The sequence below is a fragment of the Nicotiana tabacum genome, chromosome 23 (genome assembly GCF_000715075.1).
Source record: "Nicotiana tabacum cultivar K326 chromosome 23, ASM71507v2, whole genome shotgun sequence".
Taxonomy (NCBI): Eukaryota; Viridiplantae; Streptophyta; class Magnoliopsida; order Solanales; family Solanaceae; genus Nicotiana; species Nicotiana tabacum.
The window spans coordinates 17,074,709-17,146,797 of record NC_134102.1 but is presented as its reverse complement, the minus strand read 5'-3'; the positions used below and the strand labels follow the sequence as shown (position 1 = coordinate 17,146,797).

Below are 72,089 nucleotides of genomic sequence, written 5' to 3'. Positions count from 1 at the left end.
CCTAACGTCTCTGTCGTGGACCTTGTCGTTCAAGTCACCAAGAAGACATTTGCTGAGGAAGTGAATGCTGCATTTAGGGAGGCTGCTGACAAGGAGCTCAAAGGCATTCTCGATGTCTGCGATGAACCACTCGTGTCGGTCGACTTCCGGTGCAGTGATGTGTCATCAACTGTTGATGCTTCACTTACTATGGTCATGGGAGATGACATGGTTAAGGTTATTGCTTGGTATGACAATGAATGGGGTTACTCACAGAGGGTGGTTGATCTTGCTGACATTGTTGCAAACCAGTGGAAATGAAATATGAAATAACAGTACTGCTAAATAGTTGCTTAAAATTTTTCCACTGCTTGTAGATTATTATTCCTTTTTGAAAATTGTAATGAGAACCAAAACAATTTTCCACCTTGTGAAATCTCAGCTTCAATAAAAGTTTCCTTCTTGTCTTTATACAATCTGATTTTGATTCTGCTTATACTTATTACAAGATATTCTGTAGTTCTAACATCATGCAATCAGGTGATGAATAGCCTAAGTACTGAAGAAGAAACTTATTATACTCATTGGTAACAACAACAAAGACACAGTTAACTTATAACTAGAAAAGAAAAGAAGATGTTTTCAGCATGCTCCTGAACTTTTTTCTGATTTCAGAAGAGCATCTCTACCTCTTGCCTATCTCACCTCCTTCCTTCAGCTGGGTGAGCCTTCGCTTTTTGGATCGTCTTCTGCCCCACTTGAGGAGGTCAATCTTAAGTGTTGGAAGCTACTGCTAAGGGACTCCCACTCATCTAGAAAGGATAGGCAATTGAGAGAGAAGTTGCTTCACACCTGGCCATATCGAGGGAATGAAAATGAACGGGGCAGCCCGGTGCACTAAGCTCCTGCTATACGTGGGGAACCGGGAAGGGCCGAACCACAAGGGTCTATTGTACTCAGCCTTACCCTGCATTTCTACCAGAGGCTGTTTACACGGCTCGAACCCTGGTCACATGACAGCATCTCTGATAGAGTACAATTTAGAAACAGTTTCAGTGATGTTCATTCTTTCAGCTCCAGAATATGCCGAGCAAGCAACCCCAACTTGAAGTATAGAAACCAGACACTCCTTATTCTGGTACATACTTGTGTTTTGACCTCCATTCTCTTCATTACTTCCGGAAATAAGGGATGGTTCTATGACTTCTGTAGCTCCATTAAGCAACGCATACTTAGCAAAACTCGGCAGGTCTAAACCATCCCTAAACATTCCATCTGTTGGCCTTTTTCCTGTGAACATTTCAAGCAAGAGGATTCCGAAGCTGTATACATCACCACAAGTCGATAGCTCGCTGCCCATCCCATATTCTACAATTCACAAAACAAAATAAGGAACTTTAGTTTCTTAATAGGAGCATAACTTAGTAGGACTTGATTTTATAAAAGTAAATAGTTTGCAACAAGTTTCTTGTTGTAGAGAAAAACAATGAATGAGAGAAACAGTTACCTGGAGCAGTGTAACCAATAGTTCCTCTAACAAGACTAGAGCTTCCCTCTGAAACAGAAGAATTTTGTGCAGTTGGTTGAAGGAATTTTGCCAAACCAAAATCACCAATATGACCAACCAATCTATCGTCTAGAAGAATGTTGCTTGGCTTGAGATCACAGTGAATTATCGGAGTCTCACAGTGGTGATGAAGATAATCGATTGCAGAAGCAACATCAATAGCAATGTTGAGCCTTTGAAGAATATTCAACTTTTTTGATTCTGCCAGATTTGCATCTTCACTTGGACTCGGATGCAACCAGTCTTCGAGGCTGCCATTAGCCATAAACTCGTAAACCAAAGCCTTGAATTCATTCCCTTGATAGTCAGTTCCTGAACAAGCTGTGAGAACCTTGACCAAATTCCGATGTCTTATGTTTCTCAAGACTTCACATTCAGCCATAAAGCTTTTGGAAGCTCCATGTCGCGAGAGGTTTAATACTTTCACTGCGACGACTATTCCTCCATCAAGAGTTCCTTTATACACAGATCCATAGCTACCAGCACCAATCAAGTTGTCTTCAGAGAATCCATTAGTAGCTTGAAGCAAACTTTGGTAAGAAACATTTATGAGAGATTCGCCAAATGAGCTCAAAACAGGCCCCTTTTTGGGTTTCTTGAACAAGAAAAAAAATAGTAAAGTGACTAGAATGGTAAGTCCTAGTATACCAACGACAATAGAGATCACAATCTTGAGGATAAACCTCGAACCAAGTTTTTTTGATCTTTTGATGTCGCACTCCGGAAGATGTATGTTAGGCACACCCCCACAAAGTTTTGGATTTCCAATTACTGATATTACACTTGCATTCTTAAAGATGCCTTCATTTGGTAACATTCCTTCGAAACCATTGAACGACAAATTAAGGAGTTGAAACTTAAAATCTTCCAAGTAATTTGGTACTTGACCAGACAAGTTATTCCTAGAAAGGTCTAAAACATGGAGACCTCTCAAAGAACTGAAAGAAGGTGGAATAATTCCTTGAAAAGAGTTTCCTTTCATGTCTAAGACTTCAAGTCTCACACAGCTACCAATGGTACTTGGTATTTTGCCAGTCAAGTTGTTCTCGGAAACATTGAGATACTCGAGATTTCTCATGTTTCCAGCTTCGAGAGGAATGAAACCATCTAAATGGTTCTCAGAAATATCTACAGCAACTAAGGAAGAGAGAGCAAAAAGTTCCTTAGGTATTTGTCCTAACAGGTTATTTTGAGCAACATATATTTCAATCAAATTATTGCAATTTCCTAAACTTGCTGGTATCTCACCCGTAAGATCATTATCGTGAAAAAGAAGGATGGTTACTACACTCAGATTTCCTAGAGATGATGGAATATTCCCAGAAAATCTATTCTGAGACAAATCCAAAATCTGCAAGTTTTTAACTTTTCCAAGATTGGTTGGAATAGTACCAGTGAGTAAGTTTTCCCTCACCTGAAATTCTTCCAAGTTGATGAAATTTCCAATCTCAGCCGGTATGTTACCACGTATTTTGTTGTATGACAACTGCACAACCTGAAGCTCATTTGAGAGATTTCGGAAGGATAAAGGCAGAATTCCTCCAAAACTATTGAACTGCATCTCCAAAATTCTGAAACTAGATGCATTTGTCAAAGAGGAGATGAAACTTAAGTCATCTAGTTCTCCAGTTCCAAGATAATTCCCTGGAATGGTTAACTGTTGAAGCTCATTCAGGTTTTCAAGACTTGGTACACTTCCTGTAAGTTGATTACCTCCCGCAAGAAAATACACTAACTTTGATGAATTGGACAATGAAGATGGTATTGATCCAGAAATATTGTTCCCACCAATTATAAATAGTTCAAGATTCGGGAGGGTGATTCCCAAACTTGAAGGAAGAGTACCTTGAATTTGGTTTATTCCAACATCAAATGTTGTCATGGAAGAGATGTTGAAGATTGCATAAGGAATGGTACCTGTCAAATTGTTTGCAGCTATTCCTAAACTTTTTAAGTTTTTTAGCTGCCCGAGTGAGTCAGGGATTTTCCCTTGAAGATTATTCAATGGTGCATAGAATCCTTTCAACGATGTTAAGTTTCCAAAAGAAGAAGGGATTTCACCTGTCAAGTTGTTTCGAGTGAGTAAAAAGTATTCGAGTTTGGACAATGAGCCTAGCTGGGGAGGAAGACTTCCGACTAACTTGTTACCTCCAAGGACAAGAGATACAAGATTTGTGCACCTTGATAAATTTGAAGGAATATCACCATGAAATGAGTTGTTGCCAAGATTCAATCGTTGTAGCCTTCTCAAACGACCTATCTCCGAGGGGATTTCACCACGGAAGCTATTGTTTGACAGGTATAGAGACCTGAGAAAACTCATGTTGCCAATAAAGGGCGACAAGGGACCATCTAGATTTTGGTTCGCGAGGTTTAGTTGAATGACTCTCATGTGTTTACGTCCACAAGTAATACCAGGCCACTGGCAAAAGTGTGTGGATACATTCCATGGTTTCATATATCCAAAAGGATCCTTTATTGCTCTCCTGAATACAAGTAGTGCTTGTTGGTCTGTGTCATTGCCATGACACAATGCCACAGAAATACAAAGAAAACTTGTAATGAAGAATAGAAGGGAAAATTTACTAGTTACTGACTGATAGAAGGAGAACAATGCTGAATCCATATGCGAATGCCAAAGCATAACAAATTTGGTGGTGTTTTTCTCTCTGAACACTTGAGAATAAATAGAGGAGGCTAGCAAGCTACACAGCTTAGCATGGAGTCCATTACTTAAATGGTCGCTCAACTATCTGAAATTATCAAGTAAAGTCATCTTTTTTTCGTTTGTAAGTCTCTTAACTTTGCCTATAGCACTCAGAAGTTCACTTAATAAAAAAAAATTATTCTATAGGTAAGTTCATAATATATTAAAAAGAAAATAAATTATAATATTAAAAAGTTAAAAAAATAAAAAGAAGACAAGTAATTTAGAGGGTAAAATAGGTATTTGGCAATCAAAAGTTTGAGAAATTTAGTTGAGGACCTTATGAGTGCTATAGGCATAGTTAAGTGATTTTCCTGTTACAAACGAAAGAAAGATGACTTTAGTAGGTAATTTCGGATAGTTCAGGAGTAATGCACTCCTTAGCATGAAATAAATGATGTTATTAGAGGCAATTGCAGACCGGTCATATTGTAACTTACAGATGCATAAATGACCAACTGTATTTCTTCTGTTGACTATGGTGTAATTCCCAAAGTCAAGCTATTAGAATCTGCTAAAACTTGTTTTCAACTTGTTTTAAAAAAGTTTAACTTGATTATTACTTAACTAATGATAAGTTGACTATGATGTAATTCCCAAAGTCAAGCTTTCATATCTGCTAAAACTTGTACTCAACCTTGTTTTTAAAGTAGTTTAACTTGATTATCACTTTTTAAATTGGTCAAACACTAAGCTCTATACAATACATATGCATAAATGGACAGCTGATATTGTTATTTTATAGAGCTATTTGTACTTAATAAACATGGATTAGTTTAACAACAACTCCTTTTTTATTACTTGTACTGTAAACAAAGAACACTATAGCAGAGTGTGAGGATTGTCTAAACACCTTTTTTTGTTGGGTTTTTTTCACTTTTAGTACGCGCCAAAAACTATTTACACTCGCTAGCCGAAAAAATGTATAAAATTTGTATTATCTTTGTATATAACATACAGAATGTATATATATATACAAAAAATATACAATTTTTCGGCTATTTGAGAGCGGCTATATAGTATCATTTTCCCTTTTTTGTTCTCTATGATTTGGCCTTTTTCAGATTTGTTAAGTTCAAAATCTCTCTCTATTTCCTCTTATCTCAGTTTCTCCAAATTCTTACTTCAATGAGTGACGCACTGTCTCATTTTGTTTTTTGGTAATAATTCTTATATCCTATTTATTATTAATGTAAAAGTACTTTGCCCCTTTTTAATATTAAGCTCTTCTAATAAATAATTTATCATAATGTCATTATTAATTAATAAATGAGACCTAAGGAGAGGTCTATGTTTTTTGTTCTCCTTTTCTTCCTCTTTTTTTGTTCAGTTTTAGTGATTTCTGTTTTCTGTTGATTTTTTTTTTAATCTAAAAATGATATCCAGAAACTGAATTTCCATGGTAAGAATCTGATAGATTTTCTCTGTTCCCGAATTACGGGATCACTTTTAGCGCCAAAGATAGAGATACTAGAAGGAAATATCAAAATTAATCTGAACATGAGATATCCTCAGGGGCGGAGGGAGTGTAGAAGATACGAGTTCGGCCGAACCCGGTAACTTTGGTCCAAATCATATATTTGTCTAAAGAAATTTATTAAATATGTACAAATTATTAATTTAGAATCTACTAACTTTAAAAGATTTGGAATCCCGAATCCATATGTTTTAAATCCTGGCTCCGCTTCTCGATATCCTTTATCCTAATTCCTAACAATAATTAGATTTAACAATTGGGTTTGGTAACAAGTTGTAATGTATGAATTAATAATACAAGAAGTGTAATGTGGGAGTTATGTGGGAGTAAATAGATTTATCCTTATTGAATGTTTAGTTTGTATATTACAAATTAATATATGATATATAATTTAAATTATTTAAATACTTTTTAAACAAAATAGAAATTTTCTTACGAGTATAAGATGTTGGTTCAGGCCCTGGACCGGCCCGGGACCGCGGGCCAAACGGCTAAACGGGCCAGGACCGTTTGGCCCAGTTTTAGCGGGCCTGGTCAGGTCTCGTGGGCCGGTCCTATGATTTGGGCCCGTCAGGCCCAGGACCGTTTGGCCCGCCAGGGCCCGGGACCGACCCGGTCCCTTAGCGAGCCAAACGGTCCCAACGGCTATTTTTTTTTTAAAAAAAAAAATAGCCGTTGGGCTGTCAAAAATAGTCGTTGGCTATTTATAAAATAGCCATTTAACTCCCCTCCCCCCAACTTTGTTTTAATCCCAAACTTTTTATAATTACACTTTTTTCCTATTTTCAACTATAAATACCCCATCATTATTTTATTTTTCTTACAAAATCATCAATCTATCACAATCTCTCTCTAATTTACTTCTATAATTGCTACTATTGCTTACTTTATTGTTACAATTTGTGAAACAATTGTGAAGTTGGTGAATTAAAATCTTCAACAATAATCAATTTCCAACAAGTTGTTCGTCAATTCGGTAAACTCGTTCCAACTCTTAAGTTTTAATATTATAATTTTGTTTGTTTTATTTACTTTGCTTGATTAATTAAGATGGCTTATTCCTTAAAAAATATGTTTAGTAAAAATAAGAAAAAATCGAAGAGTGGTGAATCTAGTGGCCAATCTGTTCCTCCTCCACTCCCCCCGGCTCCCCGACCCAAACCTGTTACCCGTCCTACACCTCCTATTCTTGATAGCGATAATAGTTTATTATAATTTACCGAGAGTCAATTTTGCCATAATATTGCACCCGGTGAACAATTAAACCATGAATATATGAATGCTCTTTATGGTAATCCAACTATTGATGAAAATGATGATGAAGAAATAGATTTTGATGAAACGCAACCGGATGACGATACACCCACTAGTCCTGCTCCTGAAGTTAACCCAACTAATAATAATCCAGATGATCCCCCGTCTGACCCTCCTATTAGTGCCCCTACCTTTTCTAGACAACCTTTTAAACGGGCAGAAACATCTCTTGTTTGGTAATTTTTTACTCAACTAAGAGAAAAAAATAGGGCTAAGTGTAAAACTTGTGGCAAATAGTTAGTTTTTCAATATGTTGGAAGTCGGGAGGGGACGGAAAGTTTGACTAGACACATATTGCTACACCCTCAAGATAAAACTAGATATTTTCGTATGAAAGTTTTGGCTGAGGGAACAAGTGCACCTAGTCAGGCTGACCTTAGTACCGGGTCAAATCAATTTCAACCGGGAATTAACACTGTTACCGGTGGTATTTTATATTATGATCCAAAAAAAGATCGAGAAGAATTGGCAAAAATGATTACTGTTATGTGCTTACCCTATAGTTTTCCTTCTAACCCCCACTTTGTGCATTATATTAGAAAAGTTTATAATCCGACCTATAAAGGTTTTTCTCGCACAACCATAAAGAGTGATATTTATAAATATAAACATGAATATGAACAATATTTGTGCTATTTATTTACTCATATAAATTATCGTTTTGCTTTTACAACTGATATTGGTAGAAGTGGTAATGACTGTGATTACCTTACTGTTACCAGTCATTGGATTGATGAGCATTGGATAATGCAAAAGCGCATTATTGCTTATAGAATAATTAATTCACGTCACACAGGGCAGTTTATTTCTAGCACGATTGCGGATATTTGTAGATATTTTTGCATTAGTGATAAAATAATATCAGTTTCAATGGATAATGCTACTAGTAACACAAATGTTGTAGCCTTGCTTACCACTACACTAAGTCCTGTATTTAGTAACATTTTTCATGTTAGATGTATTTGTCATATTTACCATTTAATTGTGGGTGATGGTATGCGAATTTTAAATGTTGAAATTGAAAAGGTTAAAATGGCTCTTAATTGGTTTTTTTATTCAAACCGTAGAAGTAGACTTAGAGAATATTTTAAAAGATGCGATGAATTTGGCCTAAGAGAAAGAAAGGTTCCTAAACCTAGTCCAACTAGATGGAATTACATGTACGAAAGTTTAGTTGTTGCATATGAATATAGAAACCCCATAAACTCAACGTTTAATGCTCATGTAAGTGATGATGATGAGCACCTTACAAATGCGGATTGGGCTAATGTTAAAATGCTTGTAGATTTTTTAGAAAAATTTCATATTGCTACAAATAAATTTTCTGGGCAATATTATCCTACTATTTCTAACTGTTTAGTTTATATTGCAGAACTTGCAAATTTGTTTGATCATTTTTTAGAGGGTGGGAAAATTTATCAACTTGCTATTGATTCCATGAGAAAAAAATTTAAAAAATATTTTTTCCCTATTCTCCCTATTTATGGTATTGCTGCATTGTTAAATCCTACTATGAAATTAGGAGGTCCTCAATTTTGGTATGAAACTGTTTATAATGGTTTAGCACTTGAAGATGAAGAGTTGTCTAAACTTCCGAACGCAATAGCCTCAATTAAAATAAATGTTCAAACTATTTATAATGCTTATCAAGTTGCATTAGATCATGCTAGACCAAATGTTCCAACTCCTTCTTCTTCTAGTTCTCAATCATCTAAAAGAACTGCGGGAGTAAGAGCACTTAGTGTTTGGGCAGGGTTCAGGGGTTCTCAAGGTTCTAGTACTAGTGATTTTTCACAACTAAATGAGCTTGAAGTTTATTTGTCACAGGGAATTGAGGAAGTGAATCCCGACGGCTCCTTTAATATTTTGGAATGGTGGAAGGACAAAGAAAAATACTTTCCGATTCTTTCAAGGATGGCCCGAGATATTTTAACTATTCAAGCTTCAACAGTGGCATCAGAGAGCGCTTTCAGTCAAGCAAGACTTCAACTCGGTGATTATAGAGCGTCTATGAGGGAGAGCTTGGAAAAATCAATACTTTTCAGAGATTGGATCCGTTCGGAAAGAAGAAATTTTGGACTTGCTGAATCACAACCAGAGGTAGACGAAACTTAAGAAGAAATGCTAGCTAAACCTGCGGAGGATGATGCTTCGCCTGGAAGCGGTGATGACCAAGCTTCATTTTCGCCACCACCAACGAAAATTTCTCCGGACCTTGAAGGATTTATGAAATTTGTAAGAGATACCATGTAAATTAATATGTAACTTGTATTTTGGCACATCTTGATTAGTTTCCTTTTCTTCTCAATGGTGGTATTAGCACCTTGTTGTGCTCATTCCATAGGGGGAGGAAGACTAAGAAAGATATTGCCATGATTTTTAATGCTATAATAAAAATATAACGCATTGATTTGAATATCTCTTTACAATATTTTTGTCTTTTTATATATCTTAAGCTATACATATAGTATAATATAGTATAGTATAGTATAGTATAGTATAGTATAGTATAGTATAGTATAGTATAGTATAGTATATATATACTATGTATACAACTTAAGATATATACTATACTATATATACATATATATATACTATACTATACTATATATACATCTTAAGATATATTATATATACATAGTATACTAGATATACTAGATATATATATATATATATATATATATAGTATAGTATAGTAGATATACATGTATATATAGTATATCTTAAGATGTATACTATCGAATATGGCTTATATACTATGTATATATAGTATAGTATAGTATAGTATAGTATATATATACTATATATACAACTTAAGATATATAAACTATATTCGATATACTATATATACATCTTAAGATATACTATATATACTATACTATATATACATCTTAAGATATACTATATATACATAGTATACTAGATATACTCTCATAAGATATATAAGCTATATTTGATATACATATATATATAAGCTTATATATATACTATATTATACTATACTATATATACATCTTAAGATATACTATATATACATGTATATCTACTAGATATACTAGATATATATATAGTATAGTATAGTAGATATACATGTATATATAGTATATCTTAAGATGTATATATAGTATATAAATCGAATATAGCTTATATATAGTAAGATGTATATATATTATAGTATAGTATAGTATATATATAAGCTTATATATATATATGTATATCGAATATATCGAATATAGCTTATATATCTTAAGTTGTATATATAGTATATACTATACTATACTATAATATATATACATCTTACTATATATATTATATATATCTTAAGATGTATACTATCGAATATGACTTATATACTATGTATATATAGTATAGTGTGTGTATATATATATATATCTTAAGATGTATATATAGTATATAAATCGAATATAGCTTATATATCTTAAGATGTATATATAGTATAGTATAGTATATATATAAGCTTATATATATATATATATATATATATATATATGTATATCGAGTATATCGAATATACTATGTATATATAGTATAATGTGTGTGTGTGTGTGTGTGTATATATATATATATATATATATATATATATATATATATATATATATATATATATATATATATATATACTATACTATACTATATATATATCTAGTATATCTAGTATACTATGTATATATAGTATATCTTAAGATGTATATATATAGTATATTTTAAGATGTATACTATGTATATATAATATAGTATATATATATATATTTTAAGATGTATATATAGTATATAAATCGAATATAGCTTATATATCTTTATTACTATTTTTTTCTCTAACTTCTATAAAAAAAATTAAAATAGAAAGTTTCTGTTGGGCCCGCTTAGGCCCGTTTGGGCCCATTTAGGCCCGGGACCGGCCCACTTAACCCGGGACCGTTAGTTCGTGGTCCCGGTCCCGAGCCGGTTCCAGCAATAAGCCCGTGAAGTTCGGGACCGTTTAAGACCGAACCGCATAGGACCGGGCCCTCGAAGCTCACTTAGGACCGGGCCCAGCCCACTTGCCACCTTTAGTTCAGGGCGAGAGAAAGAGAAGAAGAAGAAGAAAAGATGGTTGTGGTCTTATGGATGTTGAAAATTTGGGAGAAGTAAATTTGGCCACCATTTAAAAAATATGACTTTTAAGTCATTTTGGTAATGGAGAGGACACATTTGGATTTTGGCATCAAGACAAATTTATTCTATTTTGCATAATACAAGAGCAAATTTCACCCTCTACCGTTATTTTTATTAACGAACAACCTTTTAATTATTCTCTGTGTGTTCATTGTTTTGGTCGGTACTCAATTTCGTTGCCTTTTTTCAAATATATTTTTCGAAGATAAGTGTTCTTTTAGAGGCTTGAGAGGGCCCTTTACAACTATAAAGGACAGAAGATGTTCACCTTTAATTATCAAAGACATAAATTTTTTCATTTATAAATGAGGGAATTTATTGGATTAGTTTTAATAAAGTTAAGTTTTGGTTCCTAAGTACTAAAGAGATATATCTAAAAAAAAAAATTAAGTGTGCAAGATATGCCATCATGGAGTCCTTTCTTTTTAAAAAAGAAAAAATATTTAAAGGATCCTTAGTTTTGTTTACATTATTTTTCTTGGGTTTATTTATTTCTTTGCCTTTTTTTATTATTTTAAAGGAAACGCAGAACACTCTATCCTGTTCTTTTATCTCTCCTTAAATTTAAAGGAAGAATCTTCCCCTTTCTTTTTCTTGTTGGAAGATTCTGCTGTCGTTGTCTAAATAGGATAAGGAAAATGAGATATTTTGTGTAACTGTTGATTAAAACAAGCAGTATGAAGAAAAATTGGGAAAATGATTTCCGTTTATAGATGTCTTATACGATACAACCAAAAAAAATTATTTTGGTTCACGTTTTACTTTATTTTTGATTACTTGAAAATTAGTGAAACTAATAGTAAAAGAAATGGTAAGTAAATAAAAATTATACAACCAGAGTGCACCACTATTTTGGAATCACCTCTAAGCAAGTAGAAATGGCATGTGATAGCCACTTTTTAATATGATATTTAGTTTTTATTCAGTATTTTTAATGTTGAGCAAAAATAGCTACCACTCTATTAAAATTAATACGAAAAGACGTTTTTACCTTTTTTTTTATGAGTGTTGTGTAAATATTAAGGACATGGTGTCTTTAGCATTTACACCACATATATAAAGTTAAGTACATGATGTCCTAAAGTTTAACAATGGAAGGTGCAAATACATGATACTTTATCCTTAATATTTACACAGCATTCATGAAGTTAAGGACACCACGTCCTTAATATTCACAACACTCACAAAGTTAAGGACACTATGTCCTTAACATTTACATTGCACACATGAAGTTAAGGATACCAGTCCTTAACATTTACACTACACATATGAAGTTAAGGACACGAGGTCCTAAAGTTTAACAACAGAAGGTACAACTACAAGTTAAGGACATTATGCCCTTAATATTTACACTGCACACATGAAGTTAAGGACGCCATGTCCTTAACATTTACACTACACATATGAAGTTAAGGACATGATGTCCTAAAGTTTAACAACGGAAGGTGCAAATACATGACACTTTGTCCTTAATATTTACACATCATTCATGAAGTTAAGGACACCATATCCTTAATATTTACACAATACCCATGTCTAACATAGGGGTATTTTTGTCCGGGCGGGTAAAAATTTATTAAGCATTGGCTAAAGAGTAAATACATTTTAAAAAGTGGCTAAAGAGTAAAGACATCTCTAATTAGTGGCTAATTGTGCATTTCTCCCTCTGAGCAACAGCTACTACATATACCATTCGCACACCTCGATTGAAACCCTATATCTATACTATATTAAAAACATGAAACCCCTTAGCGAAATGTCGTTTGCCTTTTTTACCCTTTAATAATAAATTTCACACTAGACAAAATAGTCATTTAATTATTTTCCTAATTCTTAGGACTCTGAAATTAACTAAATTTTATTTATTGAACCCTTCCTTATTTGAATTAGGTAAGAAATCTTAATATTTAAAAATTTAAATTCTATTTAGATTCTAACACTTCAATTGGAACAAACACATAAATTGAGCACAAATGTAAATATTGAACCTTTACGCACGTTAATACTTATATGATCATTAAATGACACTTAATACTTATATGATTAAAATAAGTAAACATATATAAAAATTATAGATATGTATGTAATATTGGAGCACTAAAATAAAAGCACACTCATAATACCGTCTATTTATAAGAAAATACGTAGGACAGAGTTTCTTGCTGTGATGACCCAAAATGTCATCTTTAAATTTAATAAGTAATTCTGTGTTCTAAGACCTCGAAAAGCACCATTTATCATTTCTCGACTTGCGTGCGCGGTCCGTACAATTTTTCGGAAAGTTTTTATGTGAAAAATGGATTAAAATAGGAAATAGAGCTTTAAAATTCAAGTGAGTTGACCTTAGTCAACATTTTTAGCAAATGGACCCGGATCGGTATTTTAACAGTTCCGGTAACTCCGTATCGTGATTTGAGACTTGGGCGTATGCCCGAAATTTAATTTGGAGGTTCCTAACTCAAGTTATGACCATTTAACGGAACTAACAATTTAAAGGCTAAATGTTTCAAGTTTGACCACGGGGTTGACTTTTTGATATCGGAGCCGGAATCCGATTCTGGAAATTTGAACAACTCCGTTATGTCATTTAAGACTTGTGTGCCAAATTTGAAGTCATTCAGGATTCATTTAATTTGTTTTGGCACGAGATTTGCAAATTGAAAGTTTAAAACTCAAAGTTCGAATCGATGTGTGAATTATAATTTCAGTGTTGTTTGACGTGATTTTAGACCCTGAGTTAGTTCGTATTATGTTACGGAACTTGTTGGTATATTCGAGCGGGGTCCCGAGTACCCCGAAAGTGAAACGGATCGAAATCGGAACAAGAATTGGACTTAAGCAAAATCTGAAATTTTGAGTTCTGGTGTAATCGCACCTGCGGAATTTTGACCGCAGGTGCGAGCTCGCAGAAGCGAGACTTCCATCGCAGATGCGGTCTTCGCAGGTGCGGCCCTTTTGTTCTTCGCAGGTGCGGCCCTTTTGTGCAGAAGCGGACGTCGCAGGTGCGACATTTTGTCCGCAGGTACGGAACCTCGCCTGGCAGCCCTACTTCGCAAATGCGAGTTTTGTCTCGCAAATGCGAGACCGCATTTGCGAAAATATAGCCCGCAAATGCAAAAATACTGGGCAGAATACATAAAATCGGGTCTTAGCCATTTTTTAAGTTTCGGATTTGGGCGATTTCAAAGGGGATTTTCACGACTTTGAACTAGGTAAGTGTTCTTTATCATATAGTGATTGTATTTCATAAATCCATATCTATATTCATCATTTATTTCGGATTTAGATGGAAGAAATTGTAATTTTTGTACAACTTTTCAAAAAACGAAAAATTAAGATTTGAAGGTCCATTTGATATCGGAATTGGACAAATTTGGTATGGTTGAACTCGTATCGTAACAGGTGATTGGATTTCGTGAGTTTTTCCGGGATTTGAGACGTGGGTCCCACTGCCGAATATTTTAATAAATTTCAAATTTTTATCCGAAAAATTTATAAATTCATATGGAATTAATTCCTATGATTAGTATTGAATATATTGAATTGTTTGTGAATATATTTAAAACTTTCGGAGGCAAATTTAAAAGGAAAAGCTGTGGTTGAATAATTGATTGGAATTTACAAAGCGAGGTAAGTGCCGGGGTTAACCTTGACTTGAGGCTAAATGTTTCAAGTTTGACCACGGGGTTGACTTTTTGATATCGGAGCCGGAATCCGATTCTGAAAATTTGAACAGCTCCGTTATGTCATTTATGACTTGTGTGCCAAATTTGAAGTCATTCCGGATTCATTTAATATGTTTTGGCATGAGATTTGCAAATTGAAAGTTTAAAATTCAAAGTTCGAATCGATGAGTGAATTATAATTTCAGTGTTGTTTGACGTGATTTTAGACCCTGAGTTAGTTCGTATTATGTTACGGGACTTGTTGGTATATTCGAGCGGGGTCCCGAGTACCCCGAAAGTGAAACGGAACGAAATCGAAACAAGAATTGGACTTAAGCAAAATCAGAAATTTTGAGTTCTGGTATAATCACACTTGCGGAATATTGACCGCAGGTGCGAGCTCGCAGAAGCGAGACTTCCATCGCAGATGCGGTCTTCGCAGGTGCGGCCCTTTTGTGCAGAAGCGGACGTCGCAGGTGCGACATTTTGTCCGCAGGTGCAGAACCTCGCCTGGCAGCCCTACTTCGCAAATGCGAGCTTTGTCTCGCAAATGCGAGACCGGATGTGCGAAAATATAACCCGCAAATGCGAAAATACTGGGCAGAATACATAAAATCGGGTCTTAGCCATTTTTTAAGTTTCGGATTTAGGCGATTTCAAAGGGGATTTTCACGACTTTGAACTGGTTAAGTGTTCTTTATTATATAGTGATTGTATTTCATAAATCGATATCTATATTCATCATTTATTTCGGATTTAGATGGAAGAAATTGGAATTTTTGTACAACTTTCTAAAAACGAAAAATTAAGATTTGAAAGTCCATTTGATATCGGAATTGGACAAATTTGGTATGGTTGAACTCGTATCGTAACGGGTGTTCGGATTTCGTGAGTTTTTCAGGGATTTGAGACGTGAGTCCCACTGCCGAATATTTTAATGAATTTCAGATTTTTATCCGAAAAATTTATAAACTCATATGGAATTAATTCCTATGATTAGTATTGAATATATTGAATTGTTTGTGAATATATTTAAAACTTTTGGAGGCAAATTTAAAAGGAAAAGTTGTGGTTGAATAATTGATTGGAATTTGCAAAGCGAGGTAAGTGCCGGGGTTAACCTTGACATGAGGCTAAATGTTTCAAGTTTGACCACGGGGTTGACTTTTTGATATCGGAGTCGGAATCCGATTCTGGAAATTTGAACAGCTCCGTTATGTCATTTATGACTTGTTTGCCAAATTTGAAGTCATTCAGGATTCATTTAATATGTTTTGGCACGAGATTTGCAAATTGAAAGTTTAAAACTCAAAGTTCGAATCGATGTGTGAATTATAATTTCAGTGTTGTTTGACGTGATTTTAGACCCTGAGTTAGTTCGTATTATGTTACGGGACTTGTTGGTATATTCGAGCGGGGTCCCGAGTACCCCGAAAGTGAAACGGATTGAAATCGGAACAAGAATTGGACTTAAGCAAAATCTGAAATTTTGAGTTCTGGTGTAATCGTACCTGCGGAATTTTGACCGCAAGTGCGAGCTCGCAGAAGCGAGACTTCCTTCGCAGATGCGGTCTTCGCAGGTGCGGCCCTTTTATGCAGAAGCGGACGTCGCAGGTGCGACATTTTGTCCGCAGGTACGGAACCTCACCTGGCAGCCCTACTTCGCAAATGCGAGTTTTGTCTCGCAAATGCGAGACCGCATGTGCGAAAATATAGCCCGCAAATACGAAAATACTGGGCAGAATACATAAAATCGGGTCTTAGCCATTTTTTAAGTTTCGGATTTGGGCGATTTCAAAGGAGATTTTTACGACTTTGAACTGGGTAAGTGTTCTTTATCATATAGTGATTGTATTTCATAAATTTATATCTATATTCATCATTTATTTCGTATTTAGATGGAAGAAATTGTAATTTTTGTACAACTTTTCAAAAACGAAAAATTAAGATTTGAAGGTCCATTTGATATCGGAATTGGACAAATTTGGTATGGTTGAACTCGTATCGTAACAGGTGTTCGGATTTCGTGAGTTTTTCCGAGATTTGAGACGTGGGTCCCACTGCCGAATATTTTAATGAATTTCGGATTTTTATCCGAAAAATTTAGAAATTCATATGGAATTAATTCCTATGATTAGTATTGAATATATTGAATTGTTTGTGAATATATTTAAAACTTTCTGAGGCAAATTTAAAAGGAACAGTTGTGGTTGAATAATTGATTGGAATTTGCAAAGCGAGGTAAGTGCCGGGGTTAACCTTGACTTGAGGCTAAATGTTTCAAGTTTGACCACGGGGTTGAATTTTTGATATCGGAGCCGGAATCCGATTCTGAAAATTTGAACAGCTCCGTTATGTCATTTATGACTTGTGTGCCAAATTTGAAGTCATTCCGGATTCATTTAATATGTTTTGGCATGAGATTTGCAAATTGAAAGTTTAAAACTCAAAGTTCGAATCGATGTGTGAATTATAATTTCAGTGTTGTTTGACGTGATTTTAGACCCTGAGTTAGTTCGTATTATGTTACGGGACTTGTTGGTATATTCGAGCGGGGTCCCGAGTACCCCTAAAGTGAAACGGAACGAAATCGAAACAAGAATTGGACTTAAGCAAAATCTGAAATTTTGAGTTCTGGTGTAATCGCACCTGCGGAAATTTGACCGCAGGTGCGAGCTCGCAGAAGCAAGACTTCCATCGCAGATGCGGTCTTCGCAGGTGCGGCCCTTTTGTGCAGAAGCGGACGTCGCAGGTGCGACATTTTGTCCGCAGGTACAGTACCTCGCCTGGCAGCCCTACTTCGCAAATGCGAGTTTTGTCTCGCAAATGCGAGACCGGATGTGCGAAAATATAACCCGCAAATGCGAAAATACTGGGCAAAATACATAAAATCGGGTCTTAGCCATTTTTTAAGTTTCGGATTTGGGCGATTTCAAAGGAGATTTTCACGACTTTGAACTGGGTAAGTGTTCTTTATCATATAGTGATTGTATTTCATAAATCCATATCTATATTCATCATTTATTTCGGATTTAGATGGAAGAAATTGTAATTTTTGTACAACTTTTCAAAAATGAAAAATTAAGATTTGAAGGTCCATTTGATATCGGAATTGGACAAATTTGGTATGGTTGAACTCGTATCGTAACAGGTGTTCGGATTTCGTGAGTTTTTCCGGGATTTGAGACGTGGGTCCCACTGCCGAATATTTTAATAAATTTCGAATTTTTATCCGAAAAATTTATAAATTCATATGGAATTAATTCCTATGATTAGTATTGAATATATTGAATTGTTTGTGAATATATTTAAAACTTTCGGAGGCAAATTTAAAAGGAAAAACTGTGGTTGAATAATTGATTGGAATTTACAAAGCGAGGTAAGTGCCGGGGTTAACCTTGACTTGAGGCTAAATGTTTCAAGTTTGACCACGGGGTTGACTTTTTGATATCGGAGCCGGAATCCGATTCTGAAAATTTGAACAGCTCCGTTATGTCATTTATGACTTGTGTGCCAAATTTGAAGTCATTCCGGATTCATTTAATATGTTTTGGCATGAGATTTGCAAATTGAAAGTTTAAAACTCAAAGTTCGAATCGATGTGTGAATTATAATTTCAGTGTTGTTTGACGTGATTTTAGACCCTGAGTTAGTTCGTATTATGTTACGGGACTTGTTGGTATATTCGAGCGGGGTCCCGAGTACCCCGAAAGTGAAACGGAACGAAATCGAAACAAGAATTGGACTGAAGCAAAATCTGAAATTTTGAGTTCTGGTGTAATCGCACCTGCGGAATTTTGACCGCAGGTGCAAGCTCGCAGAAGCGAGACTTCCATCGCAGATGCGGTCTTCGCAGGTGCGGCCCTTTTGTGCAGAAGCGGACGTCGCAGGTGCGATATTTTGTCCGCAGGTGCGGAACCTCGCCTGGCAGCCCTACTTCGCAAATGCGAGCTTTGTCTCGCAAATGCGAGACCGGATGTGCGAAAATATAACCCGCAAATGCGAAAATACTGGGCAGAATACATAAAATCGGGTCTTAGCCATTTTTTAAGTTTCGGATTTAGGCGATTTCAAAGGGGATTTTCACGACTTTGAACTGGTTAAGTGTTCTTTATTATATAGTGATTGTATTTCATAAATCGATATCTATATTCATCATTTATTTCGGATTTAGATGGAAGAAATTGGAATTTTTGTACAACTTTCTAAAAACGAAAAATTAAGATTTGAAAGTCCATTTGATAACGGAATTGGACAAATTTGGTATGGTTGAACTCGTATCGTAACGGGTGTTCGGATTTCGTGAGTTTTTCAGGGATTTGAGACGTGAGTCCCACTGCCGAATATTTTAATGAATTTCAGATTTTTATCCGAAAAATTTATAAACTCATATGGAATTAATTCCTATGATTAGTATTGAATATATTGAATTGTTTGTGAATATATTTAAAACTTTTGGAGGCAAATTTAAAAGGAAAAGTTGTGGTTGAATAATTGATTGGAATTTGCAAAGCGAGGTAAGTGCCGGGGTTAACCTTGACATGAGGCTAAATATTTCAAGTTTGACCACGGGGTTGACTTTTTGATATCGGAGTCGGAATCCGATTCTGGAAATTTGAACAGCTCCGTTATGTCATTTATGACTTGTTTGCCAAATTTGAAGTCATTCAGAATTCATTTAATATGTTTTGGCACGAGATTTGCAAATTGAAAGTTCAAAACTCAAAGTTCGAATCGATGTGTGAATTATAATTTCAGTGTTGTTTGACGTGATTTTAGACCCTGAGTTAGTTCGTATTATGTTACGGGACTTGTTGGTATATTCGAGCGGGGTCCCGAGTACCCCGAAAGTGAAACGGATTGAAATCGGAACAAGAATTGGACTTAAGCAAAATCTGAAATTTTGAGTTCTGGTGTAATCGTACCTGCGGAATTTTGACCGCAGGTGCGAGCTCGCAGAAGCGAGACTTCCATCGCAGATGCGGTCTTCGCAGGTGCGGCCCTTTTATGCAGAAGCGGACGTCGCAGGTGCGACATTTTGTCCGCAGGTACGGAACCTCGCCTGGCAGCCCTACTTCGCAAATGCGAGTTTTGTCTCGCAAATACGAGACCGCATGTGCGAAAATATAGCCCGCAAATACGAAAATACTGGGCAGAATACATAAAATCGGGTCTTAGCCATTTTTTAAGTTTCGGATTTGGGCGATTTCAAAGGGGATTTTTACGACTTTGAACTGGGTAAGTGTTCTTTATCATATAGTGATTGTATTTCATAAATCCATATCTATATTCATCATTTATTTCGTATTTAGATGGAAGAAATTGTAATTTTTGTACAACTTTTCAAAAACGAAAAATTAAGATTTGAAGGTCCATTTGATATCGGAATTGGACAAATTTGGTATAGTTGAACTCGTATCGTAACAGGTGTTCGGATTTCGTGAGTTTTTCCGAGATTTGAGACGTGGGTCCCACTGCCGAATATTTTAATAAATTTCGGATTTTTATCCGAAAAATTTAGAAATTCATATGGAATTAATTCCTATGATTAGTATTGAATATATTGAATTGTTTGTGAATATATTTAAAACTTTCGGAGGCAAATTTAAAAGGAACAGTTGTGGTTGAATAATTGATTGGAATTTGCAAAGCGAGGTAAGTGCCGGGGTTAACCTTGACTTGAGGCTAAATGTTTCAAGTTTGACCACGGGGTTGAATTTTTGATATCGGAGCCGGAATCCGATTCTGAAAATTTGAACAGCTCCGTTATGTCATTTATGACTTGTGTGCCAAATTTGAAGTCATTCCGGATTCATTTAATATGTTTTGGCATGAGATTTGCAAATTGAAAGTTTAAAACTCAAAGTTCGAATCGATGTGTGAATTATAATTTCAGTGTTGTTTGACGTGATTTTAGACCCTGAGTTAGTTCGTATTATGTTACGGGACTTGTTGGTATATTCGAGCGGGGTCCCGAGTACCCCGAAAGTGAAACGGAACGAAATCGAAACAAGAATTGGACTGAAGCAAAATCTGAAATTTTGAGTTCTGGTGTAATCGCACCTGCGGAAATTTGACCGCTGGTGCGAGCTCGCAGAAGCAAGACTTCCATCGCAGATGCGGTCTTCGCAGGTGCGGCCCTTTTGTGCAGAAGCGGACGTCGCAGGTGCGACATTTTGTCCGCAGGTGCAGTACCTCGCCTGGCAGCCCTACTTCACAAATGCGAGCTTTGTCTCGCAAATGCGAGACCGGATGTGCGAAAATATAACCCGCAAATGCAAAAATACTGGGCAGAATACATAAAATCGGGTCTTAGCCATTTTTTAAGTTTCGGATTTGGGCGATTTCAAAGGGAATTTTCACGACTTTGAACTGAGTAAGTGTTCTTTATCATATAGTGATTGTATTTCATAAATTCATATCTATATTCATCATTTATTTTGGATTTAGATGGAAGAAATTGGAATTTTTGTACAACTTTCCAAAAACGAAAAATTAAGATTTGAAGGTCCATTTGATATCGGAATTGGACAAATTTGGTATGGTTGAACTCGTATCGTAACAGGTGTTCGGATTTCGTGAGGTTTTCCGGGATTTGAGACGTGGGTCCCACTGCCGAATATTTTAATGAATTTCGGATTTTTATCCGAAAAATTTATAAACTCATATGGAATTAATTCCTATGATTAGTATTGAATATATTGAATTGTTTGTGAATATATTTAAAACTTTCGGAGGCAAATTTAAAAGGAAAAGCTGTGGTTGAATAATTGATTGGAAATTGCAAAGCGAGGTAAGTGCCGGGGTTAACCTTGACATGAGGCTAAATGTTCCAAGTTTTACCACGGGGTTGACTTTTTGATATCGGAGTCGGAATCCGATTCTGGAAATTTGAACAGCTCCGTTATGTCATTTATGACTTGTGTGCCAAATTTGAAGTCATTCAGGATTCATTTAATATGTTTTGGCACGAGATTTGCAAATTGAAAGTTTAAAACTCAAAGTTCGAATCGATGTGTGAATTATAATTTCAGTGTTGTTTGACGTGATTTTAGACCCTGAGTTAGTTCGTATTATATTACGGGACTTGTTGGTATATTCGAGCGGGGTCCCGAGTACCCCGAAAGTGAAACGGATCGAAATCGGAACAAGAATTGGACTTAAGCAAAATCTGAAATTTTGAGTTCTGGTGTAATCGCACCTGCGGAATTTTGACCGCAGGTGCGAGCTCGCAGAAGCGAGACTTCCATCGCAGATGCGGTCTTCGCAAGTGCGGCCCTTTTGTGCAGAAGCGGACGTCGCAGGTGCGACATTTTTTCCGCAGGTACGGAACCTCGCCTGGCAGCCCTACTTCGCAAATGCGAGCTTTACCGCATGTGCGAAAATATAGCCCACAAATGCGAAAATACTGGGCAGAATACATAAAATCGGGTCTTAGCCAATTTTTAAGTCTCGGATTTGGGCGATGTCAAAGGTGATTTTCACGACTTTGAACTGGGTAAGTGTTCTTTATCATATAGTGATTGTATTTCACAAATCCATATCTATATTCATCATTTATTTCGGATTTAGATGGAAGAAATTAAAATTTTTGTACAACTTTCCAAAAATAAAAAATTAAGATTTGAAGGTCTATTTGATATCGGAATTGGACAAATTTGGTATGGTTGAACTCGTATCGTAACAGGTGTTCGGATTTCATGAGTTTTTCCGGGATTTGAGACGTGGGTCCCACTGCCGAATATTTTAATAAATTTCGGATTTTTATCCGAAAAATTTATAAATTCATATGAAATTAATTTCTATGATTAGTATTGAATATATTGAATTATTTGTGAATATATTTGAAGCTTTCGGAGGCAAATTTAAAAGGAAAAGTTGTGGTTGAATAATTGATTGGAATTTGCAAAGGGAGGTAAGTGCCGGGGCTAACCTTGACTTGAGGCTAAATGTTCCAAGTTTGACCACGGGGTTGACTTTTTAATATCAGAGCCGGAATCCGATTCTAAAAATTTGAACAGCTCCGTTATGTCATTTATGACTTGTGTGCCAAATTTGAAGTCATTCCGAATTCATTTAATATGTTTTGGCATGAGATTTGCAAATTGAAAGTTTAAAACTCAAAGTTCGAATCGATGTGTGAATTATAATTTCAGTGTTGTTTGACGTGATTTTAGACCCTGAGTTAGTTCGTATTATGTTACGGGACTTTTTGGTATATTCGAGCGGGGTCCCGAGTACCCCGAAAGTAAAACGGATCGAAATCGGAACAAGAATTGGACTTAAACAAAATCTAAAATTTTGAGTTCTGGTGTAATCGCACCTGCGTAATTTTGACCGCAGGTGCGAGCTCGCAGAAGCGAGACTTCCATCGCAGATGCGGTCTTCGCAGGTGCGGCCCTTTTGTGCAGAAGCGGACGTCGCAGGTGCGACATTTTGTCCGCAGGTACGGAACCTCGCCCGACAGCTCTATTTTGCAAATGCGAGCTTTGTCTCGCAAATGCGAGACCGCATGTGCGAAAATATAGCCCGCAAATACGAAAATACTGGGCAGAATACATAAAATCGGATCTTAGCCATTTTTTAAGTTTCGGATTTGGGCGATTTCAAAGGGGATTTTCACGACTTTGAACTGGGTAAATGTTCTTTATCATATAGTGATTGTATTTTACAAATCCATATCTATATTCATCATTTATTTCGGATTTAGATGGAAGAAATTGGAATTTTTGTACAACTTTCCAAAAATGAAAAATTAAGATTTGAAGGTCCATTTGATATCGGAATTGGACAAATTTGGTATGGTTGAACTCGTATCGTAACAGGTGTTCGGATTTCGTGAGTTTTTTCGGGATTTGAGACGTGGGTCCCACTGCCGAATATTTTAATGAATTTCGGATTTTTATCCGAAAAATTTATAAATTCATATGGAATTAATTCCTATAATTAGTATTGAATATATTGAATTGTTTGTGAATATATTTGAAGCTTTCGGAGGCAAATTTAAAAGAAAATGTTGTGGTTGAATAATTGATTTGAATTTGCAAAGCGAGGTAAGTGCCAGGGTTAACCTTGACTTGAGGAAATAGAACCATTAAATTGTTTGTTATGTGAATTGCATGTAAACGACGTATAGGCGAGGTGACGAGTGTCTATACGTGTCAAATTAATTGTTTGCCTGCTTACTTGAAAAATCATAAATTATTTTTTAATCATAAATTAATTACTATAATAATTGTTTCTCTCTTATTCATTGTCAAAATATTAATTCTTGAATTCCTGCATTAATTGTTACATGCTATTTGAATTATGTGTTTTAATTGTTATTTGACATTTAGCAGATCAAATATTAAACTGCCTATTTTCTCCCTGATTTCTATAATAAATTGTTAATTGTCATTGTTTGTTTCATAATTAAATTATAATTTTTGTATGCTTGTTGTCTTATTATTTTATATTAATTATTACGTTTATTGGGGAATTTCTTCTATAATAATTGATTGAAATGGAAATATTGGAGGATCGGGTTGCACGCTGCAACAGACTTGTTAAAAAGTTAATATTGGAGGATCGGGTTGCACACCGCAACAGACTTATTAAAAGTTAATATTGGAGGATCAGGTTGCATGCCGCAACAGACTTATTAAAAGTCAATATTGGGGGATCGGATTGCACGCCGCAATGGACTTAATGAAAAGTCAATATTGGGGGATCGGATTGCACGCCCCAACAGACTTATTAAAAGTCAATATTGGGGGATCGGATTGCACGCCCCAACAGACTTATTAAAAGTCAATATTGGGGGATCGGATTGCACGCCGTAACAGACTTATTAAAAGTCAATATTGGGGGATCGGATTGCACGCCGCAACAGACTTATTTAAAAGTCTATATATATACTTGATTGAAATAAATATATGACAGACTTGATTAAAAATGGATATATTGTGAGAGCGGGTTGCACGCTGCAACAGAATTGAATGTGAATATATTGTGAGAGCGGGTTGCACGCTGCAACAGAATTGGTTGAAATAATAATGGATTATGACTGCTGGGTTGGTTTCAATTATTATAAATGAGTTACCTGATTTATTTATATTATTTGTTGTTATTATCAATATTACGTACAGGTTAATGTAAGTGAACCGCCTTAGCCTCGTCACTACTTCGTCGAGGTTAGGCTCAACACTTACCAGTACATGGGGTTGGTTGTACTGATACTACATTTTACACTTCTTGTGCAGATTTTGGAGTTGGTCCCAGCGGCGTACCATAGACATGCTCGGATTTCAGCTACCAGAGGAGACTTGAGGTATAACTGTATGACGTCCGCAGTTCTGAAATCCCCGTCTATTATACTTTAGTTGTGTGTTTATTTCCATGCAGCTTTATTTTATTCCGACCTTTATTTGTATTTATTCTAGAAGCTCGTGCACTTGTGACACCAATTCTGAGATGGTATTTAGACACCGTTGTTATTATGGATTATTTCAAAATTCCTTCCGCATTTGTTTCCTTGTTGTTAATAAATTTAAAATTATTTTAAAAAGGGATAATATTATTCTAATATTGGCTTGCCTAGCAAGTGAAATGTTAGGCGCCATCACGGTCCGAAGGTGGGAATTTCGGGTCGTGACAGTTGGTATCAAAGCACTAGGTTACATAGGTCTCACGAGTCACGAGCAAGCTTAGTAGAGTCTGAAGGATCGGTACGGAGACGTCTGTACTTATCTCTCAGAGGCTATGAAGTTTAGGAACAATATCATTTCTTTCTTATTCTGTCGTGCGATTTTATTCTATCACCGATGATTGAACCATTCTACTCTTATTCTCTCGCAGATGGTGAGAACGCATAATACCTCTACCGATGGACAGGGACTAGAACCCCCGGTGGCAACTATGGCCAGGGGTAGAGGTCGAGGCCGAGGTCGTGCTAGAGGACGAGGCATAGGCCGAAGTAGAGCTCAGTCCAGAGCTCGAGCAGCTGCACATGTTGAAGAACCTCAGATAGACCTTCAGGAAGAGGTCCCAGTTCAGAATGTACCAGTTGGACCAGTTCAGGTCCCGGAAGGATTCATAGCCACTCCAGTGCTTGAGGACGCTCTAGTCCGATTGGTGAGTCTTATGGAGGGTGTGGCCCAGAATGGTACATTTCCAGTGGCACCAGCCGTCTCACAGGCTGGGGGAGGAGCACAAACTCCCACTACTCCCGCCCCGGAGCAGATGGCTCCCTAGAATCAGGCTCCAGCAGCCCCGCCAGTTGGGGTAGTTCAGCCAGTTGTTGCGGCACAGACCGGTGATAGGCCCGCCATGTATTTTGAGGCCTTATTGAGACTGGATAAGTTCACTAAGCTCTTTCCAGTTCACTTCAGTGGTATACCTTCTGAGGACCCACAGGATTATCTTGAACGTTGCCATGAGGTGCTGCGAAACATGAGTATAGTTGAGACCAATGGAGTTGATTTTGCTGTATTCCAGATAACGGGTTCCGCTAAGAGGTGGTGGAGAGATTACACATTGACCCGACCAGTTGGATCGCCTGCACTTACCTGGGAGCAGTTCTCTCAGCTATTTCTGGAGAAGTTCCTCCCTATCAGGAATTCCGCAAGCAATTCGAGCGTCTATAGCAGGGCAGTATGATTGTTACTCAGTATGAGTCCCGTTTTGTGGATTTGGCCCGCCATGCTCTCCTTTTACTACCTACGGAGGGAGAGAGAGAGAGAGAGGAGGTTCATTAAGGGACTCACTCACCCTATCAAACTTCAGATGGCCAAGGAGACCGGAAGTGAGATTTCTTTTCAGGCGGCTGCTAATGTCACAAGGAGGATCGAGATGGTTCTTGCACAGGAAAGAGGGCAGAGGTCCGATAAGAGGCCTCGTCAGTTCGGTGGTTACAGTGGTGCCTCGTCTGGAGGCAGGGGTAATTTTGGTAGGGGTCATCCTCCCAGACCGTTACATTCAGCACTTCATATATCTCCCGGTGCTTCAGGGAGTCACGGTCCTATTATGCCTTACTCTGGGTAGCCAGTATTCAGTGCACATTCAACTCCTATCAGTGCACCACCATTCCAGAGTTACTACAGTAGTTATCCAGCCCATCTGGGTCAGCTTCAGCTTCAGCAGCCACGCCATCAGGATGGGTGTTATGAGTGTGGGAACATTGGTCACATCAGGAGGTATTGCCCTAGATTGGAGAGTAACAGATCTCGGCAAGATTCTCGTGCCATCATACCGGCACCGGTTGCTTCACCGCCTGCTCAGCCAGCTAGAGGTAGGGGTCAGGCAGTTAGAGGTGGAGGTCCGGCCATTAGAGGTAGAGGTCAGACCGTTAGAGGTGGAGGCCAGTCAGTTAAAGGCCGTCCCAGAGATGCAGTTTAGAGTGGTGGGGCCCAGCCCCGATTTTATGCTTTTCCATCTAGGCTTGAGGCCGAGTCATCTGATGTTGTGATCACAAGTATTATTCCAGTTTGCCATAGAGATGCTTCAGTTCTATTTGATCCAGAATCTACTTATTCCTATGTGTCCTCCTATTTTGCTTTATGTTTGGTTGTGCCTTGTGATTCTCTAAGTGCTTCTGTGTGTGTATCGACACCGGTGGGAGACTCTGTTGTAGTAGATCATGTCTACCATTCATGTGTGGTTACTATTGGTAATCTTGAAACTAGTGTGGATCTTCTACTTCTTGATATGGTAGATTTCGATGTCATCTTGGGTATGGATTGGTTGTCTTCTTATCATGCTATATTGGACTGTCATGCCAAGACAGTGACCCTAGCTATGCCGGGGTTACCTCGGTTAGAGTGGATAGGAACTCCCGGCCATTGTGCCAGTAGGGTTATTTCTTATATGAAAGCTCGGCGTATGGTAGAGAAAAGGGTGTCTAGCCTATTTGGATTATATTCGCGATCCCAGTATGGATGTCCCTTCTATGGACTCAGTACCAGTTGTTCGTGAATTTTCAGAAGTATTTCCTGCAGATCTGCGAGGATGCTACCCGACATAGATATTGACTTCTGTATTGATTTGGCTCCGGGCACTCATCCCATTTCTATTCCACCATACCGTATGGCCCCGCCAAAGTTGAAAGAATTGAAAGAGCAGTTACAAGACTTGCTTGATCAGGGATTCATTAGACCCAGTGTCTCTCCCTGGGGTGCACCAGTATTATTTGTAAAGAAGAAAGATGGCTCGATGTGGATGTGTATAGACTATCGGCAGTTGAACAAGGCCACTATCAAAAACAAATATTCGCTGCCAAGAATTGATGACTTATTTGATCAGCTTCAGGGTGCCAAGGTATTTTTGAAAATTGATTTGAGATCTGGTTACCATCAGTTGAAGATTAGGGCATCTGATGTCCCTAAGACAACTTTTCGGACTCGGTATGGGCATTACGAGTTCCTATTGATGTCATTTGGGTTGACAAATGCTCCAGCAGCATTTATGGATTTGATGAATCGGGTGTTCAAGCCTTATTTAGATTCTTTTGTGGTTGTATTCATTAATGATATCTTGATTTACTCCAGCAGTCGAGAGGAGCACGAGCAGCATCTTCGAAGTATGCTTCACACCTTGAAGAATAATCAATTATATGCCAAATTTTTAAAATGTGAGTTTTGGTTAGACTCAGTTGCCTTTTTGGGACATGTTGTATCGGTAGAAGGCATAAAGGTGGATCCTAAGAAGATTGAGGCTGTTCACAATTGGCCTAGACCTACTTCGGTTACAGAGATCCGGAGTTTCCTGGGTTTGGCAGGTTATTATTGTAGGTTCATGGAAGGGTTTTCATCTATGGCAAGAACATTGACCAGACTAACCCAGAAGGGTGTTCCATTCAGATGGTCAGAAGAGTGTGAGTTGAGCTTTCAGAAGCTCAAGACCGCTTTGAATACGGCGCCAGTATTGGTATTACCCACAGGTTCAGGATCGTATATGGTATATTGTGACGCATCTCACATTGGGCTTGGTGCAGTATTAATGCAAGATGGAAAGGTAATTGCATATGCATCGCGGCAGTTGAAAGTTCACGAGAAGAATTATTCTGTTCATGACTTAGAATTGGTAGCCATTGTTCATGCGCTGAAGATTTGGAGGCATTACCTCTACGGTGTCTCGTGTGAGGTATTTACTGATTATCTTAGCCTTCAGTATATGTTCAAACAAAAAGATCTTAATTTGAGGCAGAGAAGATGGTTGGAGTTATTGAAAGACTATGATATCACCATTTTGTATCACCCCGGAAAGGCCAATGTGGTGGCCGATGCTTTGAGTAGAAAGGCTGTGAGTATGGGCAGTCTTGCGTATATTCAAGTTGGTGAAAAGCCATTAGCTGCAGATGTTCAGACTTTGGCTAATCAGTTCGTGAGGTTAGATGTTTCAGAACCCAGTCGGGTTCTAGCTTGTACAGTCATTCGGTCTTCTTTATATGAGCGCATCAGAGAGAGACAATATGATGATCCTCACTTACTTGTCCTTAAGGACACGATGCGGCACGGTGATGCCAAACAGGTTGCTATGGGGGAAGATGGCGTTCTGCGAATACAGGGCCGTATTTGTGTGCCTAATGTGGATGGGCTTCGTGAATTAATTCTTGAAGAAGCACACAGTTCTAGGCATTCTATTCATCCAGGTACCACTAAAATATATCAAGATTTGCGGCAACATTATTGGCGGAGGAGAATGAAGAAGGATATAGTTGCATATGTAGCTCGATGTCTGAATTGTCGGCAAGTTAAGTATGAGCATCAGAGGCCTGGTGGTTTGCTTCAGAAGTTAGAAATTCCTGAGGGGAAGTGGGAGCGTATCACTATGGATTTTGTTGTTGGGCTCCCACAGACTCAGAGAAAATTTGACGCAGTTTGGGTCATTGTGGACAGGTTGACCAAGTCAGCACATTTCATTCCAGTGGCAGTTACCTATTCTTCAGAGAGGTTAGCTGAAATTTACATTCGTGAGATTGTCTGCCTTCACGGTGTGCCCGTGTCTATTATTTCAGATCGAGGTACGCAGTTTACCTCACATTTTTGGAGGGCTGTATAGCATGAGTTAGGCATGCGGATGGAGTTGAGTACAACATTTCATCCACAGATAGACGGACAGTCAGAGCGCATTATTCAAATATTGAAAGATATGATCCGCGCTTGTATTATAGACTTTGGAGGTTCTTGGGATCATTTCTTTCTGCTTGCGGAGTTTGCTTATAATAATAGCTACCAGTCGAGCATTCAGATGGCTCCATATGAGGCATTATACGGAAGGCGATACCGATCTCCAGTTGGTTGGTTTGAACCGGGAGAGGCTCGGTTGTTGGGTACCGATTTGGTACAGGATGCCTTGGATAAGGTCAAGATTATTCAGGATCGACTTCGCACAACTCAGTCTAGGAAAAAGAGTTATGCCGACCGTAAAGTTAGTGTTATTGCATTCATGGTTGGAGAAAGAATATTGCTCCGGGTTTCACCTATGAAAGGTGTAATGAGGCTCGGGAAGAAGAGCAAGTTGAGCCCTAGGTATATCGGACCCTTTGAATTTCTTGAAAGGGTGGGTGAAGTAGCCTACAGGCTTGCATTACCACCTAGTTTATCAGTAGTTCATCCAGTGTTCCATGTGTCTATGCTCCGAAAATATCAGGGTGATCCGTCCCATGTGTTAGATTTCAACTCAGTTCAATTGGACAAAGATTTGACTTACGAGGAGGAACAGGTGGCTATTCTAGCCCGGCAGGTCCGACAGTTGAGGTCAAAGATTTATCCTTCAGTTCGGGTACAATGGAGAGGTCAGCCGATAGAGGCATCTACCTAGGAGACAGAGTCGGATATGCGGAGTAAATATCCATACCTTTTCTCCATAAACTCCGTTCGAGGACGAACGTTTGTTTTAGAGTTTCTTGCTGTGATGACCCAAAATGTCATCTTTAAATTTAATAAGTAATTCTGTGTTCTAAGACCTCGAAAAGCACCATTTATCATTTCTCGACTTGCGTGCACAGTCCGTATAATTTTTCAGAAAGTTTTTATGTGAAAAATAAATTAAAATGGGAAATAGAGCTTTAAAATTCAAGTGAGTTGACTTTAGTCAACATTTTTAGCAAACAGATCCGGATCGGTATTTTGACAGTTCCGATAACTCCGTATCGTGATTTGGGACTTGGGCGTATGCCCGAAATTTAATTTGGAGGCCCCTAGCTCAAGTTATGACCATTTAACGGAACTAGCAATTTAAAGGCTAAATGTTCCAAGTTTGTCCACGGGGTTGACTTTTTGATATCGGAGCCGGAATCCGATTCTGGAAATTTGAACAGCTCCGTTATGTCATTTATGACCTGTGTGCCAAATTTGAAGTCATTCCGGATTCATTTAATATGTTTTGGCACGAGATTTGCAAATTGAAAGTTTAAAACTCAAAGTTCGAATCGGGGTGTGAACTGTAATTTCAGTATTGTTTGACGTGATTTTAGACCCCGAGTTAGTTCGTATTATGTTACCGGACTTGTTAGTATATTCGAGCGGGGTCCCGAGTACCCCAAAAGTGAAACGGATCGAAATCGGAACAAGAATTGGACTTAAGCAAAATCTGAAATTTTGAGTTCTGGTGTAATCGCACCTGCGGAATTTTGGCCGCAGGTGCGAGCTCGCAGAAGCGAGACTTCCATCGCAGATGCGGTCTTCGCAGGTGCGGCCCTTTTGCGCAGAAGCTGAAGTCGTAGGTGCGATATTTTGTCTGCAGGTGCGGAACCTTGCCTGGTAGCCCTACTTCGCAAATGCGAGACCGCATGTGCGAAAATATAGCCCGCAAATGCAAAAATGCTGGGCAGAATACATAAAATCAGGTCTTAGCCATTTTTTAAGTCTCGGATTTGGGCGATTTCAAAGGGGGATTTTCACGACTTTGAACTGGGTAAGTGTTCTTTATCATATAGTGATTGTATTTCACAAATCCATGTCTATATTCATTATTTATTTCGGATTTAAATGGAAGAAATTGGAACTTTTGTAAAACTTTCCAAAAATGAAAAATTAAGATTTGAATGTCCATTTGATATCGGAATTGGACAAATTTGGTATGATTGAACTCGTATCGGAACGGGTGTTCGAATTTTGCGAGTTTTTCCAGGATTTGAGACGTGGGTCCCACTGCTGAATATTTTAATGAATTTTAGATTTTTATCCGAAAAATTTATAAATTCATATGGAATTAATTCCTATGATTAGTATTGAATATATTGAATTATTTGTGAATAGATTTGAAGCTTTCGGAGGCAAATTTAAAAAGAAAAGTTGTGATTGAATAATTGATTGAAATTTGCAAAGCGAGTAAGTGTCGGGGTTAACCTTGACTTGAGGGAATAGAACCCTTAAATTGTTTGTTATGTGAATTGCATGTAAATGACGTATAGGCGAGGTGATGAGTGTCTATACGTCGTCAAATTAATTGTTTGCCTGCTTACTTGAAAAATCATAAATTATTTTTTAATTATAAATTAATTACTATAATAATTGTTTCTCTCTTATTTCTTGTCAAAATATTAATTCTTGAATTCCTGCATTAATTGTTACATGCTATTTGAATTATGTGTTTTAATTGTTATTTGACATTTAGCATATCAAATATTAAACTGCCTAGTTTCTCCCCGATTTCTATAATAAATTGTTAATTATCATTGTTTGTTTCATAATTAAATTATAATTATTGTGTGCTTGTTGTCTTATGATTTTATATTAATTGTTGCGTTTATTGACGAATTTCTTCTATAAGAATTGATTGAAATGGAAATATTGGAGGATCGGGTTGCACGCTGCAACAGACTTTTTAAAAAGTTAATATTGGAGGATCGGGTTGCACGCCGCAATAGACTTATTAAAAGTTAATATTGGAGGATCGGGTTGCATGCCACAACAGACTTATTAAAAGTTAATATTGGGGGATCGAATTGCACGCCGCAATGGACTTAATGAAAAGTCAATATTGGGGGATCGGATTGCACGCCGCAACAGACTTATTAAAAGTCAATATTGGGGGATCGGATTGCACGCCGCAACAGACTTATTAAAAGTCAATATTGGGAGATCGGATTGCACGCCGTAATAGACTTAATGAAAAGTCAATATTGGGGGATCGGATTGCACGCCACAACAGACTTATTTAAAAGTCTATATATATACTTGATTGAAATAAATATATGACAGACTTGATTAAAAATGGATATATTGCGAGAGCGGGTTGCATGCTGCAACAGAATTGAATATGAATATATTGTGAGAGCGGGTTGCATGCTGTAACAGAATTGGTTGAAATAATAATAGATTATGACTGCTGGGTTGGTTTCAATTATTATAAATGAGTTACCTGATTTATTTATATTATTTGTTGTTATTATCTATATTGCGTACAGGTTAATGTAAGTGAACCGCCTTAGCCTCGGCACTATTTCGTCGAGGTTAGGCTCAGCACTTACCAGTACATGGGGTCGATTGTACTGATACTACACTCTACACTTCTTGTGCAGATTTTGAAGTTGGTCCTAGCGGCGTACCATAGACTTGCTCGGATTTCAGCTACCAGAGGAGACTTGAGGTATAACTGCATGGCGTCCGCAGTTCTGAAGTCCCCGTCTATTGTACTTTAGCTGTGTGTTTATTTTCAGACAGCTTTATTTTATTCATACCTTTATTTGTATTTATTCTAGAAGCTCGTGCACTTGTGACACCAATTCTGGAATGGTATTTAGACACCGTTGTTATTATGGATTATTGCAAAATTCCTTCCGCATTTGCTTCCTTGTTGTTAATAAATTTAAAATTATTTTAAAAATGGATAATGTTATTCTAAAGTTGGCTTGCCTAGCAAGTGAAATGTTAGGTGCCATCACGGTCCGAAGGTGAAAATTTCGGATCGTGACACTTGCCTTATTGAATAATTAGATAAATATGATACAATAATTATTATTTTAAAAATTTATACGTTTTTCTTTAACTTTCTTTCATAATAACTCAAACATAATTTTTATTTAAAATTTATGTATTTTTAAAAAAAAAATTATACTCATTAACACGAGATACACGCGCAACGCGCGTACCCTAAAGACTAATATGTGTGTGTGTGTAGAGAACGTTATAAATAAGTAAAGTGGCACCCTAAGTAACAAATGGTTGTTTGGTGCCACTGGCCCAAGGCTTAGTGTATCGCCCTTTGGGCTTGGGATCGAGCCTGGTCCACTGGATTTTTTTTTATTATAACTGTTCCTATTGACTTTTTTAATTTAATAAATTCTAGGAAATTTTACCTCCTATAGCAAAGGTTGATACCTTATTTATTATAAATAAATACCCTTTTAAAAAATTATCTCATATAGCTACCTTTTAATTTTTATAGCAAAATATCTATTTATGGCCACTTCCTACCTTTAAGCCATTAAATACACTGTGTATTATTTTTCTCTCTCCCTCTCTCCTCCTTTCTCTTTCCTCTTTCTTCTCTTTTCCCCCTAGTTTTTTCCTCCCCTATTTTTAGAAACCCTAGCAGGGGCTGTGTTCCGCCAACGACAGATCCGGCCAGCGACCACATCCCCCCTTCCTTGTTGTGTCACCCCTAACCCCCTCATTCGGCCAGCGATTTCTTTCATACAGTTGTGTTACCCATTTTAAATGTTTCTTAGATTTTGCATTGATTGTTAATGTTTGCCTTGTGAGATCTGAAGAAGTTCTGTCTCTAGTTTCCATTTGATCCTTTAAATTGGTGCTTCTTCGACAACTGTCTTCATTTAACCGGCGGCGACGGCCCACATGGCGACGGCTTGGATATCGGTGGATTGGGGATGGAGTTTGGGGCTGAGAAACTTGAAGAGTCTGTTACCTTTTTTTTTCATTGTATTTCAATGTATCTCGCTGTATTCCATGTATTTCATTGTATTCACTGTCTCGTTGTATTCCATGAATGTATTCATATATTTTTTTAATTAATATAATTTATGTATTCATATGTATATATGTATTCAAATGTATCTGTAGTATGTATTCATATGTATCTGCACTCACTATAGATGACCTGCTATACTTCATGTATTCAATGTATTTTATATATTTAATTGTATTCAATGTAATTATATAATTTCAATATATAAATCTATTTGTAAATATACCACTAAAAAAAATTTTAGTAAGGATACCACTATCTCTGAAGCTTGCTCTGTTTTTGGAGTGATTTTCGGTTGAGAATCTTTTCTATAACTGAAATACAAATTTTTTGTGGTATAATTGAGTTTGTTGAGTTATATTAGGAGTATATCGCGTTAATTGATTCACTTACCGTTTTTAAACAGCTGAAGACCTTTTTTTTTTTCCTCAAATTCTGTTACTGTATTCACGAATACAGCTCGCGAATACAGTCGAATACATTCTCTGCTTAGCTGGACTCCCCTGTTTTCCGCCGAGTTTTGCTACTGTATTCATGAATATAGTAGCAAAAATATATCGAATACAGTCTATAACAACTGAAAACATAGCTATATGAAGTAATTTAGTAAATGGTAGCTATAGCAAGTTAATAATCACTAAAACATAAGCGGTTTCTGAAAATTAAAAAAAAACTTTCTGATTTTTATTAAGTTTTTCCTATGAGTATCTAAACATGCATCTATAGTGAGTTTGTCTTATTTGTCCATATCTTAGTCAAATCATAATTCCAGAATATAAAAATTCGCCGAAGACAATTGTAAATGACTAATATTAATTTTTTGTTGATATTAGTTATATTAGTGAACTTTTATGCTTTGCTCACTATAATTATTTAATTATTTTATCGATTTGTCTATATAAACCAAAAAGACGAATAATCCGAACCAAAGTTCAAAAGGCATCAAGTCAAAGTCCAAAGCAATATGGCACCCGGAGCCTTCAAATCCTGAATCCACCTCTGGCTATTACAGTACTAAGGTTGGCAACCTTCAGTTATTGTGGCAGCTACTACAACTTTCTTATGGCCTTGAAAAGGTAAAAAAAAAATCTTTGAAGAATTAACCTAAATAGTCATTCGTCCAACCGCTTAAACAAAAAATAGCAGGAGAATGTATAATATATGTACAATACGTGTATAATCAGTGCATATTCTATGTATACCGGCTAGCGAAAATAAACAATGATCCAACCAGCTATTTGTGCAAAGATCCCAAAACTGTTGGTGTTTCCACAGAATCAGGAAAAAGTGGGTTAGTTAAATCTTGGGATGAGTTGTCTGACAAATATAACTCTGAAATTCCTGTTCCACGCCCTATACATTCTTTGTTTGATGTTTTAATCAAAATATGCTTCCTCCTCAGTGGCATTTTCCCTGAACACAGGCAAACTTATAATATATATATCTAAAAAGAAAAAGTGAAAAGCAGAACAAAGCATAATACAAGTGCATATATATAGCACATTAGGAATGACATCAACTGCACACTCGAGAAGAACAACACTTTCTTAAAACAAAGATTCCTGAAAATGGTTGATGCTTTTGTATCATTTGCAGTTGAAAAGCTGGGCAATTTCCTCATACAAGAAGTTGCCTTGCGCAGAAGTCTGAGAGAGAATGTGCAGTGGCTGAGAAATGAGCTGCTATTCATGCAATCTTTCTTCAAAGATGCAGAAGAAAAGCAAGTTGAAGATCTAAGAGTTCAACAATGGATATTTGAAATCAGCTCTATTGCTAATGACACCGTCGCTATATTGGAGACTTATAGCTCCAATGTGGCAGGAAAAGGCAGTACTAACGATGGATTTGCTAGTCGTCTTAAGTCTTGCGCTTGCATCTGTAGGAAGGAGACCAAACTCTACAATGTCGGCAAGGAGATCCAATCCCTCAAGAAACGCATCATGGATATCTCTCGCAAACGAGAGACTTATGGTATCAGAAATATCAATATTATTGCAGGAGAAGGGCCAAGTAATAGGTCTAACAATCGGTCCGCTCTGATTAGAACATTGAGGAGAACTACCTCCTATGCAGATGATCAGGATCAGATTTTTGTTGGCTTTCAGGAAGTCATTGAAAGATTTCTTGCTGAACTTCTCAAAGAAGAGCCTCGACAAAGTGTCATCTCCATTTATGGTATGGGTGGTATAGGCAAGACCACTCTTGCAAGAAACCTCTACAACTCCCCTAGTCTAATCACTAGCTTCCCAACACGCGCTTGGATATGTGTTTCTCAAGAGTTCAACACCCCAGATCTCCTACGAAATATCATAAAATCCATCCAAGGTTGCACCAAAGAAATTCTAGATTTGTTGGAGAAGATGACAGAGAGAGATTTAGAAAGTTACCTTCGTGATCTATTGAAAGAGCGCAAGTACCTTTTGGTGGTTGATGATGTATGGCATAAAGAGGCATGGGAAAGTTTGAAAAGAGCATTCCCAGATAGCAAGAAGGGCTGCAGAGTTATTATTACCACGCGCAAGGAGGATGTGGCTGAAAGTGCGGACAACAAAGGTTTTGCATATAAACTTCGTTTCCTAGGACAAGAAGAAAGTTGGGACCTCTTCTGCAAGAAGCTGCGTCGCGTAGACAAGTTTGACAACATTGGGTGGTCTCCAGCAATGGAAAGAATAGCTAGCGAAATGGTGGAAAGATGTGGAGGCTTACCGCTTGCCATTGTTGTACTAAGCGGGTTACTTTCCCATAAAAAAGGACTAGTAGAATGGAAAAAGGTGAAGGCACACCTTTGGCATCACATGCAGAATAACTCAATTGAGATCTCTCACATTTTATCATTAAGCTACAATGATTTGTCAACAGAGCTCAAGCAATGTTTTCTTTATTTTGGTATTTTTCCAGAAGATAGTGTGATCAACACAGAAAAGTTGATGTGCTTGTGGATGGCCGAGGGCTTCATACCTAGAGTGGGAGAAAGAATGGAGGACGTCGCTGAGGACTTCCTAAATGAGCTAGTAAGACGAAGCTTGATTCAAGTGGCAAAAACATTTTGGGAGAAGATTATTGGATGTAGAATCCATGACCTACTTCGGGATCTTGCCGTGAAAAAGGCCACAGAGGTAAACTTGTTCGATATTTATGATCCAAGAAAGCACTCTGTGCCCCTCTCGCGCCACAGACACGCCATTCATGCTCAAGCACAAAGGTACCTCTCACTTGACTTTTCAACATTGAAGTTAAGGACACTTCTGTTCTTTGATGTAGAAATAGGTAGCCAGGACAGTAAGAAGTTTACTTCTTACTGCAATATGTTCCAACATCTGTATGTGCTAGATTTGGAGAGAATCCGTTTCACTCAACCTGCACTACCTGATGCCATAGGCAATCTGGTCCATCTTAAGTTCTTAGGTTTGCTAGGTGCTAATGACTTTAAACTCCCACCCTCCATTGGCAAACTCAAAAACTTACAAACTCTCCAAGTTTTGAACCCTGATCGTAGCTCATGCATACTACCTCCCCAGATGTCTAACCTAATAAACTTGAGACATTTAATTGCTCGATATGAAGGAGCTGTGCAGCTCAGCAAGCTTACAAGTCTACAAACTCTTAAATACATTCGTTGTGATCGTTTGAAATATGATGATGCTGTAGGTTTACTCAATCTTCAAGAATTAGTCATGGAAAAAGTTATGAACTCTTACTCGCTGAATGTCATTGGCAGCTTGAAAAGTCTTAGAACTCTCATATTGGGTTGCGAATATGGTGAACCATTTCCACCCCTTGAACCTCTTTCTTCTTGTCAAAACCTCAACAAATTATGGTTACACGGGAAAATAGAAAAACTTCCTCTCTCAGATCAGTTGCCAAAATCCATCACAATGATGGTGCTTTGGAGCTCAAGACTCGTTGAAGATCCAATGCCTATTTTGGGAATGTTGTCAAATCTAAGGAACCTCGACTTAGTAGACGCTTATGAAGGAAAAGAGATTACCTGCAATGATGACAGTTTTGGTCAGCTCGAATTCCTTCGTCTTTCTAAACTTCGGGGCTTAGAAAGGTGGCATTTTGCCGCAACTGCTATGCCTTTGATCAAAGGTTTTGGTATACTTGGTTGTTCGAAGCTGCAGGAGATTCCAAAAAGAATGAAACGTGTTGCTCTACTTGAGATAATGAAAATGGAAACAGAGGCACGTTATCGCTTCCCAGGTTTCTATATATGATTGTTCGAGGCTACTCTGAAGCTTTTGATCATGGATATTCACATTTTCACCTCATACGTAATCGCGAAGGTACTTACAAATAAAATTTCAATCCATACTGACCATTTATTTGATTCGTTATACTCGTTCTATATCAGTTTTCTATAACTTCTGTTGATCTTTTCATCTAAATAAATTTTTGTACAACAGTTTAATCTTTATACAGTGACATCATAAAAGATCTTTCACATTTTCATGATACTTAAAGACCACCTATAAGTAACTGTATGTATATATTGTAACCGAGTATCATGAAAATTATAATTAATAGTTCTAAATAATGTCAATCTTTTTGTCTTTTTTATAATACTAATGGTGGAACTGTTTAATGTAATTTAGATGAAAGAGGAGAGGCTTGCAGAAAATGGGCAACTTCGGTCGAAGATGCCAAATTCTCAAGAACTCCAAGACATCTGTTTGAATGACATTAGCTTTAAAAGTAAGAAGTAAGCATGTTTGTGGCAACCTTAGAGATTGCCTCAACACTGTCAATGTGAGATTTTATAGGGCTTATGCCTGGTCAGATTGTTGTATTTCCTTTCTAAAAGCTTCAGTTTCTGCAAGATTTGGTTTATTTAGTTATTTAAGGTTAATTAGGGTCTTCTGCCAATTTGGTTTGTTACTTTTCTGAGTCTTAAGGTAATATTGAGATTTATGTTCGAGTTTTTGGGATGAAGTTTTCGTGATCATTACGCCAGAAAATTACATTACTGTTGAGTAGGAATCTGTTCCTGTTGGTTGAATTGGTAAAAAGAAACTGTAATTCATACTGAATCCAGATATAGTTGGGAGAAAGGGATCAGAGTCATAAAGTCTGTTCCTGAACTGCTAGCAGTTCAATACTAATTTTACTGGAAGAAATTTACTCAGAAAACTTGAAAGTGAAACTGTGCATTACATGCAACCAGAGAATGGAAAATCAACATCAATTTCCACTTCATTCAGAAGAGAAAAAATAGAGAGAAATCTGCGATCATTGAACTCTTCACATTTCACATTATTTAGTAGGTAAGGCCAAAAATTAACTCTGTAATGGGCTTCATGCGTCCTTTCATTATCTCAAAATGTGTCTTGAAAGAATGTCTGGGATTGATAGTTGCAGGTATATACAGGTATATTAAGGGGTACAAAACTTCTCCTTTTTCACACTTCCGATAAAGAATTTAACTTATATACATTCGACAGTGTAAAAGATTTTATACTATCAAATGTACTGATAGTGTAGATGAGAACATGAGAGAATCGATCGGGATTTGAGAAATCGTGTTAGGGTTCATGTGAGAGAGAAGAGAGAACAAAATAGATCTGATTCAGAGAAAATAACCCCGATGGGCTGATTCGGGTCCACTCCTCCTCTTATATATGGCCCAAGTACATGTGACTTATACAAAAGACTAAACTAGCTACTGAAATATAAATTGGGCTAGTTCCGTAATTACAATGAGCCCAATTACAAGCACAAATAAAATAAATAGAAGGCTACACTATGATAAAGCTACATTCTGATCAGTCTTTTCTTTTGGGCCCAGATGCCATATAGTCCATGAGTCCAACACCGCCTTCAAGTTGGAGGGGGAGAACACCTGCAACTTGCGTAGAAATTGATGATGAAGCAATCCAGTTAAAGGTTTTGTGAGAACATCAGCTAGCTGCTTCGATGTGGGAACATGAGAAAGTTGAATGAAACCATCAGAAAGCTTCCCTCGAACAAAGTGGCAATCGACCTCAATATGCTTGGTCCGCTCATGGAAAACAGGATTTTTAGCAATATGAACAGCTGCTTGGTTGGTTGTCACAGAATACAGAAAGAGGGAAAGAGACCTGAACACCAAAATCAGTGAGAACTCGTGCAAGCCAAGTTAATTCAGCCACCACCTTGCTGAGGGCTCTATATTCAGCCTCGGCAGAAGATAGAGACACTACAGGCTGCTTTTTAGACTTCCAAGAGATTAAGCTATCACCCAAAAATACACAAAAGCCAGTAACAGACCTTCTGGTGTCCGGGCAGGCTGCCCAATCACTGTCTGAATAGGCTGAGACAGTGAAATCAGAAGAGTTAAGAGTAGTATAGGCCAAGATCAGATGTGCCCTTAAGGTACCTCAGCATATGTAGAGCAGCAGCCATGTGAGAGTTGGAGATTGAAGAAACTGACTAAGATGTTGCACCTCAAAACAAATATCAGGCCTAGTGTGAGTTAGGAACAACTTCCCAACTAGACTCCTATACCTCTCAGGTTGAGCCAATAGGTCACCGCAATCAGCTTTCAGCTTGGAGTTTAAGTCCAGAGGACAAACAACAGAAGCAACTTCTAGGCAATCAAATTCCCTCAAAAGGTCAGAGAAAAATTCTTCTGGTTGAGAAGCACACCACCAGGCAAAACAGAAACCTCAATCCCCAAAAAATAATGAAGAGTGCCCAGATCTTTGATTTTGAACTGGGCATCCAAAATGATTTCAAAGTAGTAATTTCAGCAAGATCATCTCCAGTTAATATTATATCATCAACATAGACATCAATGATAACTATATTACCAGGAGAACCTTTGATGAACAAGGAGTAATCATTAAGAGAATGAGCATAACCTCTAGAGTAGAGGGCTTGAGAAAGCTTGGCATACCACTGCCTGGAGGCTTGTCTCAAGCCATAGAGGGACTTTTGTAAACGACAGACTAAGGGAGGAGAGGAAGAGGATGAGGCAGTAGTGACAGAAAGACCAGGAGGAAGCTTCATATAGACTTCCTCATCCAAATCATCATGCAAAAAAGCATTATTAACATCTAATTGGAACAAAGACCAACCTCTCTTAACTGCAACAGCAATCAGACACTTAACAGTGGACATCTTTACAACGGGGGAAAAAGTTTAATTGAAATCCACCCCTCAACCTGGGTGTCACCCCTAATAACAAGCCTAGCTTTATACCTTTCAACAGTACCATCAGCCTTATACTTAATCTTATAGACCCACTTACAGCCAATAGGTTTCTTTCCACTAGGCAATGCTACAATATCCCAAGTGTGATTGGCCTCGAGAGCCTCAAACTCTTTCCTCATAGCATCCTGCCAAACTGGTATAGTGCAGCTTGGGAATAAGTAGTGGGTTCAAAAGTAGCAGGAGGAGTCAAAGTACTGATGCAAGAGAATGAGGGTGGCAATTGGCAGACATAATCAGTCAAGTGGGATGGAAGGGTATGAGTTCTGTCAGACCTTCTGAGAGGACCTGCAGCAGGAGGAGGAGCTGCTGCAGTAGGAACAAGGGAAGAAATAACACATGAAGGAGCTGAATCAGAAACATGAGAAGGAATAGGAGCAGAAGGAAGACAGGGTGAATCAGAAATAGGAGAAAGATGTGAAGAAGGCACAGGAGATATAGGAGCAGAAGTGGAAGGAACAGGATCAGGAGTAGGAGAAGTAAGAGAGAAAGAATCAGGAGGAGGAGAAGGTGGTGGAAAAGCAACAGAAGTTTGGGGAACATGGGAGGAAGAAGAAAAGGTGAAGACATCTTCATGAAACACAACATCCCTGGACACAATGAATTGTTTGGTTTCTAGGTTATAAAGTTTGTAACCTTTCTTGGCAAAGAGATAACCAAGGAAGACACAAGGCATCACTTTGTTTTCAATTTATGCCTATGAGGAATTGCTACAGTAGCATAAGCCAGTCATCCAAATGTTTTTAAGTGAGAATAAGAAGGGGTTTTATTGTAAAGGACTTCAAAAGGTGACTTATTGTGAAGGATCCTAGATGGGAGTCTGTTGATGATATAAGTTGTTGTGAGTAAACAATCCCCCCAAAACCTAATAGGAGCCTTGGATTGAAAAAGCAATGCTCTACAGGCCTCAAGTAATGTTCTATGCTTCCTTTCAACCACCATTTTGTTATGGTGTATGGGAACAAATAGTTTGATGGATAATACCATTATCAGAGAAGTAAGAAATGGTAGAATGGCTACCCCCAAGTTCTAGGGCATTGTCACTCCTGATTGTTTGGATAGTAATGTGAAGCTGAGTTTTGACCATGGCCACAAAAGCTTTAATCAAGGAAAATGCATTACTTTTGCAACCCATTAGATGAGTCCAAGTAGATCTAGAAAAGTCATCAACTATGGTTAGGAAATATTTAGAACCAGAATGTGTAGGAGTATGATAGGGTCCCCAAGAATCCACATGTATGATTTGAAAATGATGAGTACTATGAATGGAACTATCAGGGAAAGGGAGTCTGGTTTGTCTAGCCATAAGACATATTTCACAAGGAAATTGTTGCTTAGAAGATAAAGAGGAAGATATAGCAGAGATGCCCTTCATTCTAACAAAGGGAACATGTGCAAGTCTTTGATACCAAATAATGTCCATTTTATTCAATGTAGCTTCATTACAAGATGAGACAGATGGAGACAAAGCATTTTGAAAAGAACTAGAGTTACACAATGAAGAACTAGAACTAGGATCAACAATACTAGAAGGTAAAGATGGAAAGCTACATGCAGTAGGCACAGTAAAAACATTTTGCGCTGAAGAAGAGTAGGCAGTAGTGCAGACAAACTTGTAAAGCCCATCCTCTTATTTACCAAGCTCCAGAGGCATCTTCAGAGAAGGGCCTTGTAGCAAGCAAGAGTCAGAACTAAACTGTGCTATGCATCTCAATAACAAAACAAGTTTGTGCACAAAAATCAGATTATGTTTGAAAGATGGAATGTAGAGAACATCTGGAAGAATGATGGAAGGATATAAAGAAAAAGACCCAGTGCAAGTAACTTTAACTTTATATCCATTAGGAAGTGTGACAAGGTAAGAAATAGGCAAAGGTATAATATTGGTTAGAAGATCCTTGTTATAAGTCATGTGATCAGATGCTCCTGAATCAATGATCCATTTATTAGGTGAGGACTGACTCAACATGCAAGCAAGAGAACAAGTCACTACTTTGGGAATGAGCACATTACCAGCAAAATTGGCAGAAGCCATGAGGTCAGACTGAGGAGCAGAATCAGACTCGTGAGAATGTTGTAAAATAGGCATTAACTGAGAATATTGCTACTTGGTTAAACCAGGTACCAATGAACCTTGTGCATCATTGTTAGTAGTCCCAGCAACAGAAGGAGAAGAAAAGTCAGAAGAAAACTCTGTTCCAATAGTTGCATTTGCTGCAATTTTCTTTCCTTTGGTGAATTTGAAATCAGGAGGGAAACCATGAAGCTTGAAGCACTTATCATTTAAGTGCCCACTCTTCTTACAATATCTGCAGAATAGATTCCCCTTTGCTTGATCAAAATTCACTCTTTGGACATATTGTCTCTGATTGTTGGAACCGCTCCACTTATAATTTGTGTTGGGACTAGAATGATGATTGAGGTTGATTTTGGCAGTGAAGGCAGCTGAATCAGGACCAAACTGAGAATTAGAATTGATCTGCCTTTGCCTTTCATCTTGAAGAAGAATGTTATATGCACTTTCTAGTGTTGGAGGTGGTTGCATCATGAGCAAGTTGCTCCTCACACTGACATAGACTTCATTAAGTCCCATGAGAAACTGATGAAGTCTATCCTCTTCCTCCTCTTTGAGAATACCTTCCTTTGCGCTACAAGTGCAGTGATTTCCATGATTTTTACGAACAACTCTCAATTCATCCCACAATTTCTTTAACTTGTTAAAGTACTAGGCAATATCTAGGGAACCTTGACAGGTAGAGGCAAGTTCTTTCTTAATTTCAAAGGCTTTAGTTCCACTTACAGTTCCATATCTTTTATTTAATTGTCTCCATATTTCTTCAGCTGTTTCAGAATACTGGATACTATCCGCAATATCAGGAGATAGAGAACTTGTTAACCATGAAATTACCATGTTATTACACATATCCCATTGTTTAGACTCTATTGAATTATCTGGAGGTTTAGGTAAACTACCATCGACAAACGCAATTTTGTTCCTAGCAGACAGAGAAATAATGATACTTCTTTTCCAACCCCCAAAGTTTGTCCTAGAAAAGGGAACTGGTACAAGAGAAACACCTGGGACATCTGAAGACTGAACAAATAAGGGACTAGAGGGTTTGGGAATAAACTCACGTGTGCCAGATGCACTACTCACATCAAAATCAGTAGATCCCATGGTTACTATAACATTCAATAATGAATAGTTATCCGATGAATATCATGCAAAGGGAACAGATATACAGAGTTATCGATTTCTTCGCGACCGGAAGTATGGCCTTCAAAACAACACTTCTCAGCAACGCAACAACGATGATGAAATAGGATGAAGTCGTGAAACCCTAGAATCCTTGAGTTTAACGACAACCACGCAAACTTGTAGATAAGCTTCCACAATCAGTCGAGTGACAAATGCAGGTCAGAAGACGCCGAGATGAGTCAAAATCGACCATAAATCCAACAAAACAGTATGTAGAACACCAAATCGATACCCACACAAAATTGAAATCCTCAACAAAACTCGATGAGGGTAACATCGGAAGATAGAGGAGGACGAGATCGACCGGAATCTAGCTCTGATACCATGAGAACATGAGAGAATCGATCGGGATTTGAGAAATCGTGTTAGGGTTCATGTGAGAGAGAAGAGAGAAGAAAATAGATCTTTCTAGATCTGATTCAGAGAAAATAACCCCGATGGGCTGATTTGGGTCCACTCCTCCTCTTATATATGGCCCAAGTACAAGTGACTTATACAAAAGACTAAACTAGTTGCTGAAATATAAAATGGGCTAGTTCCGTAATTACAATGAGCCCAATTACAAGCACAAGTAAAATAAATAGAAGGCTACACTATGACAAAGCTACATTCTGATCAGTCTTTCCTTTTGGGCCCAGATGCCATATAGTCCATGAGTCCAACAGTAGAAATTTTATTATTATTTTTAATTATCTTTTAAACGAACTGATATTGTAGAAATTTTCTTGCACTGTATGTGCTCTTTGATAAATACATGTGCAGGGAAAACAAGTAGGGTATATTACCAATTAGTTTCCTTTTTCATTTTCCACTTTTCTACATGATTTCTGAAAACAATTGTGCAACAAATGCATAGTTTGTTGATCATATGTTCCAGCGCCAATACATCTCAAAGACTTAAGTTCAGCACTAGAAAATGGCCTCATATACCTTACTTGGCCATTGCACCTCTCTACTTCAGATTTGAATTTTATTCCGAATCAATAAAACTCTGGCCGATGCGCAACTCCACTTCAACCACAGTGATAATTTTACAGAACATTATACCCAAATAATAAAATGATAGAAAGAACTCATTCTTGAGAGGGGACATAGAATTAAGAAATTAAATTACTTCTCCCTCCACCCCCCCCCCCCCCAAAAAAAAAATAATAATAATAATAATAATACAGTACAAGTATCAAGTCAGCTAATTTTAGTGTGAATATATTTCACTTTCATGACTTATTAAAACAAAATTAACATATTTAGAGACAACATAAAAAGCACTATTATTGATTCCAATTTTTAACAGCACAGGCAGTACCGCAGCAGTTAATGGAATATGAAATGGCAGATGGGGTATTTTTGTCAAGCACTTCAAGACGTTCGCATTGATGAAGTTGGATTGTGGAAGCATTAATCAGCTTTCTGTCACTTTACTGATTATTTCAGGGCTGTCAATGAGAGCTTATCTCAACCTTCAGTGTTTTGTTTTATGAGTGTTTAATTTCTTTTTGTTTTGGCTCTTTTGAGTGTGGAATTGGTTTGAAGAGAATTATTTTTGGGATTGTATGCAATAATGATTTTGTATTGTCTTAATTAATTGTTCCACTGTCATCTTGCTTATCCACATTTAAGACAGTGCTCTCTGTAATATGTTCCAACATCGGTATGTGCTGGAGTTAGAGAACATGTATTTTGCTAACTCTATTCCAACTGATGCCATAGGCAACTTGGTCCATCTCTAGTTTTTTGGCATTAAGTACTAACATATTTGAACTCCCACCCTCCACTGGCAAATTCAAAAGCCTACAATTTACAAACATTCTTGATCCCTGATTACTGCTCACTCAGATTATCTCCCCAGATAACTAACTCCGCAATTTGGGAGACTCACAAGTCTACAAACACTTGAATACATTCGTTGTGATCAGAGGAATTAGACGTAGAAGATATTAGGAACTCTTACTCCTTGAATACCATCAGGAACTTGAGATTCTTAGCACTCTTATGCTAAGATTCTGGTGCAATATTTCCACCCCTTAAACCTCTTTCTTCTTGTCAAAACCTCCAAAGATTGTGGTTAAGTGGGAGAGATAAAAACTGCCTCTTTTGAACAAGTTGTCAAATTATATCTCACTGCTAGTCCTTAGGTATAAAAGACTTATGGAAGATCTGATGCCTATTCTGGGATTGTTACCAAACCTAAGGAGTATCAATTTGTTAAAATGCTTATGATGGAAAAGAAATTACCTGCAATGATGACAGTTTTGGTCGACTGGGGTTCCTTCATCTTTGTGATCTTCAGGACTTAGCAAGTTGGCATTCAGCTACAAATGCCATGCCTGTTATTAAAGGTATAGGGAAGAGATGAGTATTTAAAGCTGTATCAGGTTACAAAAGGAATGAAAGTGTTGTTATCCTTGAGAGACTCAATCAAAAGGAATGGGATTTGCATATCCTGTTTTCTGAACACCTGATGCTGCTCAAGAGCTTTCGATGGATTTTTTAACAATGCATTACAGTAGTGCACATGATGAAACTTAACATCACATATACCACCTTCTTCAAAAGGGAAAATCTATACTGTCCAAACTAGTAAAACGGAAAGCTGTATACCTGAGAGCAATAAAAACCAGCCTATTTGGACCGAAAATATCATCCTCCTACAAAACGAGGAAACATTTAGTATGTATCACCCTTCTAGAGAATGGGAAACATTCAATATTTCAGAACAAATCATTTAGAACAATAGTTCACAAAAACATATTGTGGCATAGATATAACGACTCACCTTGATGTCCAACTTCATCAAGAGTCACATTCGAAGTTAATATGCAATTAACATCAACTTAGTATAACTCTATGAAATAGGAAAACATATAGTAGTAATCTCAAAACGCATAAATTCATATCATATCAACAATCTTGTAATGCATACATATTTCAAGTATCAACTTATGAATCTCAAACTTTTCCCGACATGCCAGAGTATATCAAATGCATATATCTTTATAGAAAAACTCAAATCATTGAACATAAATGCTTAGTTAGGAATCAATTTCCTGATTATAGGCGGAGCCACATGTATCCTGATCGGAACATTACATTGTGTAGTTAGATACAAAAAACAAATTATGTATATATACTACATATAGACACCCCTTGGCTTCTTCTTGGGTTTACTTCTTTGTATTTTGACCCCCCTTAGTGAATCCTGGTTCCGCCACTGTTCATGATCATGCTTGTTTATGAGAAAACAAATCATAGTTCAAGTTATTGCTCACCTTCATTACCTTATAAAAAAAGACACAGTTCAAGCCATCATTCACCTCCATTGTCAATTAACTCAAACGATACTTTCTTTTATCACGATAGTGTCTGGATAACTTGCGCGCACGTCGACTATTTCATCGGGTGCCTGCTACCTCTTATGATCATGGCATGAGTGGCCCGATCGCGGTGAAGAACTTATAATGGCACTCCACGATTGCGGACTTCAAGCGAGGTTGTCTAGGTAATTCTGACCACCTAAGCTTAGGAAGATGGAAATAAATCACATAGTGTTTTTGCCTCCGCTGGATTTGAATCGGTTTCTTGTAGTTCTTCCCCCACTTCATTGACCACTAGGCCACTGCCTTGGGTGCAACTAAAATCCGACTTCCGATTAACAAAATTATTCAATTCCTCGACGAATCTATAAAGCAACACAGAATTTAGAGATACAACATACCAGCTTCATATCTTTATCAATTCAAGTAATAGGAAATCACAATGCACATTACGTGAAGTCTTGGCTAACTCAAGGTTCCCTCAACTATGCTTTTCACAGTTATTCTCAACCAAATTCCTTACAATTACTCCATACTCAATCCATAGGTCAATCATCAATAGATCAATGTCACCATAATAATTCTTACCAAGGTGCCCATATCAATTAGACACAAGAATCCAATTAATATGCTTGAAAATCCAACATCTATAGGTGTAGCCTAGAAGTCGGTTGCAAACTCCAAATTCTACAAGAGGAAAAAACACTAGTTGGTTTCTAAGTACACGTGTTGCGGGTGGAAGGTAGCAGACATCTATTAATATTGTCAATGTGCACGCAAACGTGTTCGAACACAACTGTTATAAAAATAAAATTACATCTGTGCATGAAAACCCACAATTTCCAAGTTCTCATTTCACAATTAAATTCCTAACCAATTGTACTTCAACGTAATGATACCCATAACATTGTAAGCCAAATTCATAACATGGGGACCGATTCTTACCTCAAATAGGTGAAATCAACGAATTATTATGACGGGTAACCTCCTACTCTTCAACTCCAAGAAGAACTAGTTGAGAAATGGAGGTTTCTAATCTCATAATCTCGTGCTTCCTATTCAAAATTCCATTCACCCAATTGTTCTTGAGCTCAAAGTTCTCAATCGCAAAGTATTTGGAATGTATTAAATTTTGGTCGAAGAACTTACAAATAACCGCTCTTGAAGAAATGAGACTGAGCTTTAGATAATAAGTATACAACTTTTAACAAATGTTGACAAATGTGATATTCATCCCATATGTTTTCGCAGCACGCTTGAAATTTCATAAGAAGTAAAGAGCTTTATTTTTTATTGAAAGTGGTGGAAATGAGCATTCAAGAATTACATTTATAAAAATTATCTTAAGCAATCAGTTTAAGTTGAAAGTGAATTAAGATATAAATTATTTGTTATTTTTATTAATTCAAAATTAAATATATTATAGTAATCAACTCTTTTATAATATTAATATCTTTAAGTCATTTTAATAGAAAAAAATATTTACAAGCTCTTGTTTACCAAATACTTCAATATTTTTTTTTAAGTTTCAGTAGATAACTGCATATTTATAAAACAAATTTCAGTACTTAAAAGTTATTTTTACTGTACTTAAAAGCTACTTTTTTTCGGCTAATCCAAATTGGCTCTATGTCCAAGATTTGATTTTGTAGTTCATAGAAGATTATTATATAAAGATAATATAGAAAATAGTTATAGAAAATCTTTATAGGGTCATTTTCTTCTATTCAAATTATATTTGGAGAAAATTATCATGATCAGTTACAATTTGACCTTAAAGAAACTGATCTATCAACGATTTTATGTTTTTATTTTACGGGTTTCTTATGAAACAAGCCATATAACTTATATAAATATTTTGTAACAGGTCATAAAACCGATTTTCTAATATTTCTTCATACTTGAAACAAATTATTAATCAAGTTGAACACTTTCTTTTCTTTAAACTAGTGTTAGAACCCGCGCGATACACGATTTATTTAACATAATATTAATCTTATAAGATTATGAACTAATATATCATATTATTTTAATAAATATAAGTTGTTATTTTATTATTTAATATAGTGTATAGAAATAAAACAAAATTTACACAAAATCAAGGATACACATTATATAGTAATCAAATAAATTATTTATTCTTTATTATTATTAAATTAGCAAGTACTTAGTATTATACATTTACTAATATAACTTTTTATTAACTTGCTATTGACTTAGTATTTTGATACTACTTACCTTTTAATATAATATAAATATATATTTTCTTACTCTGAAAATATTTTTATTTTCTTAAACTTATGTTATACTGTTCAAAATTCTTCAATTGTCCAAATTTATCAATAATTATTTTGAGTGTTATTTATTTATATTTTATTTATTAATTAATTTAAAATATAAATATCATAAAATTATCTTTATCTCCCTCTTTTCGTACATTTGTTTCCATTATAATATTTAATGAGTTTTCTCAGTTTATAGTTTACTGAAAATTTAAATAATATAATATTTTTTATTAAATTATAATTTTGAATCCATCAAAAGTATAGGGAGATAAACCTTTTAGTATTTTTTATAAAAAAACCTACTAATATTTTTAATAATTATTTCTCTCTGTTTTATATATATATATATATATATATATATATATAAATTACACTTTCTTTTAAGTTTGAAAAATATATATATATATATATATATATATATATATATATATATATATATATATATAAAATTTAATTAGTATATATATGTTCCATTAATTTCTTGAATTTTATTTTTTTTAATATTCTTCCTTTATAACTATTTTCTTATTATGATTTTAGTTATGTGTGTATGTACGACTTTTCTCATTATATTTTAATTATAAGACTTATATTTTTATAATTTTCTAAAAATTTATATTTTTTTGTTATTGCTTATCTAATTGTATTATTCATTATTTAATATTATTAAATTGACATATGAAATTTTAATAAATTGTCAGTTTAATTGTCACGACCCAAAATCCCAACCTGTCGTGATGGCGCCTATCTCGATACTAGACAAGCCGATAATATCAATAAATTACACTTTCTTTTAAGTTTGAAAATATAATATTTAAATACAATACAAAATCCCACAAATACTGATACGAACACTCCCCAAAACCTGGTGTCACTGAGTACATGAGCATCTAATATGAATACAAGTCTGGAAAAATACGGTCTATAATAGTCTAAGACCAAAATACGGTAAACAAGGAGATAGGGAAGGAGAGACAAGGTCTGCGAAACACGACAGCTACCTCTGAATCTCCGGAAGATCAACTGCACGAAAGAATCAACACCCGCTATGTCCGGGAATACCTGGATCTGCACACGAAGTGCAGGGTGTAGTATGAGTACAACTAACTCAGCAAGTAACAATAATAAATAAGGAACTGAAGATAATGACGAGCCACACAGTTACAGTTCATTTTCAGTAATTCCGGCAGAGAGTAGACATGCTTTCACTTCCAAAAGTTTAAGTCAAATCAGTTTTATACAGTTCAAGTTCATGTAATCCGGATATAAAATCTTTTAGAGAATTTCACAACAATGACACATAGCAACTAAGTGCAACAACAAATGAAAAGCAAGTACTGCCTCTCAGGGCAACAGATACTCAACTCGTCACAACAACTCAACCACTCGGCTCTCAGCTCTTAGCCCTCAGCACTCGCACTCAATGGGTACCCGCGCTCAATGGGTACCCGATTCAATTAATATTTAACTGACTCTAATTCACTCTCCAAGGACTCGTAGTACAAATCATGAGTTTTTAAAATTAGAAATTACAAAGTTGGTATGAAATAAATACATCATCTGTTGGAAATGTACATAAACAGATTTTTATAATTCTAAGGCTACTATGAACAAGAGGCAACTACAACCAGAGCGCAAGTATATCTTCAAATCCAGCTCTCGTCGATCACATCAACATCAATATCCAATATCTGCACGCAAGGTGCAGAAGTGTAGTATGAGTACAACTGACCCCATGTAGTCAATAAGTAGTAAATCTAACCTTAGGTTGAAAGTAGTGACGAGCTTGTACCAAGGTCAAAGTCCAACTCCCATAAGCAACAACAATTTGTAACAACACAAAGCAAGTAATAAAAAGAGTAACCCAGATATAAAATGCTCAGATGAATCATGATTTCTGAAAATAGTCCTGCCTTCAAGTACATCAGTGAAAAATCCGAATCATTTACTGAAGTTGCCAAAAATATGAATAAGTTGAAAACAATAATTTTCTCAAAAATCCTTTCCACAATAAATAAGATGTTTCATTTTCTTTCCAGATAGCTAGTGAAAAATGCATCATTATGCCCATAGGCCAGTAGGTATAAGAAGTCATGAATAACGTGATACCGTACAACATGAGAAAAATACATCTCTATGTCTGTATGTCATATGTGCATGTCAATGCGATGCAAATTAGTGATAAAGACCATATGCATACTGTCAGAGTATCATTTCACTCAGTCCTCCCAGTCACTAAGTTCTCACGGTCACTCAGTCCTCACAATCACTCAGTCCTCACAGTCACTCAGTCCTCCCAATCGCTCGGCATTCGCACTCAGTAGGTACCTGCGCTCACTAGGGGTGTGTACAGACTCCGGAGGGGCTCATTCAGCCCTGTCACGACCCAATTTTCCCTCCATGTGACCTCGTGACGGCACCTAGTCTCTACAACTAGGTAAGCCTAACATTTTACGGAATAATAAAATAATAAAAAATATGAATTTAACCAATTATTCAAAAATACACAACAAATCCCAAAACCCGGAACATCGTGAATCACAAACTACACAAAGAAAAATCTAGTGTCGCTATACATCAGAGTCTAACAAGGAAAAATACAGAGGATAATGGATATGAGAAAGCGTAGAAGGGGACTCCGAGGTCTGCGGACGTGGTAGATATACCTTGAAGTCTCCAAAGCTATCTCGGCTCACTGATAGTTCGGCTGATAAGGTGCACCTGGATCTGCACACGAAATACATGTGTAGAGAGTAGCATGAGTACACCACAATCGGTACCCAGTAAGTGCTAAGCCTAACCTCGGTCGAGTAGTGACGGGGTCAGGTTAAGGCCCTATCGGAATAAATATAATAAATTAAATAGTAAAATGATATAAGTAAGTTTTACGGTAAACAGTTAAAGAAAATTTTTCAAAGAAATTTAACAGTCAAGGGAACCCTCGGCTCAGAACAAGGTAGACATAATGTGGAATCTCCCGGGATACCGTCCCGTAGTCCCGAATGAATATGCAGTACAGGGGGATCTCACGGAATACGTCCGTAGTCCCAAAGTAAATATGCAGTGCTGAGGAATCTGCCGAAATACGTCCGTAGTCCCAAAATAAATATGTAAGACAGGGGGATCTCTCGGAATACGTCCGTAGTCCCAATTTAAATATGCAAGACAGAGGGATCTCCCAGAATACCGTTCCGTAGTTCCAAAGTAAATATGCAGCGCGAGAGATAGAAATACAAATACATCACGAAATGTTTACAATTTAGGCTAGGTACCAGTCAGGGAAGGAGCGGAAAATTCACTAAGCATGCTGCACATAATTCACATAAACAATTAAGACACGTAGACATGTTGTAATAGACTAAACATGATAACCACACATATTGGAATAACTTAATTAAGAATAAAATAGATTTGTACTCATTAAAATGGTATAACTCAAAATAACAGGAAAATATGTTGCTGCCTAGTAAGAAAATCAGGTTTTTACCACAACTAGCCCGTGTACGTACTCGTCACCTCACGTACACGGCGCTCACATATCACAATAGTGTCAAATCTTAAGGGGATTTCCCCTACACAAAGGTAGGCAATCCACTTATCTCGAACCAAGCTCAATCTATCGGTCACGATGCCTTCCCACGAATATTCGGCTCTGAATTGCCCAAATCTAGTCAAAAGAAATTACATATCATAAATACAACCATAATAGACTCATCTAATTAATGAAATCAACATTTTAACTAAAATTTGGAAATTAACTCAAAAACTTTTTCGTGGGGCCCACGTCTCGGAATCGAGTAAAAGTCACAAAATACGAACACCCATTCGCTCCCGAGTTTACTTGTACCAAAATTATTCAAATCCGATACCAAAATCTCGATCAAAACCCCAAAATTTGGCCTAAGAACTTTTCTCAAATTTTCACCCCAAATCCGAAATTAAACGATGAATTCAAGCATAGATTAGTGGAATATAACCATAAAGGAGTTAAAAATCTTTACCCAATCGATATCTCTGAAAATCCCTCAATCCCTCGTCCAAAATTCGAGCTCCCAACTCAAGTTTTTGATAAAAATGGCATAACCCCCGTTTTTGGAAACTTTAATACTGCCCAGACGCGTCCTTCTTCGCGAACGCGGCCACACCCTCGCGTTCGCGAAGTACAATTTACTTCGGCCCAAAAATCCTCCATCGCGAACGCGATGCATATGTTACGAATGCAAAGACCACTCAGCTTGGCCCTTCGCGAACACGGGATCTCCATCGCGAACGCGAAGCACGAAATCTCGCCTGCCTCCAGTTCTTCTTCGCGAACGCGAGGACTATGTCGCGAACGCGTAGCTTTGAGGTTCCACACTTTCGTGAATGCGAGAGTGACATCACGGACATGAAGAGTAATTCAGCTGCCCTTCCCAGATACCTTATGCGAACGCGAGGACTCCCTCGCGAACGCGATGAAGAAAATGCCTGCAATAGAACACCAAAAATCTGCTATCTTCCAAAGTCCAAAAGTGATCCGTTAAGCATCCGAAACTCACCCGAGGCCCCCGGGACCTCAACTAAACATACTAACAAATCCTAAAACACCATATGAACTTAGTTGAGCTCTCAAATCACATAAAAAAAATGCTAAAATCACGAATCACCTTCCAATTCAAACTTAAAGAACTTGAAACTTCAAAATTCTATAACCGATGCCGAAACCTATCAAACCACGTCCGATTGACCCCAAATTTTGCACGCAAGTCATATTCGATATTACGAACCTATTCCAAATTCCAGAATTGGATTCTGACCCCAACATCAAAAATTCCACTATCAGCCCAAAACTTCAAAAATTCGACCTTCGCTATTTCAAGCCTAAATGAGCTATGAACTTCCAAAACACAATCCAGACACGCCCCTAAACCCAAAATCACCTAACGAAGCTAACAGAACCGACAGAATTCCATTCCGAAGTCGTCTTCACATAGATCTGACTACGGTCCAAATCCTAAGGCTTAAGCTCTCATTTAGGGACTAAGTGTCTCAAAACACTCCGAAACTCAAAACCAATCATCCCAGAAAGTCACAATAGCAGAAATAGATATGGGGAAAGAAGTTAATAAGGGATCAGGGCTATTACTCTCAAAGAAACCGGTCAGGTCGTTACATCCTCCCCCTCATAAAACAATCGTTCGTCCTCGAATGAGTATAAAGACATACCTGAAACTGTGAAAAGATGAGGGTACTGGCTGCGCATATCCTGCTCGGTCTCCCAAGTCGCCTCCTCGATCAGCTGACCTCTCCACTGGACCTTTACTGAAGCAATATTCTTTGACCTGAGCTTTCTGACATGCCTGTCCAAAATGACTACTGGCTCCTCAACATAAGATAGATCCTTGTCCAACTGGACTGAGCTGAAATCCAATACATGAGTCGGATCACCGTGATACTTCCGGAGCATAGACACGTGGAATACCGGGTGAACTCCTGCTAGGCTGGGAGGCAAGGCAAGCTCATAAGCAACCTCCCCAACTCGCCGCAATATCTCAAAAGGACCAATGAACCTCGAGCTCAGCTTGCCCTTCTTCCCGAACCTCATGATGCCCTTCATAGGCGATACCCGAAGCAAGACCCTCTCACCAACCATAAATGCCAAATCACGAACCTTCCGATCCGCATAACTCTTCTGCCTGGACTGGGCTGTGCGAAGTCTCTCCTGAATCACCTTCACCTTATCCAGGGCATCTTGGACTAAGTCTGTACCCAACAATCGGGCCTCACCCGACTCAAACCATCCCACTGGGGACCGGCACCGCCTACCATACAAAGCCTCATACGGTGCCATCTGAATGTTGGACTGGTAACTATTCTTGTAAGCAAATTCTGCAAGTGGCAAGATTGGTCCCATGACCCTTCGAACTCCATCACACAGGCACAGAGCATATCCTCAAGAATCTGAATTGTGCGCTCGGACTGCCCGTCCGTCTGAGGGTGAAAGGTTGTGCTCAACTCCACCCTAGTACCCAACTCCCGCTGTATGACTCTCCAAAACCGTGATGTGAATTGTGTAACTCTGTCTGAAATGATGGATACTGGAATACCATAAAGATGGACAATCTCTCTGATATAAATCTCAGCCAACCTCTCAGAAGAATAAGTGGTCAATACTGGAATAAAATGAGCTGACTTGGTCAGCCGATCAACGATCACCCAAATAGCATCGAATTTTTTCAAAGTCCGTGGAAGTCCAACTACAAAGTCCATGGTGATCCGCTCCTATTTCCACTCTGGGATCTCTAACCTCTGAAGTAATCCACACAGCCTCTGGTGCTCATATTTGACCTACTGACAGTTTAGACATTTGGCCACAAACCCAACTATATCCTTCTTCATCCTCATCCACCAATAGTGCTGTCTCAAATCCTGGTACATCTTCGCGGCACCAGGATGAATGGAGTACCGCGAGCTGTGGGCCTTCTCGAGAATCAACTCTCGAAGACCATCTACATTAGGCATATAGATCCGGCCTTGTATCCTCATCACACCGTCATCACCAATAGTCACATCTCTGGCATCACCTCGCCGAACCCTGTCCTAAAGAACTAGAAGATGAGGATCATCATACTGGCGCTCCCTGATATGGTCATAAAGAGAAGACTGAGCAACCACACAAGATAATACCCGACCAGGCTCTGAAATATCCAATCTCACAAACTGACTGGCTTAGGCCTGAACATCCAAGGCTAAGGGCCTCTCAGCTGCCGAAAGATATGCCAAACTCCCCAAACTCTCTGCCCGGTGACTCAAGGCGTCGACCACTATATTGGCCTTCCTCGGGTGGTATAATATAGTGATATCATAGTATTTAAGTAGCTCCAACCACCTCCGCTGACGCAAATTAAGGTCATTCTGCCTGAACAAGTGCTGCAAACTTCAGTGATCAGTGTAAATCTCACAGGGAACACCGTACAAATAATGGCGCCACATCTTTAGGGCGTGAACAATAGCTGCTAACTCAAGATCATGAACCGAATAATTCTTCTCATGAACCTTCAACTGTCTAGACGCGTAGGCAATCACCCTACCGTCCTGCATCAATACCGCTCCAAGGCCAATCCTCGAGGCATCACAATAGACAATGTAGGACCCGGAACCTGTAGGCAATACTAATACTGGGGTTGTAGTCAAAGCTGTCATGAGCTTCTGAAAGCTCTCCTCACACTCCTCGGTCCACCTGAATGGATCACCCTTCTGGGTCAGCCTGGTCATAGGTGCTGCAATGGATGAAAATCCCCCCACAAAGCGATGGTAATACCCCGCCAAACCAAGGAAACTGCGGATCTCCATAGCTGATGATGGTCTAGGCCAACTCTGCACTGCCTCCACCTTCTTCGGATCTACATTGATCCCATCACAAGACACTATGTGGCCCAAGAATGCCACTGAATCAAGCAAGAATTCACACATAGAAAATTTTGCATACAACCTCTTCTCCACCAAAGTCTGAAGCACAGTCCTCAGGTGCTGCTCATGATCTTCTCGAGACCGGGAATATACTAGGATGTCGTCAATAAACACAATGATGAAGGAATCAAGATAAGGCCGGAACACACTGTGCATCAAATGCATAAAGGCTGCTGGGGCATTGGTCAGCCCAAATGACATGACAAGAAACTCATAGTGACTATATCTGGTCCTGAAAGCAGTCTTCGGGATGTCCAGCTCCCGAATCTTCAACTGATGATAGCCAGAACGCAAGTCAATCTTGGAAAACACCTTGGCACCCTATAACTGATCAAATAAGTCATCAATACGAGGCAATGGGTACCTGTTCTTCACGATGACTTTGTTCAACTGACGGTAATCAATACACATCCGCATAGAACCATCCTTCTTCTTCATAAATAAGAAAGGAGCACCCCAAGGTGACACACTGGGCCGAATGAAGCATTTATCAAGCAATTCTTGTAACTTCTCTTTCAAATCCTTCAATTTAGGAGGAGCCATACGATATGGAGGAATAGAGATGGGCTGAGTGCCCGGCAACAAATCAATGCCAAAATCAATATCTCTGTCAGGCGACATGCCCGGAAGATCAGCTGGAAACACTTCTGGAAAGTCCCTTATTACTGGAACTGACTCAACTGTAGGGGTATCAATACTGACATCTCTCACATAAGATAGATACGTGTCACACCCCTTCTCAACCATTCGTTGAGCTTTAAGAAAAGAAATAACTCTGCTGGAAGTATACTCTAAGGTTCTTCTCCACTCTAATCGCGGTAAACCTAGCATAGCCAGTGTCACGATTTTAGTATGACAATCAAGAATAGCATAATGGGATGACAACCAGTCCATGCCCAAAATAATATCAAAGTCCACCATGCTAAGCAATAATAAATCGGCTCTGGTCTCAAAACCACTAAGAGCAATCAAACACGATCGATACACGCGGTCCACAACAAGAGAATCTCCCACAAGAGTAGATACATAAATAGGGGAACTCAAAGAATCCCGAGATATCCCCAAATGTGGAGCAAAATAAGAAGACACATATGAATACGTAGAGCCTGGGTCAAATAATACTGATGCATCCCTATGACAGACAAGGACGATACCTGTGATGACTGAATCTGAAGCAACGACCTCTGAACGGGCTGGAAGGGCATAATACCTGGCCTGGCCTCCCTCTCTAGGGTGACCTCGACCTCCCCGACCTCCACCTCGAGCTGGCTGAGGAGGTGGGGTGGCAGATGGGGCTGGAAGAATGGCCGGAGGACCCAGTGGAGCACGTGGAGGCTGATAAGTCTGTGGAGGTGCACCCCTCTTAGCTCTGGGGCAATCTCTAACTATATGACGAGTGTCACCACACTCAAAACAACCCCTCAGAGGATGCGGCAGCTGAGACTGACTCGGACCTGGCCTGCCAGACTGGCCGATAATAGCACCTCGAGTAGGAGGCATACTGGATACTGGCGGTGCATAATAGGGCTCCTGAGGTCTAGGAGGAGCTGGAACACCGCTGGCTGCTGGAAGAGCTGAATGAATAGGGCGACTCACAAAACCCCTACCATAGCATGCTGCTGGCGCACGAGCTCCTGAATAATAACCAGTCTCTCGAGACCTCTTGGCCTCTCTCTCCTTTCTGTCTCGGGCGAACATGCCCTCCACTCTCCTAACAATGCTCACTTCCTGCTGATAAGTGATGTCCATCTTCAACTCCCTGGCCATACTGGTCCGAATACTGGGGTGGAGTCCCTCTATGAAGCAACAAACTCTCTCTCTGACTGTAGTAACCAGAGCCGGTGCATGGCGAGCTAACTCACTGAAATGGACTGCATACTCCGACACAGTCATAGCACCCTGACGCAGCTGCTCAAACTCTGCGTGCCAAGCATCCCTGAGGCTCTGGGGAACATACTCACGCAAAAACATCTCTGAAAACTGAGCCCAAGTGAGTGGGGCTGCCTCATCCGGACTACTCAGCTCATAGGCATGCCACTACTGATATGCCGCTCCCCTCAGCTGGAAAGCGATGAAAGAAACCCCACTCGTCTCCACAATGCCCATAGTGTGGAGAATTCGATGACACTCCTTAAGAAAACCCAGAGCATCATCTGAAGCTAGTCCGCTGAAAGTAGGTGGGTGGTACTTCTTGTACCTCTCAAGTCTGAGCTGCTCTGCTTCAGAAGCAGCTACCATGATCTCATGCTGAACCAGAGCCACTGGGGGCATAGAAATATACTCTGGGGCCTGATCAACCTGGACCCTCTGCTCAGGAGTGCGGGCTGCGGGAGTCTGTGCCCCTCCCCCAGCCTGAGATGTAGCTGGAGCTATCGGAAATAGTCCAGCCTAAGCCAGAGTGCTGAATATGCTCATGAACTGAGCTAAAGTCTCTTGGAGGGCTGGAGTAGCAATAGGGAACTCCGGTGTTGGCCCTCCAGCTGGAGCTGCTAGGGGCTCCTCTGACGCAGCTCTCGCAGGTGCTCGGGCTGCACCGTGTGGTCGTCCTCTACCTCGACCCCAGCCTCTAATGACTCTGACAGGGGGCTCGGGTGTCTGATTGTTGGTCCTCCCAGTACGGGTCCTTACCATCTGTGAGAAAGAATATAATAGAATCTTAGAATTTGTTTTTTGGTATCAATAACTCGCACGACAAGGAAATCAAAGATATATGATTATTCTTAGAAGTTACATAGCCTCCCGAAGATAAGTACGGACGTCTCCTCACCGATCCACAAGACTCTAATAAACCGGTTTGTGAATCACGACACCTATGAACCTAGAGCTCTGATACCAACTTGTCACGACCCAATTTCCCCTCCGTGTGACATCGTGACGACACCTAGTCTCTACAACTGGGTAAGCCTAACATTTTGCGGAATAATTAAATAAAAAAATGAATTTAACCAATTATTCAAAAATACACAACAAATCCCAAAACCCGAAATATCATGAATCACAAACTATAGAAAGAAAAATCTAGTGTCTCTATACATCAGAGTCTAACAAGGAAAAATACAGAAGATAATGTACATGAGAAATAGTAGAAGAGGACTCCGAGGTCTGTGGATGCGGAAGATATACATTGAAGTCTCCAAAGCTATCCCGGCTCACTAATAGTGCGGCTGATAAGGTGCACCTGGATCTGCACACGAAAACTATATGCAGAGAGTAGCATGAGTACACCACAATCGGTACCTAGTAAGTGCCAAACCTAACCTCGGTCGAGTAGTGACGAGGTCAGGTCAAGGCCCTACCAGAATAAATATAATAAATTAAACAGTAAAAAAAATATAAGTAAGTTTTACGGTAAACAGTTAAAGAAAAGTTTTCAAAGAAATTTAACAGTCAAGGGAACCTTCGGCTCAGAACAAGGTATACACAATGTGGAATCTCCCAGGATACCGTCCCGTAGTACCGAATGAATAAGCAGTACAAGGGGATCTCCCGGAATACGTCCGTAGTCCCAAAGTAAATATGCAGTGCTGGGGGATCTCCCGGAATACGTCCGTAGTCCCAAAATAAATATGCAAGACAGGGGGATCTCCCGGAATACGTCCGTAGTCCCAATTTAAATATGCAAGACAGGGGGATCTCCCGGAATACCGTTTCATAGTCCCAAAGTAAATATGCAGCGCGAGAGATAGAAATACAACTACATCACAATTTTTTTATAATTTAGGCTAGGTACCAGTCAGGGCAGGAGCGGAAAATTCACTAAGCATGCTGCACATAATTCACATAAACAATTAAGACACGTAGACATGTTGTAATAGACTAAACATGATAGCTATACATATTAGAATAACTTAATTAAGAATAAAATAGATTTGTACTCATTAAAATGGTATAACTCAAAATAACAGGAAAACATGTTGCTGCCCAGTAAGAAAATCGGGTTTGTTACCACAACTAGCCCGTGTACGTACTCGTCACCTCACGTACACGGCGCTCACATATCACAATAGTTTCAAATCTTAAGGGAATTTCCCCCCCCCCCACACAAAGTTAGGCAAGTCACTTACCTCGAACCAAGCTCAATCAATCGGTCACAATGCCTTTCCCACGAATATTCGGCTCCGAATGGCCCAAATCTAGCCAAAAGCAATTACATATCATAAATACAACCATAATAGACTCATCTAATTAATGAAATCAACATTTTAACAAAAATTTCGAAATTAACTCAAAAAATCACCCGTTGGGCCCACGTCTCGGAATCATGTAAAAGTCGCAAAATACGAACACCCATTCACTCCCGAGTTTACTCGTACCAAAATTTTCAAATCCAATACCAAAATCTCGATCAAAACCCCAAAATTCGGCCTAATAATATTTCTCAATTTTTACCCCAAATCTTAAATTAAACGATGAATTCAAGCATAGATTAGTGGAATATAACCATAAAGGAGTTAAGAATCATTACCCAATCGATATCTCTGAAAATCACTCAATCCCTCGTCCAAAATCCGAGCTCCCAACTCAAGTTTTTGATAAAAATGGCATAACTCCCGTTTTTGGAAACTTTAATACTGCCCAGACGCGTCCTTCTTCGCGAACACGGCCACACCCTCGCGTTCGCGAAGTACAATTTACTTCGGCCCAAAAATCCTCCATCGTGAACGCGATGCACATGTCGCGAATGCGAAGACCACTCAGCTTGACCCTTCGTGAACGCAGGATCTCCATCGCGACTGCGAAGCACGAAATCCCGCCTGCCTCTAGTTCTTCTTCGCGAACGCGAGGTCCATGTCGCGAACGCATATCTTCAAGGTTTCACACCATCATGAATGGGAGAGCGACATCGCGGACGTGAAGAGTAATTCAGATGCCTTTCCCAGATACCTTACGCGAATGTGAGAACTCCCTCGCGAACGCGATGAAGAAAATGCCTGCAACAGAACACCAGAAATCTGCTATCTTCCAAAGTCCAAAAGTGATCCGTTAAGCATCCGAAACTCACCCGAGGCCCCCGGGACTTCAAATAAACATACCAACAAGTCCTAAAACGCCATACAAATTTGGTCGAGCTCTCAAATCACATAAAAAAAATGCTAAAATCATGAATCACCTTCCAATTCAAACTTAAAGAACTTGAAACTTTAAAATTCTACAACCGATGCCGAAACCTATCAAACCACGTCCGATTGACCCCAAATTTTGCACGCAAGTCATATTCGATATTACGGACCCATTCTAACTTCCGGAATCGGATTCCGACCCCGATATCAAAAATTCCACTATCAGCCCAAAACTCCAAAAATTCGACTTTCTCCATTTTAAGACTAAATGAGCTACGAACCTCCAAAACACAATTCAGACATGCCCCTAAACCCAAAATCACCTAACGGAGCTAACGGAACTGACGAAATTCCATTCCGGAGTCGTCTTCACATAGTGTCCAACTACGGTCTAAATCCTAAGGCTTAAGCTCTCATTTAGGGACTAAGTGTCCCAAAACACTCCGAAACTCAAAACCAATCATCCCGGCAAATCACAATAGCAGAAATAGATATGGGGAAAGCAGTTAATACGGGATCAGGGCTATTACTCTAAAAGCGACCGGCCGGGTCGTAACAAGCCCAAGCGCTATAATATGCACGGGCAACTTACGTGTTGCACGGACAACTCATGTGCTATAATATCAATATTTGTATCCGCACGGATAACTCACATGCTATAATAAAGACTATAAGGCCTGCTGCAGGCGGGCAACCCCGATCCACATAATAATAAAGTATATAAAGCCAATATGGTCTGCTGCGGCCTGCAGCCCGATCCCATAATTATCCTCACAATCAGGCCCTCGGCCTCACTCAGTCATGAATCTCTCAAGTCTCTCGGGCTCACAATGTCATGAAACTAGCCCAAAATGATGATATGATGAATCAATAAATAGCAACAGAGACTGAGAGATGATATGAAATGAATGAACATGACTGAGTATGAAATTTCATTTTAAACAAATAATTCAACAACAATATAACCTCTGTGGGTCTCAATAATACGGGCACATAGCCTCGGCATGATTTTTAATATGATTCTTAGCTCAATTTCTTTAACACATAAAAGTACATAGAAAATGCCAAGATTATTTGACTTAAAATTTCACGGAACCAATTACGTCATAATTTCTATAGTACACGCCCACACGCCCGACACCTAGCATGTGCGTCACCTCCAAACAATTCACATAATACGTATAGTCAGGATTCATATCCTCAGCTCCAAGATTAGAAGAGTTACTTACCTCGAACAAGATGAATCCAATGCCGAGCAAGATAAACAATGCTCCAGAAATTCCATTCTGCGCGTATTAAATTCCAAAAGGCTCGAATCTAGTTACAATTAATTTGATTCAGCCAATAAAAATTATTGTGATTAATTCCATAAGGAAATACTAATTTTCCAATAAAAATCCAAAATTAACTAAAAAATTGCCTGTGGGGCCCACGTCTCAGAACCTGACAAAAGTTACAAAATATGAACGCCCCTTCAACCACGAGTCCAACCATATATATTTTACTCAAATACGACATCAACTCGACCCTCAAAACTACAAATTAAACCAAGACGGTTTTCACAATTTTCTAACTTAATTTACCAATTAAATTTTAAAAACAACCATGGATTCGAGTAATTTGACCAATATTGAGTTAAGAACACTTACCGCATTGTTTTCCTTGAAAATCTCCCAAACATCACCTCTTCTCGAGCTCCAAATCGGTAAAAATGGAAAATGGGACGATGTCTTATTTTCAGAACTTAAACTCTCTGCCCAGTCACTTCTTCTATGCGATCGCGGACCAACTTATGTGATCGCGAAGCACAAATTTTCATTGCCCAAAAATAACTCTACATGATCGTGAAGCATAGTCTCTGCAATCCTACATGATCACGAAGCATTAAGCGTGTGGCCCAGCTCCTCCCTCTGTTCTTCTTCGCGAATGCGGCCTAGCCCACGCGTTCGCGATGCACAGCCTGGCCCAACCTATGCGATCGCGGATGCCTTCACGCGATCCCATAGCACAAAATCTCAATGCTCCAACTTCGCCTACGCGATCGCGGACATTCCCATGTGATCGCATAGAAAGAAACCAGTGACAGAAAACAAGCATTCTTCAGCTGGAATGCAAAGTCCAAAATTGATCCGTTAGCCATCCGAAACTCACCCGAGGCCCCAGAGACCTCAACCAAATACACAAATAACTCCTAAAACATGATACGAACTTAGTCGAAACCTCAAATGACATCCAACAATGCTAAAATCACGAATCATGCCCCAATTCAAGCCTAATGAACTTTGAAACTTTCAATTTCTACAAACGACGTCGGAACCTACAAATCACGTCCGATTGGCCTCAAATTTTGCACACAAGTCATAAATGATATATCGGAGGTATTTCAATTTTCAGAATCGGGTTCCGACCCTGATATCAAAAAGTCAACTCCCGGTCAAACTTTAAAAAATTTGACTTTCGCCATTTCAAGCCTAATTCCACTACGGACCTCCAAATAATTTTTCGGATGCGCTCCTAAGTCTAAAATCACCATATAGAGCTATTGAAATCATCAAAATTTAAATCTGAGATTGTTTACATATAAGTCAACATCTGGTTAACTTTTTCAACTTAAGTTTTCAATTATAAGACTAAGTGTCCCATTTCACCCCAAAATCCTTTCGGACCCGAATGATGAATGTAGATTGGAACAACAAGCAGAGAAGCCAATGAAGAAGAATAAGGTTAAGAAGCAGAAATGGGAGTGGAGAACTAAAGTTGTCACAACTGAGGAGATATAAAGTAACTGATGACAAAGTAACTGATGACAAGGAGAATCCATATGAATATCCACAGGAGGTTCAAATACAGGTTGGGGAAAGAGGCAAACAAGCTATGATATATCATGGTAGATCAAGTAAAGAAGACCAACCAAGAATTGATTATGAGGAGTTGACTAAGAGAAATAAGTTTGCCACATTGAGGGTTCAGGAGAGTGAGCTTCCTGATATCAATAGAGGTACATAGCATAGCCAAACTCAGAGGTTTAACAAAGGGCATGTTCCAACCACTATATCAATATCATTATATTTAACACATGGAATATAAGAGGACTAAACAAGTCCTTTAAGCAGAGGGAGTTTAAAACTTTCTTAACAACAAATAGAATTGTTATGGTAGGGTGTTTGGAGACTAGAGTTAAATAGAAAAAAGCAATGATTATCCAAAAGAAGATAGATCTAGAATGGGAATTTACTGCTAACTATTCTGAAGCACCTAATGGTAGGATCTGGTTAGGCTGTAAGACAACAAATGTGAATCTAGTGGTGTTGAAGTCATTTTCGCAACTGATTCATTGCCATGTACAAGATAGAAATTATGCATTCCAAAGCTATATAACTATTATGTATGGGTTGCATACAATAGCAGATAGAAGACCTTTGTGGGATCAATCGAGGAACATCAAACGCAACAAATAGAGGTCCTTGGTTGATTATGGGGGGCTTCAATAGTGTCTTATCAGTGGAGGACAAAATAAATGGGGCACCTGTGCACCAAATTGAAGTCAAGCAATGCATTAGTGACATTGATGTAGGGCTAATGGCCAAGAAAGGGGCTCAATTTTCCTGGAGTATTAAGAGGGGAGCTGAAGATAGGATATACAGTCATATAGACTGGGTGTTTGGTAATGTTGACTGGTTCTGGTCTTATGCAGGTGTTGAATCCATCCATCTACTGCCTGGATGCTCTGACCACACACATGTTCTATTAAACACTGAAATACGTAGGGTGCCTGTTAAGAAGCCATACAGATTATTGATTGTCTTGTTACAACATGAGGAGTATAAGAGAGCAGTGGAACATATTTGGGGTCAAGCCATACAAGGGCACACTATGTACATCATTTGTAGGAAGCTGAAACTGTTGGAGATACATACCAGGGGACTACAAAGGAAATACTCATCGGTAGAGGCGAAGCTCAAACAATTGAGGGAGGACCTACAGGTCATACAATAGGCTTTGAATGATGATCACCTTAACTCACAACTAATTAAGCAAGAGAAGTAGAATATGTTGCTAATTGAGAAATGGGATGCTATCCATGAAAAGATCCTAAGCCAGAAGTCTAGGGCTATCTGGATTACTCATGGAGACTTAAATACTAAATACTTCCATGCACAGTTGAAGGTTAGACAAGCAAGAAATAGAGTCACCTCTATTTGTACAGAATAGAATATGAGATTAACTAAGCATGTACAGAATTGTCACGACCCAATTTCCCCTCCATATGACATCGTGACAACACCTAGTCTCTATGACTAGGTAAGCCTAACATTTGCGGAATAATGAAATGAAAACGTGAATTAAACAACTAACTGTTCAAAATACACAGTAATCCCAAAACCCGAAACATCGTAAGTCAGAAGCTACAGAAGAAAACTAGTATCTCTATACACCAGAGTCTAATAACAGAAGTAAGGAAGGTAAATAACATAGGAGGGAATAGAGGGGGACTCCGAGGTCTGCAGACGCGACTGATATACCTTGAAGTCTCCGTACATCAGCAAACACTCTCAGCTAGTGGTGGGTTGATAAGAAGTACCTAGATCTGCACACAAAACATATGCAGAAAAGTAGCACGAGTACACCACAATTGGTACCCAGTTAGGGCCAAGCCTAACCTCGGTAGAGTAGTGATGAAGTCAGGTCTGGCCCCTACTGGAATATGATAATAAAGCAAGGCAAAAATGAAATATCATAGTAAAATAAAGACTGAAATTTAACAAGAAAGAGTTCATAGAAGGTAACAGCTTAATACACAAAAATACAACATGGGATCTCCCGAGATACCGTCTCGTAGTCCCAAACATAAATGTGCAGGGGGATCTCCCGGAATACCGTTCCATATTTCCAAAGTAAATATGCAAGACAGGGGGATCTCCCGAAATACCATTCCATAGTCCCAAAGTAAATATGTAGTATAGGGGGATCTTCCGGAATACCGTTCCGTAGTCCTAAAGTAAATATACAGTACATGGGGATCTCCCGGAATACCGTTCCATAGTCCCAAAGTAAATATGCAGCGCAAATAATAGAAATACAACTACATCACGAAATCTTACGATTTAGACTATGTACCAGTCAAGGAAGAAGCAGGAAATTCACTAAGCATGCTGCACAGAGTTCACATAAGCAGTTAAGACATGTAGACATGCTGTATTAGACTAAACAGGATAACTACACATATTAGAATAACTCAATTAAGAATGAAAATAGATTGATACTCATTAAAATGGTATAATTCAAAATAAAAGGAAAAACAGGTTGCTACTTAGTAAGAAAATCGGGTTTTTCCACAACTAGCCCGTGTACATACTCGTGACCTCACGTACACGGCGCTCACATATCACAATAGTTCCAAATCTTAAAGGGATTTCCCCCACACAAAGTTAGGCAAGTCACTTACCTCAAACCAAGCCCAATCAATCGGTTACAATGCATTTCCCACGAATATCCGGCTCCGAATGGCCCAAATCTAGCCAAAAGAAATTACATATCATAAATACAACCATAACAGACTCATCTAATTAATGAAATCAATACTTTAACAAAAATTCTGAAATTTGTCCTAAAAAGTCGACCCGGGCCCATGTATCGGAATCGGGTAAAAGTCACAAAATCTGAAAGCCCATTCACTCGCGAGTCTAACCATATCAAATTTACTAAACTCCGACACCAAATGGTCCTTCAAATCCACAAATCAAACTTTCCAAATCCCTAGCCTCAAACTTCCAAATTCTACCTTAAATACACACTAACTAGGTGGAAAAACAAATGGGGAAGCAAGATTATTGATCAAAAATAAGCACAAGGGACTTACCTCAAGAAATGCCTCGAAAATGCTCTCAAAAGTCGACCTAAACCGAGTTTGCAAAGTCAAAAATGACAAAAATCACGAAGCCCTTCGGATTTAAACACTGCCCAGGCATTTTCGCACCTGCTGAGCCTGGGCTCGCACCTGCGCACCCGCTGGTGCGAAAATGTGGGAGCACCTGCGAAAATGACTAACCTTGGCAGCCTTTGCTTCTGCGACCACTTGTCTGCATCTGCTCTATTGCAGGTGCGGAGAAACCATCACACCTGCGACCTCTGCTGATCTCTACCCCTTCCGCACCTGCGCTCAATCTTCCGCACATGCGGCCTCGCACCTGCGGCTAATACCCTCGCAAGTGCGATCATATCAGCAAAAGACCAAACTTCAGAACTTTCTCAACTTCCATTCCAAGTCCGTTAACCACCCGAAACTCACCCGAGGCCCCCGGGACCTCAACCAAATATACCAACCAATTCTAAAATACCATATGAACTTAGTTGAGCCCTCAAACCACATCAAACAACACTAAAATCACAAATCATCCTCCGATTCAAACTTAAAGAACTTGAAACTTCTAAATTCGACAGCCGATGCCGAAACCAACCAAACCACGTCCGATTGATCCCAAATTTTACACACAAGTCATATTCAACATTACGGACCTACTAAATTTTTCAAAATTGGAATCCGACCCCGATATCAAAAAGTCCACTACCAGTCGAAATCTCCAAAAATTCGACTTTCGCCATTTCAAGCCTTAATAAGCTACGGACCTCCAAAATACAATCCGGACATGTCCCTAAACCCAAAATCACCTAACGGAGCTAACGGAACCGACGGAATTCCATTTCGGAGTCGTCTTCACATAGTTCCGACTACGGTCCAATTCCTAAGGCTTAAACCTTCATTTAGGGACTAAGTGACCCAAAACACTCTGAAACTAAAAATAAAACCTCCCAGCAAGTCACCTAAGCAGAAAAAAAGGTACAAGAAAAATAGTAAATAGGGGATCGAGGTTATTACTCTCAAAATGACTAGCTGAGTCGTTATAAGATTCAACATAAGTTTATGTAATATTTCAAGAAACTGTTTGGAGAGGGTGCCCCAGTGATGCCTGGAATTGATATCAACATAGTCAGGGATGGCCCTTGCTTATCACTTGCAGAAAAACAACAAATGCTAGTGCATGTGACAAGATAAAAGATTATAAAGGTTGTGCAAGACTTGCCAATAGACAAAGCACCAGGGATGGATGGTTATCCAGCTGAATTGTTTAAAGGAAAGTGGCAAGTGATTGATGAAGATGTTACAAAAGCAGTACTGCAATTCTTTGAAATGGGGAAACTGCTAAGGGAGATCAACTGTACCACTGTCATTCTCATACCCAAGGTGGAAAATCCAAATTATGTAAAAGAGTTCCGACCTACAGCTTCTTACTCTACAATATACAAAATTATAGCTAAGATACTTACTGCTTGGCTGAAAATGGTTATTGATTACCTTGTGGGGCCTTCCCGGTCTGCATTCATAGAAGGGAGAAAATTTTTGGACAATGTAATACTAGCTCATGAACTGATCAAAGGATATACACAGAAAGCAGTATCACCAAGATGCATGATTAAGGTGGACATTAGAAAGGCCTATGATTCTATTGAATGGAGCTTCTTGAGAGATCTTATGCTGGAACTTGGGATTTCATATAAAATGGTTAATCTCATTATGGAATGTGTAAGCACAGTTACTTATGCTCTACTGATTAATGAAGGCTTAACACCTAGGTTTCAGGCAAGAAAAAGGTTGAGGCAAGGGGATCCCATGTTACCTTACCTCTTTGTATTGGTGATGGAATATCTGAACAGATCTTTAAAAGAGCTTAAATCAAATCCAGACATCAACTATCATCCTAAATGTTCAAAGTTGGGAGTGGTACATATTTGATTTGCTAACGACTTGTTGATGTGTTGTCGAGCAGACAAGGTGTGTATTAATCTCATGATGAAACAATTTGAACATTTTTCTGCCGCCTCAGGATTGCAGGCAAACATGGAGAAAAGCTTACTGTATATAGCAGGTGTATCGACTCAATACTAGGATGAAATACTTGAGTAATTGCATTTCACCACTGGAGCCCTACCATTCAAATATTTAGGAGAGCCATCAAAGAAGCTCACTATCAGTCAATGTATGCCATTGGTGGACAGGATTGTAGAGAGAGGGAGATGTTGGACGGCTAAATTTCTTATCCTATGCAGGGAGAATTCAACTAATCAAAAGCTTGTTATTTGAAATCAAACTTATTGGGCACATGTATTTCTTCTTCCAAAGAAGGTGCACGGTATGGTCACAGGAATATGCAGGAACGTTTTTTGGCATGCAAGTATTGAAGGTAAAAAAGCCCCTATTGCATGGGATACCATATGTAGGCCAAAGGCAGCATGGGGGCTGAACATCATCAATTTTATTCTATGGAATAGAGCAGCAATATGCAAACTATTGTGGGCACTCGGACAAAAGAAAGACAAACTCTGGGTCAGGTGGATCCACAATTATTATATAAAAACGAAGGGCTTAGAGGACATGGACACACCTAAACAGGCTAGCTGGTTGGTGAGGAAGATTTACGAGGCTAGAAAATGGTTAGTTTCAGGATTCAATGAATTGAATACATATGTTGCTCAAGGGAAATACACTATCAACAAAGCATATACCTCAATCCAACCACAATTTCCAAAGGTTTCATGGAAGGAATTATTCACGACACAAGGCATTCTACAACTGATGGGGGATACTAGTAACCAATGGTTGTGTCCTCTGTACAACTGATGAAGAAGAGACACATGATCACTTGTTCTTCGAGTGCCCATACTCTAAGTTTATATGGCAA

At 38.3% G+C, this 72,089-nt stretch overlaps 3 protein-coding genes and 1 long non-coding RNA gene across 4 annotated transcripts in view; 2 read left to right on the top strand and 2 right to left on the bottom strand.

Moving 5' to 3' along the window:
• The window catches only part of LOC107777241 (glyceraldehyde-3-phosphate dehydrogenase A, chloroplastic-like), a 3,501-nt gene extending 3,049 nt beyond the window's left edge, over positions 1-452 (top strand). The window contains exon 5 of the mRNA XM_016597540.2: positions 1-452. This exon is cut by the window's left edge and continues 203 nt beyond it. Within this exon, the coding sequence (XP_016453026.1) occupies positions 1-300 (300 nt within the window). The 3' untranslated portion in view covers positions 301-452.
• Positions 453-848: 396 nt separating this feature from the next.
• Positions 849-4,134, bottom strand: LOC107775605 (uncharacterized). Its single transcript, XM_075246094.1, has 2 exons — positions 1,487-4,134; positions 849-1,347 (listed from the first exon to the last, which is right to left on the bottom strand). Exons 1-2 carry the CDS (start codon positions 4,002-4,004, stop codon positions 989-991), a joined length of 2,877 nt encoding a protein of 958 aa, XP_075102195.1. The 5' UTR covers positions 4,005-4,134; the 3' UTR covers positions 849-988.
• A 31,609-nt stretch (positions 4,135-35,743) lies between these two features.
• LOC107790656 (uncharacterized) lies at positions 35,744-49,817 on the bottom strand. Its single transcript, XR_001649079.2, has 4 exons — positions 49,503-49,817; positions 47,845-47,891; positions 47,479-47,570; positions 35,744-36,209 (listed from the first exon to the last, which is right to left on the bottom strand). It is a non-coding gene; the product is annotated as an uncharacterized LOC107790656 (long non-coding RNA).
• LOC107790655 (disease resistance protein RPP13-like) lies at positions 36,216-40,873 on the top strand. The gene has a single exon (XM_016612608.2). It carries the CDS (start codon positions 36,365-36,367, stop codon positions 39,011-39,013), a length of 2,649 nt encoding a protein of 882 aa, XP_016468094.2. The 5' UTR covers positions 36,216-36,364; the 3' UTR covers positions 39,014-40,873.
• Positions 49,818-72,089: the final 22,272 nt, after the last annotated feature.

What these genes read in the sequence shown, in the direction of transcription:
- LOC107775605 (XM_075246094.1), bottom strand. Translation starts at nt 4,004, where the DNA reads ATGAAACCATGGAATGTATCCACACACTTTTGCCAGTGGCCTGGTATT. An exon ending in TATTGGTTACACTGCTCCAG is followed by an intron (nt 1,348 to 1,486) that starts GTAACTGTTTCT and finishes TGTGAATTGTAG; the next exon opens with AATATGGGATGGGCAGCGAG.
- LOC107790655 (XM_016612608.2), top strand. Translation starts at nt 36,365, where the DNA reads ATGGTTGATGCTTTTGTATCATTTGCAGTTGAAAAGCTGGGCAATTTC.